This window comes from Chenopodium album, chromosome 7, assembly GCF_948465745.1.
Source record: "Chenopodium album chromosome 7, dcCheAlbu1.1, whole genome shotgun sequence".
Taxonomy (NCBI): Eukaryota; Viridiplantae; Streptophyta; class Magnoliopsida; order Caryophyllales; family Amaranthaceae; genus Chenopodium; species Chenopodium album.
Genome location: NC_137840.1, coordinates 19,316,435 through 19,388,523, shown reverse-complemented (window position 1 = coordinate 19,388,523; position 72,089 = coordinate 19,316,435). Strand labels below are relative to the sequence as shown.

Here is a 72,089-nt window from a genome sequence, read left to right as displayed (position 1 = left end):
AATATATATATATATATATATATATATATACATATATATATATATATATATCTCCTTTTTCCTTAAAAAAAAAAAAAAAAAAGTGTATTTTCATGGTGATAGGCATAATTTTATACTAATTAATCTTGCTTTATTTTATAATAAATTATATACGTGGTGTTTGTTGGTAATTAGTAGCTAGAGTTTGTCTGTATTAGTGATAGTATCTACCTTGATATTGTTTTAAAATAATTAAATGTTCTATTTATCTCAGGGAGTGCTATTAGGGAGGTATTTCCAAACACAAAACATAGATGGTGCATTTGGCATATTATGAGAAATGCAAAAAAGCACTTGAATTTTCATGAAGATAGAGATATAATCCGTAGAGAGTTGCGTCGGGCTCTCCATGATTCTCTTCATGTTGAAGAGTTTGAGAAAAAATGGAAGGATGTTATTGAAAAGCATAAGTTACAGCAAATTAATTGGTTTTACGAGATGTTTAATCTAAGACATCGGTGGGTTCCTATATATTTCAAAAATGACTTTTGGGTTGGAATGTCTAGTACACAACGTAGTGAGAGCATGAATTTTTTTTTTCAAAGCATTTGTGAACCTTAATACTACCTTGAAGGAATTTGTTGAGCAATATTGTCTTGCATTAGGAAAACGAGCCAATAAGGAGGAAAATGAAACATTTCGTTCGATGAATAAGCCAACCCTATGCTTCACCGAATTTGTGAGCGAGAGTGTATTTCAACGTCTTTATACCTCAAAAAAATTTGAAGAGTTTCAAGAACAAGTGCGTATGGTTACATATACAAGTGCAACTAAATCCCATGATAATGGAAGTGTTTGTGTTTATGATTTAGTGACCAAGAAGGCTAAATGGCCATGCATACAAAAATTTAAAGTGACCTTTGACCGTGATTCATATGATGTGAAGTGTGATTGTAGAAACTTTGAATTTAGAGGGATCATGTGTTGTCATGTAGTTCGTGTATATCATGAGGAGGATATATTATGTGTTCCTGAAAAGTATATCTTAAATCGATGGAGAAAAGACTTGGTTAGGGACTACACAAAAATTGTAGTGCCATATTTTAAACCGGACAAAAATCCACATGCAAAGAGATATTTAGCATTGCATAAGGAATTTGAGGAAATTGCCTCTATGGCAACAATTGATGATAAACCATACTCTTTTCTTTTGGAGAATTTGGTTAAATTGAGGCCACAAGTGAAAGCATTGGTTGAAGAATCTCAAGAACTACCCCGGATTGTGAGTACACTTGGTAAAGTTTATGGAAGACACCCCTCACTTGGAGGTGAAGTTGATGGAGATAATCAAAGGGAAAATGTAGATAATCAACAAAATGTAAAAGATCCAGAAGATCGTAGAGGAAAAGGAAAAAAACCAAGTCATAGAAAAGGGTATGACTATGACAAACAAAGTACGAAATACAAGAAGAATGCAAGTCAACAAACAAATGAACAGGTATATATTAATAACATCTTTTTCAATCTAATGTTCCATATTGGTTTTTCATATGAGTATATTTAACTTAAGCATTAACTTCCCTTATCATATGTGTATACTTTTATTTTGTAATACATTGTTTTATATTTTAATAGGAACGATATCAATTAAGTGGGATGCCCTTTTCAATGATGTCAAACTATATGGCTAGCTCTTCACAAGTAAGTTGATTTTTAGTGAATTTTTAGGCCACTGTTTCAATATTATACTAAATGAAACTAAAATGCATTTTGGTTATCTAAATAGGATTATAATCGATATGGACATACTATGAATTACAATCCTTCTCCTCATACTATGAATTACAATCCTTCTCCTCATGTGGCTTCAGTACGTTACATTTTCTCAATTTTATTATTTATTTATTCCTTTATAAAAGGCAAGGATTATACTACATGATGTGTATAATAATTAGTTGAAGCAAAAGGTTTAATTTTTCCTTGCAGGTTGTAAGACCCAATATTGGTACATATGCAAATTTTATGACTACTAACCCTCCAATGCATACAATGCCAGTAAGTTACGGAGTATTTTGTTGAGAAATTATCATTCCTTATTTTGTTGCTATTTTAGATTCCAAAGAGTTTAACTTTTTTTTTTTTTTGGTGGTATTTCATAAGTTTGCTGGACACACAACAACGAGTGACTAAAAAAAATCTAGCTTTTCATAAATTAGTTACGTTTAATTATATAGATCTATATGTATTCATGTATGTTTATATTTTCTTTGACAAACATGTACAGGTTACAGCTATTTTGACCCACGAGTAGGAGAAAAAAGGTTCCAATTCAACTGACGGATAAAGTCGAGCAAACTGGACAATGGATTATTTTAAGAATGACTACTTACGTATTTATATCATTTGAGTATTTGATTAAAAAAAAGTACAATTTTACTATTGGTTTTTTTGGATAATGTACAATTTTACTATGTCATTCATCTTACAATCCTTTCTGGTGAACGTTTTATCACATCTTTTTTATTTGTTATGCTTTCTTTTTTTAATTAGCGGTTAAGCATATCTTTTTTTTAATGAACAGATCACTTTGCAACAATATTATGTATCTAAATATTCCTATAATTATGGCTGATATAATGCTATAACCGTAGAATATCAATTGTGCAATCTTTTTATATGTTAATCTTTGTAGATATTTATGCATACTTATCTAAATTAGCGGTTAAAAATTGTTTTTAGTTTTAAAAAACCTTTAAATAATATTTTATATACACTAGTATATTCCCATAATTATGGCTAACATGATGCATTGATGTTAGCACTATAACTGTACGTAGTTTGATATGTACATTTTTTTTTTTGAAGGGAGACATGTACATCTATAATAGAAATCTGTTGTGGATTTTTATTTTTTGTTTTTTTTAAAGAGATGTATGTACATCTTTGTAAGGTAGACAATTATGCACACTTAAATAACATAAACAAGATTAAGATATGTACATCTTTGTAGTTTTTCTTCATATAAAATAATAAAATAGTCACGATTTTAAAATGTCAAAAATTGTAATTTAACAACAACTCGAGATATAAAATCAAGTTTGAAACGATTGAACAAAAAAATTGTAATTTAACTTATAAATTTTAATCTTTAAACAACCCACTCAACATGGAAATTTAAATTCAACTCACGATTTAAAAAATACCTTATTTAGAAAACACATTTTACAATTCTATTGCAATTCACTAATTTGCATATACCTTGTATTTTGTTTTATCTTGTTTCTATTAATTTTTTTAATACAACTTCATGGAATAAACTGACGACAACAGCATTCTTGACCTACCTCATGACAATGAAAAGAAAACAACAGAAGAATGAAAACATAAATAGAAATAAAAACCATGTTAATTAAATAAAAACATAATTCTCCATTAATCTCAAAACAGATGACCATAGATAGTACAAGACTTAGTACGACATGACATTGAAATAACACATATAAATAAAAACATAAATAGAAATAAAAAAAACATAAGTGAAATAAAACTTAAATAAGAACATAATTCTCCATGGCCATCTTAAACAAACTAAAAACCAAATCAGTCTAGATAGACAATCTCATGAATTTTGGTGAGCTTTGTAACTTCCCCGGTGGCTTGACAGGGTAAAGTCGTATCCCCTAATCAAAAATAATTACCTAAATCACTAACTAAGGTAGATAGGGAAGTAGGGTCGAAATCCACAGGGAAACAAGTCTTTTTAATTCTAATTAATTAATATAATCTAAATTATCTAAGTAACCAATATTTTGAATGTGAATTCTATACTACGAAGAATGAGTTTAGGGAGAAAAGAATCAATAATAAGGAAACCTAGGGTCACAGGTTCACCAATAATTAATATTCTAGGATAGAACGAAGTAATTAATAATTAACAATGCATAGATAATATGATTAACAGGCTCTCGCAATTTATTAACCAACATAGATCTAACAGGCTCTCGCAATTTATTAGACCTAAGTTCCTATTAAAAATAGCCTTTAATATTAAATCAACATCTGCTCGATTCATCAATTCAATATTGCTAAACATTCACAATCAAATTACATCTGCTCGATTCATAATCTAATTGCAAAGAATTAAAACAATTCAATAGGAAATAATCATGCAATATCAACAATCAATAATAACAAGTTATCCCTTCATATTAATTATGGATCCCCTTAAACCCTAGAATTAAACTACTCACTAATCATCATAACTAATCCAATCAAATAAACAATTAAAAACTTAAACAAGAAAACAATTAAAATAACTGAAATTAGAAAGGGAAGAAATTGTACCAAACAAATCTGGAATTAATGAAGGAATTAAGTACAAGAGTTTAGAGAGAATTCTAGAGAGAGAAATATAAAGTAGAGAGAGAAAGTCTAAGAGAAGGAAGTCGTAAATTATCCGTACAAAAGAAATATAAAATATCTCCCCTAAAACACGAAATAAACAAAGCTTAATCAGGTCCTAACAAAACACGCGCCCGATCGGGCGAAGGGGGCGCCCGATCGGGCCCGCCTTTTTTTCTACGCTTATCTTTCAGTGCTGCGCCCGATCGAGCCCGGCTTCATCTTGGAGGTTTGGACGCGCATCTTCTTGGCAGCTGACATGCGACAGCTCGCCCGATCGGGCGTAAGCTTGCCCGATCGGGCCCGGCTTCATCTTGGAGGTTTGGACTTCGATTTGGGCTAGATTTCTCGGCCCAATCCATATTTCCTCTCGGGTCTCGAATACATGGTCCAATTGCCTCGGGCTCCGAAAATAGTCGTGCTCCTTCGATGCTCGTAGCCGCTTCATAAAAATCCCGGGAAAAATACTCCAAAGGTGCAATTCCCTGCAAAACTTAACCAAAACTACGAAAACACTAGAAAACACATATTAGTAATAAAAGTGGCCCCAAAAGGCCAAAAACACTACTAATTATGACCGAGGGACGGGGGTAAAATACTATATAAAATAGACATATCAAACTCCCCCAAGCCAAACCTTTGCTTGTCCCTAAGCAAAGAGCTCATCAATGAACATATAAAACATACTTCACCCCAATCAACAAATCAAAAGCTAACGATTCAAGGTAAAATTAAACAAACATGCTTCGACGTCAATCAATCTTATTCATCTAAAATAGACTTATCATGGCCGTTGTAGTCTTTCCTCCCGGCGACACTATCACTCCAGTAACAAATTCTCCAATTTGTTTAGTTTTTTTGGCAGAGGGAGGGGTCTTTGAAAAAAGCTTCTTTCTCAATTTGGTAGGGGTTTTAGAATCATTTTTGACACTACACTTAGGAGTAAAACAATCCTTTTCCACAAAAATTTCAAGTAGCATACCTAGTGGTTCATCCTCCATGGATAACATATCTTCTAGAAATTGAGAACCCATGACCTTTGTGATGCGCTTGAAAAGATTTTTCACCTCATTTGTTTGTTGGGTAAGACTAGCAGTGGATCCATCGTACAAAGACTTCAAAGCAATTGGTGAAAGTGAAACAGATTTTGAATTCTCCATATCTCATCAAAGCTTTTTGAGTAAAAGACTGATTTTGTATGTAAAGTTTGTATGGGTATGAAACTTATTGGAAGGTAGTGTAATTTATAGGAAATTATCAAAGACTAGAATCAAAGTAAGAGTGGAATATGAAGTGTTTTCTCTTGTTTCAATATTTGATTTCATCTAGGAATTGTATAGTGGTGGATACCAAAAAGTTTTTTCATGTGTTCCAAAAAACTCCATTATTGCTTAGAAACTTTGGGAAGGGGTCAACTGTCTGTTTGTTTTGTTTTTGTTTTTTTTTTATAATTTTTTTTTTTTGAGATAAATTTTGAATAAATGGTATATAACCATTTTACTCTAAAAAAAAAAATTATGTAGTGTAATTTTGGTTTTCTTTTCTATACGGTTTAGACATAATTCAACGAATGAATTTTTTTGTTTTTTATTATTTTTTTAAAAAAAAGGATTTGTTTAAAATATAAGGTTTTCCTTTTCCTTTTTAGGAAATTAAACTAAATACACCATTTAAAAAAAATTAAACAAAATACTAAATAATATCATGTACATGTCGTTAAAAAAAATAACATATCAAATGGGAAACAATAATTTTATCAGTGCGTTTAAATTTGTTCAAAATGGAAGATGAAACCAATAAAAATGGGGGAAAAAATATTACGCGCATGAAATGGGAAAAAAATTCACATTATATATAAAGGTAAAGTGATTATTTTTTAATTGCTTTAAAAAAAAAAGTGATTTTTTTAAATAGTTTATCAATACATGTTAAGTTAAAGTGATTATAACATAAAAAATGAAACAAACTGCGTTTAAATTTGTTCAAACCAAAAGATGAAATTAGTAGTATACCGATAAAATTCATGTATATAAAGCTCGAAAATACATAAAGGTTAGTTTAAAATACAAAAAAATATATTTTAATACATAAAGGTTAGTTTAAAATACAAAAAAATTTTGTCAAAAAAAAAAAAAAAACAAAAAATTAGTAAAATGTAACATTAGAATATATAATCTAAATAACAACACGAGATATATTATGCGTTTAGGTTTGAAATTGTTCAGTTTTTATTTAGACCAATTCTAATCTTACTTGAATAATAATTGGATTTGGAAAAGTCGAGTCTAATCGGATCTTAATTTTGAAAACAATTCATCTGACTTACTTCGAATTATAATCCGATTTGGATCTACTCATCAATATTACCAATTGGATTTGTATTTGGTTTAGATTTGTATCATACTTTTGGATTTCGGTCTTTAATTGCCAAGTCAATCATATAATTGCATCCCATGACATAATTTAGATTGACATCTAACCAGGCACATGTTAAGTTCTTTGACCTAGGTTTGATTAGGATTAAATTATTCAAGCTCGAGTCAAACTGAACTGAAGCTTCAATTTGGCAATTCGAGTTTTGCATGATCTATAATTTTGATGCTATTGAAAGTCAGATCATATATAGGTGTCATGGATTCATAAGAACCTTCGATAGAAACATTCGATTGTAACAATATTCAAATTCAAATTCTAACAAACATGATAAATTTGGATCATATGCAGCTGAACTGAACTGTTTGGAGATGAACTAAAGTGAATATAGCTGAAATGAATAGTTTATGAGAAAAGAAAATTAAATTATAAGTTAAATTGAACTATACTGAACTGATTGGAGTTGAACTGAAATTAAGCTGAAGTGAACATGCCCTAAGTTCAAAAAAGTTCGGATGAAATCAATTCAGTTCAGTTAAGTTCAGATAAATCCAAATAAGTGAAATTAAAGAACACACCCTAAATCTTGGTTAAGTTTATTGCTTGTTATATTGTCGTATTCCCTCTATTAAACTTCATCATCACGTCCCCTTCTAATTCAATTTTGTTATATTGTACTCCCTCTGTTAAACTTAAATGTTGGTATATTTAATGTATCTAACAAAATTATGGGTCTGTTCACAGTTACTTAATTTCAGTTCAGTTCAGTTAATTTCAGCTCCAATCAATTCAATTTAGTTCAGCTCCAATCAATCAGTTCAGTCCAGTTCAGCTCCTAATTTCCTTCTCTCATAAAATTTTTATTTTAGCTCAGTTCAGTTCAGCAGTTCAGCTCCAATCAGTTCAAGTTCAACTCCAATCTGTTCAGTTCAGTTAATGTGAACATGCCCTATGTTTTGATAATTATGCATGAAAGAACTTTACGTATGATGAAATATAAACAATTTTTCATATTGATAACATAAGCAATCATGACATAAATAAAGTTTTCTTTGCTATGAAGGTTCACCCTTTTTTCCTTAAATAAGGTACGGAGTAGTAGCATACTAGTATACACCGTTTTTTATAATCGTACGTTATTGGATGTTATACCTTATTTATAATGCTTGGTTATTTTGCGTAATATGTGTTTTAGGTGTTTTTGTCCCTCGGGAGAGTTACAACACGAAGACTGATCCGGGATGAGCTGAACCTGCAAAACAAACGGAGACACCTGTTGGGTGGTGCTCTGCCTCCGACGCACAAGTTAATAACTTGAAACGGAATAAAGAGAGCGGAAATTTAGGTGGGTATCTGCTCGGATTCTAAGCTCAGGTGTTTCTCTGATGTAAGATAATGCAGTTGTAATCAATGAAAAAGTTGCCCTCGAAATGAGGGACATCGCTCTATTTATAGGGTCATCTGGAATTGCCCCTGATTAGGTCACTGAACCCTAATCATTGGTGGGCTGCGCCGTATTCCAGCTTTCTCGGGATTTGGGCCCGAAGGCCGCTTTTTCCCCTTTGTCTCTGGAATGACACGTGTCAAACAGGGATTGGTCCATCTTGGACCAATCTGGGGGCTGACACGTGTCACCCTCTGATTGGACCACGTGGCAAGGTAAAAATACCCTAAACATTTGCCCTTCACAGATGTGACGTGGCATGCCACGTGGCATCTGTGACACATGCCACTCTCCGGTTGGCGGTAATTTTACAGTTACACAGTAACCGTTCACCTTCCAGGTAAATTACGGAAATGCCCCCGTATTTACCCCTTATATATAGCTGTTTTACCCTCATAATTTTGTACGTTTTACAAAAATTTTCTAGAGAGGAAAACTTTGAGCGAGCAGAAGTCATCCGTTTGAGTCAGGCGCAAGCAAGAAACTTTTGTTCTTCCGCAACCCAGCCGGACCCGCCCTCCTTCAGATACCAAATCCAAAGGTACCGTCTCTGTCTCTCTCAGCTCTTTTCTTTTTTCACCGCCTGTACATATTTCTTGCAATAAATGGATGCATCACCAACACACACGGCACAGCCTAGGTTAGAGTCCAGCCGGTCACCGGGGACGACTGAGTCTAGGACTGGGAGTGCCGGCTCGGGGTGTTGGGACCACCCTTTGCCATGGATTCCGACTAGTTATGTGTCTGTGCAGGACACCATGGCTCGGACAATGCAGACGGCCAATGATCCTAATTACAGAGGCGAAGGCTCAGGCGGCCAAACGCCTGAGGGAGACACGTCTGGTCAGGGAGATCAGACGACTCTGGAGAGATCCCCTCCGCGCGCCCCTTCAACCCCCGCTGACTCTTTCCTAGAGGAATGTGACCAAGGCGGCGACGATGCCGCCTCTGCCCCCATGGACCAAAGTGAGGGGGAGACGGAGAGTGACAGCTCCGCCTCTACCTCCGAGAGCAGCGATGACTTGCCCCTTCTTTCGGATAGCGAGGAGGAAGAAAGGAAAAAGTGGAGTGAGAAGGACGATCCCTTCAGCATCCACGTCTCCTCCAAGGACCGGATCCAGATGGGGGAGAACTTAGAGAATTTTAAGAAAATGCACCCGCTAGGAGACGGGTATAAGATCCGAGTGCCGCCTGAACTTGGCACCATCGTTTGGGGGGATGATAAACAGAACGCCAACAGCTATTTTGGCTGTTACGAGGCGGCGTTCAAAGCCGGCCTTCGCTTCCCCCTTCACCAGGCGGTGAAGGGAATTTTGAGGGGCTACGGTCTGGGGATCTGGCAACTTACCTCCAACTCCTGGACCAACATTCTGGGGTATGTTGCCGCCTGCGAGTTCCAAGGGCTTCACCCCGGCTGAGAGGCTTTTGTAAGCATGCATTACCTCAGCAGGAGCCCAGGCGGCTGGAGAGCGTGGTATACTCTAACCACACAGCCGCAATATATGATGACCTTGGACAAGGTCTCCATGTTCGATTGCTGGAAACACAGGTTCTACCTGATGTCAGCCCCAACCAGACGGGAGAATTATGAATTCCGTCTGTACAATAAGAAGCCTGACTTGTTAGGAAGGAAGTGCGCTCTTCCCCGGATCCCAGAGAAAGACTTTGACGAAATAATTGAGGCAGACTTTTTCGGCCTCACAGACGAAACTCTGTCAACCGGGGAAACAATAAAAGTTCCTAAGAACTGGATTCCCAAGAGCGCCTGGTTCAGGGATGAATGTTTCTTAGCCGCCTGTGGGCTAGGGCACATGTTTAATAAACGTACGCACCTGAGTTCATACCGTCTGTAGTACTTTTCTATCGGTATTGATTTATGATGACCAATTTCTTTCTTTTTGCAGAAGAAGCATTGAACATGCTGCAGAAGGAGAAAACTCCCAAGCGGTCTTCTGCGACCATCCGCAAAGAGCTTGCGGAGAAAGCTGCGGCCGAGGTCAGGGCCAAGGTATTGAGCACCTGACCCTTTCTTAAGTTTATTTTATAAACTGTCTTGCCCGGATACTAACCTTTACTTGTTTATTTTCACAGGGGGGAGAAGTTGGGAAATTGTTTGAGAAGAATCTCAAACGGGCTAGGGAGGAGGCCCCAGCCGTTCTCAATAAGATAAAAAAGTCCGCTTCTGCATCAACTCCTGGCGCCTCAGCCGGAACAAAGACGATGTAAATAGCGGGGCGGCTCGAGAAAGTAGGCGACAGCCTGTGCCTAGACCTTGTCAACCCCTCAGGAGCCGCGGGGTTCACCACGCCTGCAAGCGTTCCCCACTTGGCCGGCTCTGAAGGTAAGAACCCTTTTGAATCCCCGCCTGAGCTGGGGTGGCCTTTACGGGTGAAATCCCACTCCCAACAGACGTCATCCTCGGACAGCCGGATACAAATAGGTGCCGCCTTAGTTTCGCACTCATCACCTATTGATTGTGGTGCAGATCAAACACAATCTCCCCGCTGGCCAGACGTCCAGAAGCACGCCAAAGCCATGTTGGACGCCGTCCGGAAGAAGGATAAAGACAATATCCCTGGGATAGAGACGTTCAATCTTGAACGCATTCTATCCCTTCTGGCTGAGGTAAGAAACCTGTCAATTCCATGTTATTTTTTTCCAAGTAATTTCCCCGCCCGTAATTCTTATACCGCCTGCTTTTTTGCAGGCCATGCTGCGGGTGGACGGGCTCAAACGTCCTTATTCCCGCAAATGGGAAGAGGTAAAAAGGGCCAAGAGGTCTGCCATAGACGCTGAAAATATTGCTTTACACTCAACTATCGTAAATGAACTTGAAACTAAAGCAATAATTATGACACATACGTCTAAAATCCAGCAACTGGAGCTAGATCTGAAGGCGGCCGACTAGCGGGTGACGGATGCTGAGACGGCCAAGAAGGGGGCGGAGGAGGCCCAAAAGAAGGCAGACGAGAGCGCCAAGCAGGCTGATGAGGCGCTCAAGAAGGCCCAGGCGGACCTTGGCAAACTGAAAACCAAGGTTGAGAGGCTGGAGAAGGATGCTGCTCAAGCTCAGAAAAACTTTGCAGCAACCCTGGAGGCGGAGCAAAACCGCCTTGTTGCTGAAAGTGATGCTGACAACGACGCCCGTATAAAGATTGCTTGGGCTGCCTTGTACCCAGAAGCTGATTATAACATCTGGGCAATGGCACACAGCTATGTTGAGTACGTGGTGTACTTGAGAGAGCAAGGCAAGCCAGAGCCTGCCTCCTTTGAAGCCTGGCTCAGCAACAATGAGTCGTCCGCGCCTGAGCTTCCTGGTCCTGGTGAAGCGCAGGAAATTCCCTCAGAGGATGAGGAGAAGGGAGAGGACCAGGAGGCTCCATCTGCAGGCCAGAAGTGACCCTTCAGCGGCAGTATGCCAATCTTTGCTTTCTTTTAATTTTTTTTTTTTTTTTTCAGCGGCTGTATGCCAAAACTTGATTTTTCCGGCCTGCGTGCCGAGTATCCTTGTATTTACCGGCTGTGGAGCCGTGTTAATTAACAATTTCTCTCTCCCGGACGAGGTCCGGTTAACATTTGATCCATTACAACCGTTTGGTTGGATGGACTTTTATGAATTGCACCGACTAAGTCGGTTTTGATTATTTTGCATTTGAATTTTTAATTTTTGCCTATCTTATTAAAAGCATGCGGCGATTCTTTGCCCAACTAGTCAATAGTCTGGCTGTCCTTGCCCCTGGACGGCTGTGTGATTGGTTTCAATTGGAGCTGGTTGATTGACTTGTAAACGTCTGATGCTGCAAAGAGCATGATATGTTTGTAAGTCAATCAATCACAGTAGTGATTGCCCCAAGCCAAGTGCACAGCCGTACACCCACAGGCATTTCGGTTACCACCCAGACGGGTTACGCCCGTCCTGGTAGAAATTTCATAGCCATTGAACTCTTGCCCCAATTGGGGTGAGGTACAATTTTGGAATGGATAACCTAAGTGAGAACTTCAGCTGGTAACCGACTGATGCTTATGGACATCCGGTATTTAGGGACTTATTCGTTCTTCGTAGGTTATTTCGGTCAGGCGGCTATGAGTTGACCAATTTGGTCGTTCAATTTTTGCTGTCTGCATGGATACGTAGAATCGACAGGTAGTCTGTTCTCTGCGACGATTGCACCTGGAGGGGTGTCGCCGGACGCCTTTGTCCATGTTGGGACATGCGATTTTATAAAAAGAGCAACCATCCGGCCATTTTAGCCTCTGGTCTTGTTTGAGACCGGTTGTGTAGCCACTAAACGTTTTTGTGCTTAGTTTCTTAATTAGTGTTGAATTTACACCAAGTATCGAACTTAATTTTTTAATCAAACGAGTCTGTCTGGGTATTACCCAGGCGATTATGCTAAGTATCAAACTTAGTTGAGAAAAATGGAAAATCCGTCTGTGTATTACACAGGCGGACCATGCTAAGTATCAAACTTAGTTAGAAAAATGGTTAAGCAGTTGAATAAACAAAGTATCCAACTTAAGTAAACAAGGGATCCGAGCATTACCCAGGCGGATAAACAAAATAAAAATGTACCCTTTACCAAGTATCGAACTTAGTTAGGTAGATGGGGAATCCGCCTGGATGTTACCCGGATGAATAATCAAACGATAACTCAAATTTTGCGAACAAATACTTAATCTTCAATAATTGACTCATTGTTTACAAAAAACTACAAACTTAGAAGTAGTACTTTTTTAGATTGTCTACATTCCAAGTTCTAGGCAGGCGCCTGCCGTCCGGAGTTTCCAGGCGGTAGGTGTCGTCCCTTACTTCTTCATAGATCCGGTAGGGGCCTTCCCAATTTGGAGTTAGCTTTCCCAGCTCATTGGCCCTACCGGTTGCCTCCATTTTTTGTAACACTAAGTCGTCAACTTTCAAAGGACGCTTGTGTACTTTTTTGTTGTAGGCTCTCGTCATTCTCAGACGGTAAATCTCATGACGCAATGCGGCATTGCCCCGGAGTTCTGGGAGTGAATCCAATGCCAGTCGCATTGCTTCCCAGTTTGCCTCTTCATCATACAGCATGACTCTGAGAGTCGGCTCATAATGTTCGATGGGCAAGACGGCTTCAGCACCGTAAACCATGAGAAATGGGGTTTCACCGGTTGCCCCTTTCGCTATTGTCCGGATGGCCCACAGGACATGGATTAATTCTTCTGCCCATAAGCCACCAGCTCTTTCTATTTTCTTTTTAATGTCGTCTAAGATGAGTTTGTTGAAAGCTTTAACTTGGCCGTTTGCTTGGGGCCAGCCAACAGATGCGAAATAGCTTGAGATCCCCTGATCTCCCAACCAAGTTTTTAGCTGAGGCGTCTCAAACTGAGGACCATTATCAAAAACCATAGACATGGGTACCCCGTACCGGGTGATAATGTTCTTCCAGATGAAGGAAATTACGTCTGAGGTCTTGATGTTTTTAACCGCCTCAGCCTCAACCCACTTGGTGAAGTAATCCACAGCCACTAAGATATAGCGCTTTCCGCCTGGAGCAGGCGTGTAAGGACCTAGAATGTCCATGCCCCATTTTGCAAACGGGATTGGGCTGTGGATGGCCGTCAGATCAGTAGCTGGACGATGAATAAGTTTTCCAAACTTTTGGCACTTGTCACATTTTTTCACCAATTCCTTGGCGTCTGACTCAAGAGTGGGCCAAAAGTAATGTCGTCTGGCTCTGACGGCTAGGGACCTGCCGCTTATGTGGGAGGCGCAGAACCCCGAGTGCAAGTCTTCGAGAACTTCTTTCCCTTCTTCTGGGGTGACACACTTCAACAGAGGCTTAAGAAACCCCGCCTTGAAGAGCTCTCCATTTCTCAACTCAAAGCTTGCAGCTCGCTTCTTCAGGACGGCTGCTTCCTGTGGCGAATCAGGAAGTGTGCCGTCTGAGAGATAAGCCCGGATGCCATCCATCCAGGTAGAGCTTCGGTCCAAAACTCCAATGGGATCTTCATTGATGCTTCTCTTTTCCAGAACTTCCCAAAAGACAGACCGAGGCGTATCATGGCAGGCGGAAGATGCCAGTTTTGACAACGCATCCGCCTGGTTATTTTCAGACCTAGGCACTTGGTTCAGCCGGAATTCCTCAAGTGCCCCAGCCTCCTCTTTGACTGCCTGAAGATATTTGATCAAAGCCGGATGGGTAGCCTCATAACTTCCCTCATACTGGTTAACAACCAATTGAGAATCAGAGTAGGCGTCAATTTTCATGGCCCCTGCCGCCTTACACATGCGAATTCCGGCTAGCAGGGCTTCATATTCCGCCTCATTGTTAGAGGCCTGAAATTTGAAGCGTAGTGCATACTCAAATCTGTCTCCTTCAGGAGACTCATAAATTACACCTGCACCACAGCCGTTCTTTGTAGAGCTCCCGTCTACGTACACTTTCCAAACCTGATCAAGATTATCCGGAGCCACCGGACGAGTCATTTCCACAATGAAATCGGCAAACGCCTGACCTTTCACTGCCTTTCTTGGTTTGTAAGTGATTTCAAGGCTCTGCATTTCAATAGCCCATTTCAACATTCTCCCGGATGAGTCCAAGGTAGACATTGGCCGCTTGAGTGGCTGGTCCGTGTAAATCACCACCGGATGTGCCAAAAAATAAGGCTTCAATTTTTTGAATGCCATATACAAAGCAAGACCAAATTTTTCAACCATGGGGTACCGGAGCTCAGCATTTTTAAGAACATGGCTAATGAAGTAAACCGGGAGTTGCACGCCGTCTCGCTCAGCAAGGAGAACGGCACTGAGGGCATGGTCTGAGACGGCTAAATACATGTACAACGTCTCCCTAGGCAAAGGACTGACCAACCTAGGCAGAGAATGTAAATGCTCTTTCAACCTCTGGAACGCCGCCTCAGCGTCATTCCCCATTCAAATCTGGTCTTCTTCCTGATTGCTTGGAAGAAGTAGAGGCATTTGTCACCTGACCGACTAAGGAACCTTCCCAGGGCGGCCAGACAACCGGTGAGTCTCTGAACTTCCTTAACAGAGCGGGGTGACTTCATGTCAATCACCGCCTGTATCTTTTCGGGGTTAGCCTCTATCCCCCTTTGATCAATCAGGAACCCGAGAAACTTCCCAGACTCAACACCAAAGACGCATTTCTTAGGATTTAACATAACCTTATGCCGCCTGAGGGTGGTGAATGTTTCTCGGAGATCAGCAAGGTGATCCGTTTGTAGCTTGGATTTGACTATCATGTCATCAATGTACGCCTCCACATTTCTCCCAATCTGATTAATGAAGACCGTATTAATCATCCGTTGGAAAGTGGCAGGCGCATTTTTCAAGCCAAATGGCATCACAGCATAACAGAATAGACCCTGATCAGTGACGAAGGTCGTCTTCTCTTGGTCTTTCTTCCACAGGGGTATCTGATGGAAGCCGGAGTAGGCATCCATAAAGCTCATCAAGGCGTGACCGGCTGTAGAATCGACCAGACTGTCGATCTTTGGAAGCGGATAACTGTCCTTTGGACATGCCTTGTTGAGGTCTGTGTAATCAACACACATGCACCAGGTCCCATTCGGTTTCTTCATAAGGACTACATTGGCCACCCAGTCGGGGAAATTACAAGGCCGAATGAACCTGGCGTCTAGCAGCTTTTTAAATTCGGCAGCTGCCGCCTGACTTCTTTCCTCGCCATGGTTTCTTTTCTTTTGCCGGATGGACTTCTTTTTGGGGTCCACGGCGAGTTTGTGGACAGCAAAATCCGGGCTGACGCCTGGCATCTCTTCCACTTCAAAGGCAAAAATGTCTTTGAATTCTTTCAACAGGAGGTGCAAGCTTGCACCCAAGGTAGCATGAGCAACCGTCCCAACCTTAACAGTACGTTCTGGACGGCTGTCATCCAGAACGAGATCAATGCTTTCGCCAGCCGGTTGGGGACGGAGCTCATCTGACCGTTCACCGGTCAGTGATTGCTATTTTTTTTCTTTTTTCACCTCCACCAGTAGAGGAGCCTTTCTTTTCTTTCCGGCTGCTGATGGGGCAGGGGCTGGGTCGGCATCCTTGACGTTGTCAAGGTCTATTGGTTCCTGACCGCTTGGGGCCACAGTATCTCGGACGGCTGAGAGATAACATTCTCGGGCCGTCTTCTGATCCCCATTCAAGGAACCAACAGAGCCGTCATCCCTCTCATACTTGATGAGCATCAGGGAAGGGATGATTACTGCCTTGGCTACGTTGAGGGTTGGCCTGCCAAGAATGATGTTATAGGCGGTCAACTCCTCAACGACCAAGAATCTGACGACAATATGTCGACCCTGGCCTTTCTCTCCCAGCCGGATAGGTAAATCAATTCTCCCGGCTGGGTAGACCATCCCACCCCCAAAACCAACCAAGGGGTGGGTGACTGGATGCATGCTGCTGACATTGTATTTCAGCTTTTGCAGGCACCAGAGGCTGATGATATCTGATGAGCTGCCGGTGTCAATAAGGATCCGTCCAACCAGTTGGTTGGCAACCTTACATTCAATGACCACCGGGTCATCATGCGGGCGGCGGACGCTGCCCCTATCCTTCTCAGTGATCAAGACGTCTGGGAAGGAGGAGCTGGCTTCCGCCTGCTCATCATCATCTTTGTCCATCTTTCGAAGATGGCTCTTGGTGCCCCGGATGGTAGGGCCACCACATGAGAACCCGCCTGCTATAGTGTAAACCGGCTCCTTATCGGTATCCGAGCTACTAGCAAGCTGGGGGGTAGTCTTGGAGGACTGACCCTTGTTTTTCTTTTTTGCCCCGGCTGGGGACTTAGAAATGTAGGACTTCAACAGCCCTTTGTCAGCCAGACGGTCCAACGCACGCTGAAGACTGAAGCAGTCGTTGGTGTCATGGTCGACCTCCTCATGGAACTGACAGAATTTATTCTTGTTCCGTGACTGGACAGAACTCTTCATAGGATTCGGCTTCTCAATGGACAGCCAGTCCTTTACCTCCATGAAGATGGAGTTGCAGTCTTTATTAAACTCGTACTTGGGGACGTACGGTTTAAATTTTTTCTTTTTCTTCTAGGACTGCTGGTCAGAGTCAGTAACCGCCCAGACTTCTTTTCTTTTCTTGCTCTCTTCTTTGTTTTTAGCCGGCTGAGCTGACCGGCTGTCTTTCTGTTTGTCAGACTTCTTGGAGTCTGACTGGCTACCAGGCGAGCAGAGGTCGGTAGCTTGAATGTAGCTTTCTGCCTCCCTCAGGGCCGCCTGTAGGGTGAAAGCCCCTTTTCTGACTAGGTCGAACTTAAAGGTCGACCCGTCTCTCAGACCTTTAAAAAAGTCTGTAAAAGTTACCTCATCAGACAGTCCCTGAATCTGAATTCTGATCAGGTTGAACCGCCTGACATATGAGCGCAACCCTTCTCTCTCTCCCTGCTTAACAGTGCTCAAATCAAGGCTTGTCTTTTTAGCAGGGATGTTCATTGAGAAGTTGGAAGCAAACAGGAAGGCAAGCTTCCTGAAGCTGTCTATAGACCCGGCTGGCAGGTTGCCAAACCATTGTTGGGCGATGCCCTTCAATGTAGCCGGAAAGCACTGACACCAAGTGGCATCATCCAACCCCTGCAGATACATGAGGTTGGTGTAAGCCATGAGGTGGTCTTCTGGATTGGTGGTACCATCATAGGTACCAACCAACACATTCTTAACCTTGGCCGGCAAAGCCGCCTCGTTTATCTCCCGAGTGAACGCAGAAGGCTGTTCACCCAGGCGCAGCAGTCGAAGCTGCCAGTCCAATGGCTGGACATTTGGATATGCCGCCTGACCTCCAAAGAAGGCTGGCTACATGAAGTGAGGAGAATATTGTCCGTAAGCCTGAGTAGGCACATACGGTACATTTCCAATCATATGAGGGCCAGAATGGACGGTATTACCGCCTGTTTGACTCTCATGCAAGGAGGGTGCACTCCCTGCAGAAATATTGTTGAAGCTGTCCGGAAAGTTCGACGTTGAAGCCGACTCAGACAGCGATTGATTTCTCTTCCGGTTAATGATTTCTCGGGCATTGAGAGTTGATTTTTTACTTCTCACCGGCTGATGAGGCCGGCGAGGGTTATTAGTGTTTCCCCCAGGAAGGAGAATTTTTTACCAATCAATGGTCCCGGCTGCCTTCTCCTTTGGATGGGGAGTGGGCTGCCGGTTTCTGACTGACTTCCCCTTCTCTGGAGGAGTCTTCTTCACCGACTGACCTTTACTTGGGCCAGCCCTGCTTTTGGTGATCAGCTCTTTAATTTCACCCTTGAAACTCGTCATGAACCTCATGAGTTCGTCTCGGGTGACTGGGGCTGATCCAGCTGCCGTTTGGGTTGCCCCTTCCGGCTGCCCAGTAGGTCTGCTCGGACCCGCCTAGGAGGCACCCCGCTCCAGAGTCTCTCTGGGCCGGATGCGCTTAACTCTTAGAGAGTCGTCCTCGGCTGTAGAGGTTTCGACCTGAGGATCCTCATCCTCCTCATGGTCTGTAAAGACTTCTGGGTCTTCGCCCAGACGGTTTGGGGGTGGTACAGACTCTTGAACCATCTTCGAGGTACTCTCCCCACAGACGGCGCCAAATGTTTTGGGTGTTTTTGTCCCTCAAGAGAGTTACAACACGAAGACTGATCCGGGATGAGCTGAACCTACAAAACAAACGGAGACACCTGTTGGGTGGTGCTCCGCCTCCGACGCACAAGTTAATAACTTGAAACGGAATAAAGAGAGCGGAAATTTAGGTGGGTATCTGCTCGGATTCTAAGCTCAGGTGTTTCTCTGATGTAAGAGAATGCAGTTGTAATCAATGAAAAAGTTGCCCTCGAAATGAGGGACATCGCCCTATTTATAGGGTCATCTGGAATTGCCCCTGATTAGGTCACTGAACCCTAATCATTGGTGGGCTGCGCCGTATTCCGGCTTTCTCGGGATTTGGGCCTGAAGGCCGCTTTTTCCCCTTTGTCTCTGGAATGACACGTGTCAAACAGGGATTGGTCCATCTTGGACCAATTTGGGGCTGACACGTGTCACCCTCTGATTGGACCACGTGGCAGGGTAAAAATACCCTAAACAATATGCATTCGTACAATCATACTTTTATGAGTATCAAGTACTTAGTAAATTTTTAACATTTTTTTACTATTACATTTCATAACAAATTTTATTGAAAATTTCATAAGATATAATTTTAAGAATATATTATACGTTGTACTCGTATCCTCTATTTTAAAAACTCCGGAGATACTCTCTATTCAAATCTTTTGAAGATGTGAAGACCCTGAAGCACCGTTCCTTAACAAATGTATCTTCATAAGAATTAATATTAACAAATGTATCTTGATAAGAATTAATATAACAAATGTTCCTCCCAAAAGCACCCAAAGAACAACTGATACAACTTCATTCTTGAATATACTTCAATTATGTATCAACTGATAATAGAAATTAATATTGTCATAAGAAACAAAGTTGATTGTATAAGAAATACCTCTCTAAGTCATGGTCATATAAAATAGAGTTGTCTCCACTAGTACGATAAAGGGGTAGGCCAAGTCTACCAATTAATCTTTCTCAATAAAAAAAAAATTATGAATGAAAATTAATGGTACCAAGGGATTCTTAGTTATTCACCATGCAATCTGTTGAATCATTAGTTTAGTAGCTTGATGAGTTATATCAGTCATTGGAAGAGAAGGAACAACAAAAGCCACAAATACCAAAATATTCTCCTCTTTCCTTCAACAAAGCATTAATTGTGTTTTAATTCCTTTCAATGACATGTACATGTCATGCCACATATTACAAGCAATGCCACATTGTTTGCCAACTCACATGGGTAGACTACCTAGTGGGTGAATTAAGTTTTCTCCATATTATATTGAAAGAGGCTTGTAAGTTTATCATTGAGAATATAGAATCAATTAATAATCAATAATATATACCAAAAGATACACCGACGATGACACGTGTCCTCTTATGGTGTGTCCATGATAGAATTTTTTTTTCTTTTTTTTGGAAAAAAATCAATCATTGAAACTAATTTATCTTATACAATAATACTCTCTCCGTTTCAATTTATTCGTCCCATATACTATTTTGGGCGTTTCAAAAAGATGTACACATATTGAATGTATTCCACTTTTAACTTAGTTTTTATTTCCTATTTTATACATATTAAATTCTGATTGGTTAAATTAATTTATTGTGCATTGATGACATGACTCTAAGTATAGAAATTATTCCCTTGAATTATGCAATTATATTTGACGGTTTTCTAAAAAAATAAAAAAAAAAAATTAAATAAGGCAAAACTATTTATGAATTGTTTTTTATTTTAATGTTAGATTCCAAATATTTTTCTTTTCTTATTTTATGTGATTGATTCCATATGGGAATATCATATTGAAACGGAGGGAGTAAATTTTTTTTTTCTTCGTGTATGTGTATAATAACAAAATAAATTGCTTAAAATAAAAAAGATTTGATTTATCTCCTTATTTACTTATTTGGTTTACGTTTCTAAAATAGATTCAAAAAATTTTCCATACACTATATAAGATAGATATTAAAACTTTTTTTCCACAGTCGGTTAACCTTAAAACGTTTGCTATGACATACGACTTATTAACAAATTTGAAGGTTGTAGCATTGTGGTCTCAACCTCAAGTATACTGTAAAAAAGTTGTTTTGATCTCTATTCTCTAAATTTAGTGGTTGCATAAGTAAAATGTAAGGCTATACAACCACTGCAACACTGAAAACTTAGTAGAATGTTTGATTGAAACATATAAAAAAAAAATAGGCGCATATAAAACATGCATATAACAAATTTTAAGACACCACAAATTAAAAGAATCAATCAAATTGTATTAACTGAATTCATAATGTTACAGTGTAATCTACATGACTTCATCTACATCCCAATTCCCAACAATACTGGCTTAATCATTAGCCAGAATTAGATACTAACAGGAGTTTATATAATATACACCAGACCAGAGAAAATTAACACCAATTTATACACCAAATTTTTGCAAGTCTTTTAAACTTAACCCCAATAAGAATAAATAAAATGTACTACACCAAAGAAGTAATTAATCCAATATCCTACACAAGTAAAAATAATATTTTCACAATTAGAAAATCATTTTTTCAAAACTGCTCTGCCCCAGTCAACACAAGGCGAGGCTTCTTCAAAGGGTGAGGACTTTCAACCTCCTCATCCCTTGAAAACACACTCTGCCCCCTATTCTTAAAAAAGTCAACGGACAAGAATTCAGGCAAAGCGGGCAAGTTCAGGTCAAAGTCCCGCTGCGTAGATCCGCCACTGATAGTAGACCCGACTCCTTCAGAGGCCGTGACTCCACTAGCCGTCCTGCTTCCACTCTTGGTTGGTCCACTCCCAATACTACCCTCGTAGTGGCACCGCTTGTGACCTCCCAACGCTTGTCCGGTGGGAAAGCACTTGTGACAAATCGAGCACTCGTGTGTCTTCCCACTGGCGGTGGAGATGGTGGTGGTGGTGGTGGCGGCGGCGGAGGTGGCTGTGATTGATGGCTTTTCGTCTTCGCTAACGGGTTTCCTGTGGCTAGCTTTATGCCCTCCCAAAGCCTGGTAAGATCCAAAAGATTTTCCACATACTGAACACTTATATACAAGTGATTTGCTATTGCTCTGCTTGGTGTTGCTTATGATTGGAACTTCAGTTTTAGGCGGTGCGCCGCCTTCGGCGAGCATAAGGAGGCAAAAAGCGAGGTACTCCTCTTCGGATAGACGGGAATCAGGGATGGCGGTTGTGGTGTTGATGGTGGTGGTAGGCGGCGACATCTCGTTTCGAGACCGCTTCGACCGCTTCTTCTTGACCCAATGATCAAAGGAGCGCTCCTCAAATTTGAAAGGGGCATGTGGTGTTGTAGGAGAGTTAAGAGCTTCAAGTGCCATATCTCAAAAAAATATAGAAAATGGAAGATTGATTAAATTAAAAAGGGTGGAAATTGTAAAAGTATTTGGTTGTTTTTGTGCTTTGAAATGAATGAAGAATGAGTGAATTTGGTTGAGTGAAGGAGTGAAAGGGGTGTATGTATATAAAGGGAGGTTGAGAGAGAGGTTGGGAGAAGTTACGTGACAAGTGGTAGGAAAGTAGCCGAAGGTTTTAGTGAATTTAACTAGAATACTCTTCCTAATTTTAGTAAAATAATAAAAATTAATTAAAATAAAAAGGAATATGTAAAAGGAAGGGGTGGAAGAGTTTAACTTGAGTTGTTAGAGTGAGCTAAGATCGAGTGGAAGGGTGGAGCACGTTTGGGTGAATTTAGAAAGTGGACATTTCATTTCTTGATGGCCAAGGTCGGTCAATGGAAAGTAGCGTGGGGACCACGAAATGAGACTTGGCTAAGAGATGTGAATTGTGTATTGTTGTGTGTGAAGTGGAGAACACGACTCTTTCCAAGTCAATTATTATGAACTCTTCAACCGAAACGCGTCCCTAATACTATACTTTAAAGTACAAGTAAAAGCCGCCGGCATTTCACTAGTCTAGTGGCAGTTTTGTAATTAAGGATATTCTATTGAATACAATGTCATACACACTCACTATGAGACGAAAGTATCTTTCAATTTTTCAGTATTATTAGTTTTCCTGTAATACTTCTAGTAGATTTACTACTTTTAGACGTTTTAACTTGACTCCTTACTTACTCAAAAAAAAAAAAAAAAAAAAAAATTAAAAAAAAAAAACTCCTTACTATGTTTCAAAAAAAAAACCTTTTTTTTTTTTTTTTTTTTTTTTTTTTTTACAACAGCAAAATGAACATAAAACATAACTACAAAACAGACGAGAATTTAACTAAACTAGCCCTACAAATATTAGCAATCCGATGTGCACCTTGAACCTGTTCCCTATCCACCCTGAGAATATTGCATAAATCAAATTGTTGTCCCAAATTTCTTATTTCCATAAACGTCTAATGAAGGTTGATGTCTCCTTGGCCCGTGTGTTTCAAAATTGAAATAAGATTAGCACAATCCGAGAATATGACTATCCTTGTGAACTGCCTATGAGCTCCCTACTTAATAGCTTCTAGTACTGGCAAAGCTTCTGCGCGTATAACCGAAATGCCTGCACCAAAATCACCTCCACCCTCTAATTCCACATCATCCCCAAAAGTCACTGTCGACCCTATGCCATAATGTCCACTCCTCTTATCCCAAGAGCCATCGACCTGTAAAATACAATCTTGTGTTGAAGAGTCCAAACCAGAAGATTGTTTCTCCTTACCTATAAAAACTTGATTGAAACCAGGTGGTGGACCTAAAGTTTGTCCTATTTCGTCAGCATAAACCCGTAGTGTTCCCAAAGCCCGAACATCTGGCTTATTAAATTCTTTCATATTTCGCATAGCCTCAGAAATGTTCAAGAATAGCTCCCTAAGGTATCCATTCGTGCCTCTAAAAATCCGTTGGCATCTAGTGACCCGCAGACCCCATAGGCTTGCCACAAAAGTACGCATAATCGTATTCTCAATTCCATCCTGACTATAAAAAAGTAGATCCACTATTTTCGTAACGGATATTTATGGGAAAATGATCCCAAACATATCGTGCCATTGAGCAAGAAACAAAAAGATGTTTTGTGTCTTCCTCAGTATTATCACAATAGTCACAATTCCCATCATTCACCAAAGATCGAATTAAAAGATTCGATTTAACTGCAATCCCATTTCGAACCAGTTTCCATAGGAAAATATGCAATTTTGGCGTAATTTTCAGATGCTAGATAATTCTATAAAATCATAAGTTTCTTTCATGTGTAAAGGTTCCTTAACCCTATTCCACATAGTTAGGAAAGCATAACCAGATTTTGTGGTGAAAGTACCTGATTTCGTTCCAAACCAAAACCGAAAATCGTCCTCCTCTGTCTTTGGAATTTCCATTGCTAGTATTCGTGCCACACTTTCCCATTCAAACCTATCACGAACCATCCCCACCTTCCAAGTTCTAGACTGCTGATCAATCAAATCCTTCACCATCCAAAATCTACTCTCTCCCAATTACTAATTCAATCTAACAACTGGAACATCACCCTACACCCACCGTTCACTAGTAGCTCGTATAGTTGCTCCCGATCCAATTTTCCAAGCAAAACCATCCTTGAGCTTTAACGAAACTTTATGAAAATTTCGTCTTGTCCAAGAAACCATACTTGGTAGAGCACACTGTCTTCTCCCACCATCAGAATTAGTATTGAAAACACATCGGATCTTGGCATTATACACTCTTGCTGCTTGTAACCGGGGATTGATAAATAGCTTTTGTACCTGTGAAAATAAGTACATCATTCATGTCACACACTGAGCGGATCCCAAGTCCTCCCATCCCTTTTGGCAATTGTATCACCTGCTTTCGTACCCAATGTATCCCTTGCAGATTCCCTTTTTTCGCCCACCAGAATCTCGTTATCAAAGAATCCATCTTATATGCAATGTATAGAGGCAATTTAAAAGATCTCATAAAATGTGCTGAAATGCCTAACAAAACAGAGTTTATCAAACTTAATTTTGCAGCCTCCGATAAAGTACAATTACTCCACGAAAGAATTCTTCCCCGCATCTTATCCAAAAGGTATTGGAATTTCCCTGGTTTCTGGCCTTGTAACTTAATTAGGACCCCTAAATGAGTACCAAATTGTTGTACCAGAGAGAATTTTAGCAAATCATTATAAACTTGCACCTTTGTTGGCTGACAGAAGGGATAAACTTAACACAGGATTTACTAAAATGTATTTGTTGTTCTGAAGCAGAACAAAACCTGTCCAGAATATATGCAACCAGTGCACAAAAGTCTATGTCAGTTTTGAAAAAGAACATGGCATCATCAACAAAGAAGAGGTCCGAAATTGACGGTGCACGACGTGAAATTTTCACTCCTTTGAGCAAATTGAGATCCTCTGCTAAATAAAGAGAGCATACGGGATAAGACATCCATACAGAACAAAAACAAATAGGGAGATAGCGGATCTCCTTGTCTTAACCCACATTGCGGGTTAAAAGTCTCCGAGATCTTTCCATTCATCAGGCCTCTAAAGGACACAGTACTAACACACTAAGAGATCCATTGTATCCATTTCGGTAAAAAACCATAAGCCCTCAACGTCTTCAAAAGAAAAAGTCAGTTCACCCTATCATAAGCCTTTGACATGTCTATCTTAACAGCTGCCAACTCAGTCACTCTAAGCCGGGTATTGATAAAATGTAGGAGTTCCTACGAGATATAAGCATTGTCCTCCATCTGCCTTCCTGGAATAAAAGCATGTTGATAGTCCGAGATCAAATCCGGCAAAACCACTTTTATCCGATTAACCAAGCATTTTGCAATGCATTTATAGACCGTATTACACAAACTGATTGGTCTAAATTGAGATGGTAGTTCCGGTGTATCAATTTTTGGTAATAAAACCAACAAAGTTGCGTTTAGCTCCTTTAACAAGAAATCTGTATCAAAAAAATGTTTGATACTTTGATAAACCGTATCCTTCACCACCATCCAATGAGCCTGAAAAAACTCAGCAATAAAACCATCCGGTGCCGGAGCTTTAGAAGTCGTTATCCCAAGCTTAGCTAACTCCACTTCTTCCATCGAGAAAGGTGCATCCATACCCATCAATTGTGAAGCCGGTATCGTCGGGAAATGAATATCGCGCAGCAAAAGATCAATAGCTTCCCCATGAGTAGGAGACAAAGAAGGAGCATAAACATCCTTTAACAAATTGATAATTTAATCCGAAACTTGTTGCTGCCCCTCCAACCAAACACCATCATCATTTTTAAGTGTAACAATCTCACATCTCTTCTTCTTAGCCTTTACCCGGTTAAACATTCTACGAGTTGGCATATCCCCTTCCTTAATCCAATTATTCTTTATTCGTTGTCGCCAATATTGGAATTCTAGATGACATTTCGGAATAATTTCACGTAAATTGTGGACAAAACCCGTACCATCCATGAGTGTATGAATCGAAAGACTTGTAGTTGCAAGATCTTTAGAGATCCCCCTCCAGTAAATCCCCCAAAACTTTTTGTGATCAAGGCACCATTTTTTCTAGCCGATTTCTCACAATTTTCTACTTTTGAAGAAGATAATAAGCAGACGAGCCATGCAAAGCAATACTCCAAGTTTCCGAAATAATATAACCAACCTCCTCAATATTTAAACACCATTGTTCAAGTTGATAAGGTCTATTAGAAGAAAACACACTTGAATTTGAATCATACAAAATTGTGGCATGGTCGAAGTAACAATGGGTTCATGAAAAATTCGTCCATCCGGAAAGTCTTCAATCCATTCCATAGAAGCATAGCCTCTATCCAATCGTTCTAAAATTAATCCACCATCCACTCTCTTGTTCGTCCATGTAAATCTTGGCCCCGTAAAAGGAACCTCCTCAATATCACACCCTAGTCTCCAAGCAACAAAAGAATCCACCCCCTAATAGAACTACTTCTCCCTAGTTTGTCTGATAGTTGTTCTATTTGGTTAAAATCACCCAACAAAAGACATTTTGGATAAGCACAAATAATGTTTGCTAAATCATTCCAAACACTATCCCTATCCTCAACACAAGGAACACCATAAACAAACACTACATACTTCATTAATCCATTAACTTCAAGTATTTTACACAAAAGGTAATTTTGATAGAAAGTAGACAAGTAACCGTAACACTCATCCACGCAAAAACCATCAAACCGCCCTACAACCTATAGAATCTATCCCAAAAGAGGTAGAAGGAGATAAATTAGTCCATAAAGAGTGTACATCATCTACTAACATCTTAGTTTCCGATAAGAACAACAAAGAAGGACAATGGTGACTAGTAAGCCACATAAGATATGGGAAAGTACAGGCATGTGGATCATTAAGACCCCTACAATTCCAAACAATGAGCTTCATATATGACTTGGGTGCTGAGTCGATGCAGCCACCTCATCTCCAAGTCTCAATTCACAGTATGGGCTTAAAACCCGAGAATTCACCTCCATATTAGTCACTTGCCCAGGTTGTGCCGAAGTGACTTCCTCGCTTCTCTGTCGCTTTTGTCGATCTGAAGAAGAAGAATGTGATGGTGACTTGCGTTTCTTCCCTGTCAAAAGAAGATCAGTAATATGGACACCCCACTCACAAGCCATATCCATATCTGTTATAGCTTTCGATTTCAATTGCGTTGACCCCTGTTTATCACGCATCCATACATTGAAAGCACCCTTCTCTGACAAGCGATTCAGAGTCTTCAACCTTTTCTTCCCAACCCAAAGAACATCTTTAAAGCTACCCCTGACATTAAAATTAGCCTCTGATTTAACATGGCCTTGCACCACCACCCTATTTGCCTGTGAAGAACCAACTGAAAGTGTAGAATTGAACAGAGCATCAACATTAAGGGAATTAATTGGTGAAACCGGCGTATTTGGAGGATCAAATTCCGTACTCCCTACTTAAATGTTGCTTGATTAATGGATAAATTTAGGTGAATCGAGTTCATTCCATTAAATTTAAGTGATTTCTTATTTGTGTTTTATCCAAATTGTAAGATGAGATTAGATTACTTCGTATTATGTTGGGAATAATGTAGTTTTAAACTAAAATAAATCCTAATAAATTCTAATAACTATAACTTAAGTAAATGAGTTGCTTGTATATACATCCCGTGTACAATAATTGTACATCGAGAGTCACTTTTATCAAACTTAGGCCACTTTTATAAATTTTTGGATAATTTTTATCAATAAATCATAAATACTTCGTAATTGTTATTTATGTTAGGGTAACTTTTGTTCATATAAGGTAACTTTTGCTTATTTATGGATAACAATATAACGGATGTACAATATTTCATTGTACATCCGATTTATTTAAAAGTTTGTCGAAGTAAATACAGTATAATACTCCCTTCATTCATTTTTCTTCTATACCTTTAAATTTTTTATATATAATATGCATTTTTACCACAAAGATATTCAATAAGATATTATTAAAATTGCTAAAAATTTACTCTCTCTGTCCAAAAAAAATATTGACAAAGTCAAAATTTAGACACATGTAATGAAATGCACTATAACATTTGGTATTATAAAAATCTTATTTTTAATACATTACCAATACGGGCTTGTTCACTTTTACTAAACTGAACTGAATTGTACTGGACTGAAATGAACTTAACTGAACTGATTGGAAATGAACTGAACTAATTGGAGCTGAACTGAACTGAACTGAGCTAAAGTGAATATTTTATGAGAAAGAGAAATTAGGAGCTGAATTGAACTGAATTGAACTAAACTGATTGGAGCTGAACTGAACTGAATTGAATTGAAATGATTGGAGCTGAACTGAACTTAACTGAAATGTAATTAAGTAAATGTGAACAAGGCCCTAAGTCCACATGTAAATTATTCTGAAACATAAGAAGTATTATTTTAAAACTATATTTTGAAGCAAAACTAACATGTGAAAATATTAATTTGTCTCCTTAAAACTGTAAATAAATCAATAATTTTATTTTATTTTTATTAAAACTAAGTCCTTCAATTGTTGATTTATTTACAAATAAGCCATGCAAACTAGGAAAAATTATTGATATATTTATAATTTTTTCATTTGATAAACAACTTATGCTTACCACAGGTATGAACTAGGGCTTTGATGTCTATAATAAATAGATTCAAGGGTAAAACTTAATTAAAAAAAATGACAATAAAAGTCAAATATAAGTACTACCTCTAGCGCTGTCAAATGTGTCATGTCATGTTGGGTTCGTGTTTGTGTCAATATTAAACGGGTTGATAAACAATCAACCCAAACCTAACCTGTTAATAAAAAAAGGGTTGAAAACTGTTGACCCAATCCGAACCCGCTTATTAAACGGGTTATCTAGGTAAATCTATTACCCACTTATGTGATTAATTATAGAAGACTTTAAAGTGAAATAGTAGTAAAATTTGTCCACCCAAACCAAAAAATTTCCCCACTAAAAGTTTTACAAATGTATATATATACTACTCCCTCCATTTTTTTAAATGCATCTCTTTGATTTTTGCACTATTCATATACCATTGTTGACTTGATATTTCACCATTATAAAATAAATAAATATAATATGTCATTAGAATCGTCGTAATGTCTAGTTTCATAATATAATTTTGTTATTATTTTGACTAATTAACAATTAAAGATATTAATGGTCAAAGTTGTGTCTCGACAAATATACCGATCAAACTGATGCAAATAAAAGAAAAAAGAGGGAGTACTAAATTAAGTAGTTAGGAGGGTTAGTAAGATTGATATTTAAAAAATTCAATTATGTAGACTAATTTAATAGACAAGTCAAGAATGTCAAATTCAGGTTAACGGGTTGACATTCAACCCATTATTAATAATTGGGTTATGCATGTCGGTTTCTGGTTGAAAATTTCAACCCAAACTTAACCCGTTTTTGTATCGGATTCGTGTCGATCCAATTACTTAAACAGGTTGAGAATTCTTGACCCAAACCTGCTTATTTCATGTCAGGTTTGTGTCGGGTTTCGTGTCGTGTTAGCTTTTGACAACCCTAATTGCCTCCATTGCAATTATGTTATTGGGTATTATTTGTATGTGAGATACTAAAAAATTCAAAAGTGTACATAAATATGTAACGAAGATAGTAATAAAAATGAACAAAGAGAGTGTATGTTTGTGGCATGAGAACAGAGGCGTGGCTACACATGCTAATATTGAAAATGGCTTGCTGCAATTTTGTTAAATTAGACCCTAAAATCATTTTTTTTAAGGAAAAAATATTTTACTAAATTATAAATTTTATGATAAAATTGAACAATCTATATATATATATATATATATATATATATATATATATATATATATAAATAACAACCGTTGATGTCATCATTGCTTACGTGTCACTTTTTTATTTAATTTTTCCCCTCCAAAATGCAAGGATGATGTCATATATTTTTTTAGCTACCCTATTTATCATAGATTTGAAAATATATTCCATTTGAATTTTAAAACTTTAAATTTTGGGGTTTCTACACATATTATGCTATTTAGTTATTTAGCAGTTGTTAACAATAATTAATAATATAATTTAATTGAAGTTTCTTAATTAGATATGAGAATTATGCACTTTCGAGAATTGTATATTTATATGTAATTAGAAATTAGTTAGGAAAAATGAGGAACTTAATTTCTATCAGTATGTGTTAAAAGTCTATAATTCCATACTTATTTTAAAATCGTGCATCACACGAGGTTAATCTAGTACATATACTAAAATAACAACTGCTGATGTCATCATTGCCTACGTGTCACTGTTTTTTTTATTTAATTCTTACCCTCCAAAATGTAAGGATGATGTAATTTTTTTTTCCTTTTTAAGCTACCCTATTTAAAATAGATTTAAAAATGTACAAGATGTAGCCCGTGTGATGCATAGTTTGTTTGAATTTTTTTTATTTATGTGCTAAAATTTTTACATATTTAGATAAAATTTTTAATATCAAAAGATAATATTTTATATTTAATTAGTTTAAACTTAAAAATATCATTTGTCAATTTTACTTACGTGGCATTCGAATTATTTAATTCAAAAAGAAAATAATAATCTTTTATTTAATTTGCTACAAGTAAAATTTTTAATCCTACATGGCTCGCTATGAAAATTAAATCTTACAAGGATGTTTAAAAAACTAGGGAATAAACCCCCCTTTATATATACATATATTAGATTCCATTTGAATTTTTAAATTTTAAATTTTAAATTTTGAGTCTTCTACACATATTATGATATTTAGTTATTACGATTTGTTAACAATAGTTAATAATGTAATTTAATTGAAATTTCTAATTAATAATGAAATTATGCACTTTTGGGAATTGTATATTCGTATTTAATTAGAATTAGTTAGGAAAAATGAAGAAGTTATTTTCTTTCAGCACGTATTAAAAGTTTATAATTCAATTCTTATTTTAAAAATGTGCATCGCACGAACTAGTAGATTATTGATTATCAAGTTTTCTCTATACTTTGTATAATAAATTTCAAATATTGAGGCCCTATTATATTAGTTTCACTTAAGGTACGATCGACCACCCTACACATGCTCAAAATCATCCTTGCATGAGAGTTATGATAGTAAAAGAATAATTGTAAAAGTATTAAGGAGTTCCAAGGAGAAAAAATAAAAATTAATTCAAATGTAAATAGTGGAATAATAAAATCAAATAAGTAAAGATTTTAATCAAGAAAAATATTAAGGGTAATGCTATATGTAGCCCTAAGGGCTATACATAAGCATTAAATTCACTCTTGGAAATTGTATAAAATTAGGAATTCATGACAAAAACACACGTAAATCATTGTAATTAGTGTTTATATTTTTATAATTTTTGAACTTTTTACGATTTTCAAGTGTAAATTTAATGTTTATATGTAGCTCTATAGCATTTTCCAAATATTAAATCATTAACATGGTTATATTGATACATCAACACAAATAAAAACAGAGCTAACACAACAAATAAATACAGAGTAATTGAAGCAACAGTGTGCCGTCTTTTGGTTGCAAAAAGATGGGCTATGTTCCATGTATCTATAATACTAAAGATATGACTGAAAAATAAGATAAGAAGACTAAAACAACTGAATTTAGTATATCAATATGCTTGTTTGACGGTTGAACTATATTGACTTATCAAAGGGATACGTATTTTGGGGTTGCTACCTTTTGACTTACCTAATCTAAGTATGTTAAATCACATGGTTTAATATGAGTCATACATAATACATTAAATACGCCCATTAGTGGTAGTTGATCGATTCTTTGCCAAACCACTTGGAATTTCATCAAGTTGGCAACTTCCCAACGGTTTTTGATATAATCCACCATTTCTTCGTCTTTTCCTTTTTTTTTGGTGTTAAAGTGAGCAACATTTACATCAGCCTTGTGTCACTCATGAGTGATCGCAAATTGCTCTGACGTTTGGCATTACTCAAACTATTTGAATCGAATTTCTTTCCAATTTTTTGTTCAAGTACTGAACACTAGTGTTTTTATTTTTATTTTTAATTTTTTTTTTTGACAAAAGAACTTACAAACAAATAAAACAACAAACAAATAAAACAACAAACAAACTAAAAACGGAAACAAAGTAAATCACGCCAACACACCTTCCCTGCCAAATTGTGAGCTTGAGCAACCGTAGACCTTGGAACTTTTTGAATATGACACACGACCAAAGCACCAATACCTTCCAAAATCTCCTGCTGAATCCAACATATAGAAATATCCTTGGGGAACTGAGACCGAAGCAGATCCACCGCCGAAGAACAATCAGTAAAAATCTGTAAAGAGGAATACCCACGCTGCCTGGCATGGCGTAAAGCAAACAGACAAGCCATCAATTCAGCTTGTAACGCAGAATTAGAGTTACAAGCCTGAGCCCCACCCCTGAGTTGAACATCAGAAGCCAATCCATGAATACCCATCCAGTACCCGCATTATGACTGCCAGAACTCCAGGCCCCATCAAAACTAGGGTCGCAGAACAAGCATCCGATGCATTCCCTCGAAGAACTGTAGAAGATATATTACAAGAAAACCCAGGAAGAAATGCAGGCGTAATATTAATATCATATTTGAATGACCTAGCCTCGGAACACCTGTCCACCCAACTAGAAGCTAGATCCATAATACAATCAAGAGAATAAATCGCAGAACGAAATCTCATAGAGTTCCGAGTAAGCCATAGGGCCCATAACAAACTGAAAAAACGATCTAACATCAACCAGTCCTTATCATGAAGAAACTTAGAGAGAATCTTAGGAAACCACTCTTCAAAAGGCTGATCTTGGGACATATTCAAGGCCGATCCACAAGGCCGGTTCTCCCATAAACTCGAAGTAAAAGGAAAATCTCGGAAAAGATGAGAAAGAGTCTCCATATCCTGATGACAAAACCCACATTTGGAATCCACAGGCAAACCCTTCCGAGCTAGCAACAAAGCAGAAGGCAACGCATTATGGATAATCTTCCAGGCAAACATTTTCCACCTTGGAAGTAAAGGGGAAGCCCAAAAATGCCTCCACCAACTTGAATCAAGAACTAAAAGTGATCGTTGATCCTCATTCTCATAACACAAGGAGCACACATACACAGTCTTCGTGGAGAACAACCCATCCCTAGTAAATTTCCAATAAACAAAATCATCAATTCTTTCCTTAGGTCATTCAAGGCCTAAAATAAGGCCAGTTGTACAAGGAGGAAACAATCGATGAATCAAAATCGTTTTCCATGCGTTCGAACGCACATTAATTAAATCAGAAACAAAGGATGGGACACCCATCCTGTTCACAGAATCCTTAAACTGAACCTGAACCCCAGGCACCCAACTATCATCAGGAATACTAATGTTGGCACTAGACCCCACCTTCCACACCAAACCATGACAAAGGGTTTGAAAACCCTGAACACACTACGACAACCCCAAGACGGTCTGACCGTCTTGACAGTGCCATGAGAAGCCATCAAAGATGGATACTTTGCTCGATACACCGTGGAAACAAGTAGTTGAGGATTATGCATAAGTCGCCAAGACTGCTTAGCAAGGAGAGCAGCATTTAAACAACTAGATTTCCGAATATCCAAACCTCCCAGCCCTCGAGGCAAATAAAGAGCATAATAAGGAGATAACGCTATCCCCTTAGAGGAAGGAGAAGAGCGCCACCAAAAACGAGCTAGAATGAAACCTGTGTCTAATTGCTTTTGTGCATCTTCTTTTATTTTCAAAGCGACATCAGGTTTAATTTGTCAAAGTTTTTGTTTTACTGGTTTAGAGGTAGGGTTCAAGGGAATGGTATGTTCCGCAATTTCCCTATCTATTCCAGGCGTGTCCTTGTATGACCAAGCGAACACGTCTTCGAATTCTTTGAGCGTCGATACAAGAATCGATCGCTTCTCCGGATTTAAAGTAAAGCCAATTTTGACTTCCCTTTTGTTTTCATTAGTCCCTATATTGACCGTTTCAGTTTCTTCAATTATAGGGTTATTTTATTCTCGTTCATTCATTAGTTCAAAACCAATTTATTAATATTATCACCTTTATTAGATTGATTGTCATAGCATTCAAAAGATTCGAGAGAAGGCATATACTTGGAAATAGAGCTCATATTATTGAATTCAAAAGAGAGTTCAACAAGAGAAGAATCCTTTTTGGGATCTTCGTCCTTAGAACTAGAAAATAAAGACTCAGTAATAGCCACAAGGCTCAAATTTCAGCTTCCTTAAAGTCTAAGCTAAACTCATCATCCGATTCTTCGAACATCTTCCCATCTCCTGTGATGATCTCCAGCTTATCACCTTTATGATTAGTCCACTTAAAAGATTTCCTCCGTCCATGCTCGAAGGTTTCATTTGAAGGGGTGATCAATGAGGTTAGGTCAAAAGCTTCATCTTGGATGGCATTTTGATGAGTCATGGTAGCAATATGGTTTTGCTCTAGTCCAAATAACAAGTTGAATGCTTGCCTATCATAGCACCCTGGGGTTGGGTGTTTTGCTTCAACGATTTTGAGATCGTTATCAAAGAAGTAGTAATCATGAAATATCTCAAATCCAGGCTTCTTGATTCCTCCCAGAACAAATGGTTCTGGAAAGTCATAGCAAGGGTAATTTTCTCCCTCCCTAATGAATTATCCATTAAGGGTTTGTTGGTAAGATGGGAGCAAAGTGATTATCTCCTTTTTATTGTTGTCTCTACGTGCTTTGTTTTTCGTACCGTGAGACTCTAGTTCTTCCTTGGTTGGTTTGTATCCCAATAAAAAAGAGACACTTTTCTTTGGGATAGGAAGTAAAAGAGATTTCTTCATTCCTATACCCAAAGGCATCCTAGGAAAGTAACTACTCTTAAACAAGATGTTGTTTACTATCTTACTGGAATATGGATCAAGCTTGAATGATTCTTCAAGGCTCTCTTCCATTTTGATTGTGTAGATTGGCGCAACGGCAAATCCCAACATGTCCTCTTTATCATGATAATGGTTTATTTCTAGAAGTGATTGGTCATTTATAGCTATTTTGGGAGGAGAAGCATGTATCGTCATAGGAAGCCCTTGATAGTCCAACCTAATCATTTGATGAAGTGAGGATAGTATTGCACCAAGCTCAAGTATCCAAGGACGTCCAAGTAGAAGGTTGAATGTGGGTTTAATATCCATGACATGGAACTCAGCCATCTTTTGAATTGGGCCTGTGGTGACTGGTAGCTTAACAGTTCACACACCGATCTCCTCGAGTTGTCATAGGCCCTAATGCTTTGTGTTGTTGAATGAAAATCTTTTTCTGGATCAAGGCCTAGATATTTTATTGTTCGTAGTGGGAACACATTTACAGCTGACTCATTGTCTACTAAAGTGAGAGAGGTATTGTACCCTTTGCACCCTACAGTTAAGTATAATGCATTGTTGTAGGTAGTGTCTTTTGAAGGCAAATCATCATTAGTGAATATGATAGATTTGTTGGATTTCTCGCTAGTAAGAAAGCTAACAAGATCTTGGGGGTTGTATTTTTACTTACAGACAAAGCCATTAGAGCATTCATAAGAGAATTCCTATGTTCTTTAGAAGTACTTAAGTGTTCCCAAATGCTAACATTCGCCTTGGATTGGCAAAGTTGTTTGACCAATGGATCTTCCACATCAAGTGGAGGTGGTATTGGGTTGTTTACTTGACCTTGAGTTTGATTTTGTGTGATCGAAGATCCATTTGGTGGTGCTTGGTAAACTCGCCCAAAACGAGTTAGATGATCTATTTTGTTTGGGTTAGTTGTAGGACTCGTGAACCAACTTTCTTCTAGAGGCTTTGAGTGTGCCTCCATTTCAAGATGTTCCATGAGTTGTGCTTGATGTCATTGTTCATACAAGGAGAGATTTGATAAGTCTTGTGATTTCCCCAAGAAATGATCCCAATCAAGCGCTCCATTTGTCTCACTTTGGAGACAAGATGGAGGTGGGACGGCGACATACTTAGAGACATATAAGTCTTGAAAGTCTTCATCCCATAACCCACATACTTCATTAGTTTCCCCTATTAGTGTTGTGGTTAGAGGTTTCCCTATAGGTGTGATATAGTCCAAAGGATTAATCGTATCATTTCCCATATGGTCCTCATCAATGTGAAATACCCCTAGTGGGGATACATTGTTGTTAGGTTAGGCGTGGGAATTCTCCCATCGTCTACTAGATCTTGTACTTTGTGTTTTAAGACATAGCAACGTTCGTTATCATGCCCAACGCCCCTATGATAAGCACAATAAGCACTACCATCCCATTGAGCGTACCTTTTTTCTGGTGGTGTGGGTAGTGTTGGCCCTGTTGGTGTAAGTAGACCTTTTTTCGGTTAATTTTTCTAATAATTTTGTATAGCTCACAGGAAATGGTGTAAATTTTTTTTCTTTTGTCCATCTTCTTTTTGGATCATTAATGTTATTATATTGCTTGGAAGTCACAAATACATCAATAGAGGATGAAGTATTATCATTCCCCTTTTTTTTAGTTATTCCTAGGTTGATGATGATAAGGTTTGTTTACTTTTTCTTTAGCAAGATCATCTTCAATCCTAGTAGCCACAGAATAGACCTTTTGAAAATTGTCTAAACCAAGGTAACGTAGATGCTTGTTGTACTTTTCATGACAATTGTTAATGAAATTTTTTACTAACTCTAGTTCAGGTGGCCTTTGGGCAAGATGAGTCGCCTTTTCTCGCCATCTACCATATAGAAAGCAAAACACCCTTCATCGTCGCCTTGCTTAAGCATTTCAAGTTCACGTAGAGTTAATTTGAACTCTACATTACTCTCATATTGGGTAATGAAAGCCGAAACTACATCTTCTCATGTTGTTTTGAATTTCAGATCTAGCCCATAGTACCACTCTCTCGCGGTCGGGTCTAGAGATAAAGGGAAAGTCAAAGCATAAAGCTTAGAATCAACTCCCTTTAATGCCATAGTGCCAATAAAATACATTAAGTGGTTTTGTGGATTATTGGTCACCTTAAACATTGGCAATTCTGTAGCTACGAACTTTTCCGGTAAAGCAAGTCCTAGGGGAGGAGTAAACTTTTCTACGTCGAAGTACTTGTTCCTCATGGTAGAACAAAGAACAAGCTTCTATAACGACTTTTCTTTGATGGATAATTGTTCCATCTTTTGCTGTAAGGCTACAGTCTCGACATTTTTCTTTTCAGCCTTTTCAAGTTTCTTAATTCTTCTTTCCTCGGCCTCTTGAGCCTTTTCTTCTCTCAATCGAGCAATCTCTTCTTGGAGTTGCTCAATGGTTAACATTGTTGTTGGACTAGGACTAGTTGTTGAGGGAAGGTTGTTTTAAAGGGATGGATTGTTTGATGGTAAACGTAGAATGCGAGCGCCCAGGAGTCTTTGTTCCCAAGCTTGAAAATCGGCCCTAAAGTAATTACAAAAGGATAAGTAAATCGATGCGCTTGTTTTAGAAAAAGAAGGAGCAAGAACGTAAAATATATTCGAATGGATAACATCACCTTTAAACAATTCCTCAATGAATATATTGTTTAAACGAGCCAATTTTTTTTCGCAAAAATCAAAATGGCTCATAACAGTAGGCGCAAGCAAGTGACTAAGCTGCTTGCGACTGGCGCACGCACCCGAATCACTTGCGCTGGCTGAGGTCGCGCAACTCATTGAGTTGCGCGCGCCACCTGCTCGTAAAGTTTTTTTTATTCGAGCGTTTTTTTTTATATTTGCCATCATTTTTTTTCGATTTTTTTTATGTTAGCCTTCGAATATGACTCAAAATTACGAAGAGACAACTTTGTAATTGGGAACCTAAATCAAACTAAAAGAAAAAAAAAAGCTATCCTAACATGTCGCATATAGTCACATAATCACATAAGCATACCATAAGCCAAGATACACATAATGCCATTCTAAGGTCAACAGCTTGGGTGTCTAAGGGTACCACATCTTAAGAAACGATGCACAAATCAATCACTCAACGTGCTGACTCATGAAATCACTCTCCCAAGATTTTGTTGACGATATGGGTGGGATGATTGTTATTGATTTCGGGAAAGAAGCCTAGTGTTGGCAGCCCCTAGTCAATGACCCAATCTCCTAAGGTTAAAATGTGCTATGATTATGCATGATGCAATGTTGCTTGTTTGGTTTTTACTTTTGTGCAAAAGGAAGATATTATGCGTTCAAGTCTCGCTCTCTAACTAGAGACTATCCAAGTTAATTCCCGTTACAACCCATAGCCAACCTAGTATTGGAAACCTTGGACCATAACTAAGAACTAATCTTGTAACCTCTATGTCCCCAGTGGAGTCGCCACTGTAAGGAGGGTGATCCCATCTTAGGGGGTCCATCCTTAGATGCCCATGGCCATTTAAAATCCTTGGACTTTTTACTTTTTAGGGTGTATTAGGATTTGAATTCATGACTATTTGGGAGACCTTGAATTAGAATTGATTCTATCATCACGCTTTTTTGTAAGAAACAAGTAGGAGTCACCAATGAGTTTTGGGAAAACCCATAAACCTCGTTCATGCCTTTCTGCCATGTGGAGTTCATGGGATATTTAGCACAAATCATAAGTTTACCCATGCCCAAATTGATCTAAATAAATCAGTAATTAGTTCGGGAGCGAGGGTACTAAAATAAAGTTCCCTTTAAAGGAGAATCACCATTCTAGCACTAGTGCGGCCTCTACTAGCTCTTCCTTTTTTACAATTTCATCACCAAACAAAATATGCAACGCGATACTTAAAACTAAGTTTAGTTGATTTTATTTACAAGCATATATCACGTAGGAATTGCATTACAAAGTCGTTATTCTTTATTTAATTCAAATTCGTGAAAAGAGCAAAAATAAACAAGATTCGCCTTGGCTTAGGTGATCAATCAATCAATTAGTTATTCAATTCTAATCTTATTAAACACAAGATACTACGTGGAATAGATTAATTAAATGTCCTTTTAAAGTGGTCAAACAACACTATTTTATTGATTAAAGTTCTTTTAAACAAGAAAAGTATTTGTGATTTATCTAAGTGCTCGGGAATTTACCACTTCTCTTTGCAAGATCTCCATTTAGAACACTTATGGACTCCTTCTTGTTCAGGAACCTCCATCGTATTAACATTAGGACAAGAGGGATTGGAAGCACAAGTTCACAAGAGTTTTCGCTAGGATTTTAGGTTAATTTATGTGTATTTAAGCCTCGTATTAAGCCCCTTTTTATAGGTAATGGGTGCAATTACGGTTTTAGGCATTTCGCCGCAGCAGGTGTTGTGCGCATCCGAATGAGTTGCGCGCCGCATCCCAGCGCAAGTGATTTAGTTGCGCTGCTATGGGCAGCGCAACTGAATGTCTTGCACGCGATTTTATGGTAAGATTCAATTCTATATTTTATAAAATTCTAAATCTTCCGCAAGCGCATCTCTAGAAGTTGCTATGGGTGTTGCATGCAACCGAATTAGTTGCGCGCGCCATACCAGCGCAACTCATTGAGATGCGCACGGATTTTCCTTCGGCAGCTTTAATTTTAACCTAGGATCCCCTAAATCCGTCATTATTGGGTCTTAAGCACGGGCTTAAGCCTAATTATGATCGAGTTTAGTTAATTGGACCTTGTTTCCTATTGTTTTGGGTTAGGCTAGTCTTTTTGTGTCTTTGCGGTATTAGCCAGTCATCCATAAGCATTCTTCACTTCGATCCAACATGAAGATGGTTTTATTTTTCGTCATTGCACTTCCTGTCGGGACAGGAGGCCAAAAATAGATGTCTACACCGTACGGTGCGGCTAGCCGCATATAAAACTTTGTGTGAACTTTCAATAATAAAACAAAATATGTATCATATCTATACTAATATATTAAAAGGCGTTACTAAGAACGTCTCTGTGCCACGTAGACCACGCCATGTCACCTTCTCTATTCATTATGCCACATCTTAACTACTCAATCAACTAGAATATTTCTTCATATAAAAAAATGATGATAAGGGGATTCAAACACACAACCTTTTATAAGAAAGATAGTTACTTAACCATCTAAGCCAATCATAAACTTTGTTATAAACATGAAAATAAATGTATATAATTGATAATCACAAGGTCTAATTAAAGTAGAAACCGGTGCAACGCTCGGGCTACACACTAGTTTATCTATAACCATTATAAAAATGCAAAAGCAATTACTGTAGCTTATGAATAGTAATTGTTGGTGTTATTACATAGCTGCCCTCAATTTTAATGATCTGTCGAATTTGCCCCTGTGTTAAGCCCTTGCATTTTGTTTGCCATATGTACTGACATGCCAGCTATTCTTCATACCTTTCTTTTATTGACAGCTACGAAGGTCTTGTTCCTTGTAAGAGTTGCTATTGAATTTTGGGGATTCCTTTGGTGCCGCTGAACTTGGTTTGGTTGGGTCTTCTGTTGGTCTGGTTTTGGCAGGCTCTGGGTTGGATGATGAGGTCTGGAAGGAAGATGCCTTCGTCTTTCTGGTTTGCCATCTGTACTTACTCTTTTCGTCTTTCTGCTTTGCAATTGTAGGTCTGGTTTGCTAAATTACTTTGCATGTTAGCTTTGGTGCTTTGATTTCTTAATTAGGAGGTTAGGATTACAATTAGTGTTGGATGTGTTGTGGATTGGAGTAGCTTACTTGGGCATTACTTCAATGTCTGGTTTTCAGGAATTAAAAAAGACTTGGGGATGACTTTACTGTACTTAGTTTGTCGCATAACTCTAGGGTTATGAATGGGTGCTTTTGTTTATCATAGCCTATATATAGAGTGAGGGGGGTTCATTTTGGGATATAGCAGGCCATTCATGCCCAGTGATAATTTCTTTCTGCATGTGAGTGATTTGAGTTTGTTGTGCAGAGGTATTCGTTTGAGAGGTGGTGGTTCGTTTTAGATGCCATTATATTGCCTATTGTACAGTCTTGCATATGTATTTTGGACTACATCTTTCGAATTCTCTGACAAATTGAACTTTTAATTAATAATATAATATACTACTAAATCAAGATTGTTTTACACGAATTTGATTTCCCTAATTCGTTGGAATAATACTTTGTTTTAGGTTTGAATTCTTATTATATATATTGGGTAAATTCAAGAGTGCTTTCGGGTGAATGTGTTTTGTGCTTATGAGCACATATATGATGATACTATTTTGAATTGGATTGTTGTTCTGTAGAATAATGTATGGTGTTGCATGAGTGAATTGATTGTTTTCTCTACATTTAGCCAATTATGTTTAGGATTTATGTAATTTCCTAGCTTATTTGCATGATTCCTTAGCTGTTCATCGTATTCTGTTCGCTATTTGACATATGTTTCATATCTGCTTTGTACATGTGCTACTATACTGCCACTTCATTATTTATATGTAAAGTTCTTACCTGTTCTTCTGTACATTATTGAAGGCTATATCTTACCTACACAACTTTGACGACTATTTTACAATTAGCCTTTGAAACTGTTATTAGTTACAATCCATTTTATTGTGTTGTAATTTAGATTTACACAATGAATACTATTGTCAATGCAGTTAATTGGTCAATACTTTACCTTGGTGAATTACCTTTGTAGAATGTTCATCTTGTTCTAATAATTGGAAAACCAACAAATAGATTGATGGATTTATATGTTTTTAACTCAGTTTCCCTTTGGGTTACAGGTTTGCTGGTTGCATTGTTTGTGGTTCTGCTGGTGGAGTTTTGCCTATTGTGCTGTGCTTAGGAGACTTGTTAAGGTAATTTCTATTATTCCTTTTATGTACTAGGTGTTGTGTAGTGATTATCGTCCTTTTAAGGTGTTCATTCCATGCTTTTAAAAGGTTATGATCTCTTGTTATATGGAAGTGTCTTGGTTTCTATGTGCATTAACGATTGTTATTAGTAGTGCCTATGGGTTTGATGTTCGATTGATATGTATTTAATTTTCCATGTGTTATATAAAGTGCTGCTGAGTTGGCGTGCTGCGATTAGGTTATGTTTTAAAAAGCATAGCTAGGCTTTAGTGGTGTTCTCTGGGAGGTGAAAACTTGTGTTGTAAATACTTTGTCCTGAACATCAATTTTGCCATTACAGGTTATGGCTAGACGGTCGAACAAAGTCTTTGTTCCTTTTCAGCCTCTTTTGAAAAAAGTTGTTGCTTGACTGAAGTTTCCATCTCCAGTGTATGGATTTATAGATTTTGCTAAGAATAATGTCTTTGTGCGGGTTAATAAACCAAATTCCCGTGCAAGGTTCATTTTTTATGGTGGAGATGCCAGTTCGGCTGAAGAGTCTCGTGAAAGAGCGGCTCATAAAGCTGTGAAGAGATTGATTTGTCGATTTAATGTTCAGGTGTCTGACTTTACATATGAGCGCATTAAGATGTATCAGTTGTGTGTCAAGTTATATAAGAATCGATGCGCTGAATTAGTGCAGGATAGAGAAGATTTGAGTCGCATTCGTGCAGAGTGCAGCACAAAAGAGGTTGTGCCATTTAATGATGTTCATGTTTTGGTTGATTTTGCTCAGTTTTTGGGAGTTTTAGTGAGGAAGACTGGTGTTACTGTAACTGCCATTGAAACTACTAAGTTAGAAGGACATGGCTATATGTCTTGGCTAATGGTTAGTTGTCCTCATAATAGTATTGCCATGGAGTGCATTTTTAGTGAACCTTGTCCTGAAACAAACATTGCTGAGCAAAGAGTTGCAAAGAAAGCGTGCTTTTTCATAGCTTCTGTATTTAATCTAGAGATAGTTGATGCTAACTATGGTGCTGCTGCGAAGATCAGTGAAGAATTTTCTTTGATTAGGGAGAAGTATTCGCTGTTAAAGGGTCATCTTGAATGCTTGGAAAGGAGTTTTAATCAAGCTGAACCTGTTACTTGTTTGGTGAACGATGAATGTGCAACACCAACTGCTGAAGCAAACCAGATTCCAGTCCTAGCTCTTCCACCGACTCTTCCGAATAAGCGTAGGTTTTCTTTGACTGAGCTATCTACGAGTGGTGTGGAAGTGCAGAATTCTGAACGGCTTGTTACTGATCTGCCAGATTTGGAGTCCATTTTCAAATGTGCTAGGGTTGATTAGTTGGTTGATTAGCTATGTATTGTGAGGCTAGCTTCCTTTTGGATTTAGGTGTTTTAAAGGCATGTATGTAGATGCTAGTTTTGTGCTTATGGTGTAGTAATTTTATTAACCAGCTTTTTGTCTATTAGTTCCCAAGGTATCGGATAGCCGGAGTCTTTTTGGATTTAATGAAAGCACTGCCATGAATGTATTGCCTGATATGGCTTCTTTTTAATGACTAAAGTTATTGTTTGTTTGCTATTTATTTCTGTAAACAAGCTTTAGGTCCTGGTTTTCCTTTTTGCCATTAAAGAGGACACTTTGTTTACTGTTCTCCTATTGTTTTTTTCTTTTTCTCCTACTTTCACAGCTTTGACAGATTTAATTAAAGTTGCCATTCAGACATTTTACTGCACTCCAGCTTTTAAATATTGATCTGAGGCTGTACTTATGGGTATTGTCTTACTTTAAATCAGTTAAATTAGTATGTTGTACACATATGGTACTTGCATATTTTCATATTCACGGTTAGTGTTATCTGTTGTATAATAGATTGTCGATATGGCATAGCTCACCTATCTCGGAAAAGGTGTAGTCGATTAAATAAGGCCACACAAAGGTCATCACAATCAGCATTTGCTAGGTATATATATTTACCAAAGTTACAGTACTAAAGATAACCAGCAAGGTTTTTTTGAAAAAAAAAAATCAACTACAGTTTTAAACGCAGCCCATCTGTACCGGACAATCAGTGTGCTGCTATACAGCCTCGACAAAGTCGAACATCAAAGCGACAGAAATGCATACAGGAACTGGCTACATCGCAGTTAACTAGGTACACAATATTACTTGCTTAAATGCTTTTATGTCTCTGTTTGCTGTAGTGCATGTGTGTATATCTTATTTGGGCCGATAGCATGATTGTTTTTTTTACTACTGATTCCTCGTGTTTAGACTGCGTTAGACATAGACTCTCTTAATGCTCACAAATAGCTACACTGTTTGGCATTGTTGGTTGTTTGGCTTAGTATAAATGGGAAAATAAAAATTGATAATTTTCTGCAGTGAAGTAGAAGCAACACCAACTGTGCCTTCAAAAAAAACTTCTAAAATTGTCCTAAAGAAGGTAAAAGGGCATAACAATAATATACATGGTATGTTTGTTTATCATTATTGTTAATAATTATCTTATATGTTTGTTTGGTTATATTTGTATTCCGTTTAGATGTTCTTGGTGCTGCTATAGGGCGGCAGTTACCAATAGAGTCTTCCAGACTTTCTTTGCCTGTCTACTGTGATAAATGTGGTGCAAAAAAGTTTATGTTTTAGTCCTTGCATTTCTGTTGTGGAAATGGAGACATAGAAATAGCTGCGAATGAGTATCCTCCTGAACTTGTTTACCTGTTCACTTCGAAGGACGAAGTTGCCGTGCATTTTCGAAAATATGCTAGATTATACAATAATTTGTTCGCATACAGTTCTCTTGGGGGTCAGTATTATGCAAGCACTTACAAAGGGATTTATGTATTCAAATTGCATGGCCAACTGTATCATTTTGTTCCACACTTATTGGCTAATGATAATAGTCCCAAATACCTACAACTGTACTTCTATGATGGGCAGCATGAAGCACAGAATAGGTTGAATTGTTTCCCTATACTAAGAGAGGATGTGATTAGCATCCTCATGCATGTATCCAAACAAAATCCTTATGCTATGTTCTTCCGGTCTTTAAGAGACAGAGTTATTCATGCGGATACAACAATTGTTCTTAATAAAAACCCAATACTTGATCAGCCTGTTTATAATGCTCCTGCTGTTGATGATGTTGCCGTAATCTGGCCTGAAAATGCTTAATCTAGCCAAACCTTAGGCCCTCATATATTAGTAACTGGAAATTCTGATGAGTCTCATCGAATTTATCATAATTATGGTTGCTATGATCCCCTTCAGTATCCTTTGTTATTTCCTCGAGGAGAATGTGGCTGGACTCATGGTCTTAAAAAAAATTCTCATCCAAGGAGAAGATCAACAGACTCGATCCCAGATCCTATAATGTTTTGTGCCGTCCATACTGCTGCAGATTTAGTTAACGAGGAAGAAACACGTAACCATTTTTGCTTCTATATGTCCTATTATACTTTCTACCTATAAATCCCAAAATTGCTTTCACTTATTACTTATTTTGTCGCCTTTTTTATATAGGTGCAAAAAGACATAATACTAGAGCAGACAAGTTCATTTTTGCCAGAGAATATTATGCATACAAGTTGCAGATTAGGCCTAATAACATGCTTTTGCGGGCAGGCCGATGGTTCCAGCAATATATAGTTGATATGTATGTCAAGATTGAAAATACAAGACTTGATTACTTTCGTAACAATCAAGAGACAATTCGGGCTGATCTGTATAAAGGTATTTTGGATTTTCTAGATTCCGGGGAAACTCTTGGTTATAATGTTGGGCGCAAAGTTATTTTACCTCCAACTTATATTGGTGGCCCTCGGGATATGAAGAAACGTTACCTAAATGTTATGGCTTTAGTGCACAGATTTGGTAAGCCAGATCTTTTTGTCACAATCACCTGTAACGCTAATTGGCCTGAAATAAAAGCTGAACTAGCTACTGGTTAAATGGCACAGGATAGACCAGACTTAGTTTCTAGAGTTTTCAGAGCAAAATTACTTGCGCTTAAAAAAGAAATCATGGAGAAAAAAATATTTGGGGAAGTTGCTGCAATGGTATATGTAGTCGAGTTCCAAAAGAGAGGTTTGCCTCACGTTCATTTCTTGATTATTTTGAAACCTAAATACAATTTAAAGTCTCTGGATGACTATGACAGGTTTGTTTGTGCTGAAATACTTGCAATATCAAATCTTACCTTGAGAAGAATTGTGTTAGCACATATGATGCATGGTCCTTGCGGTATATTGAATCCAGAGTGTCCATGTATGCGGAAGGATGGCCTGAAGCTAAGTTGTAAGAACAAGTACCCTAAGCAGGTTTGCAGTGAAACAACTAATAATAAAGATGGTTATCCTATCTACCGCAGAAGAGAGACTGGAGAGAAGGTAACCATAAGAAATGCACAACTAGACAACTAGTGGGTTATTCCTTACAATCCTTATCTTTCTTTGCTATTTGATTGTCATTTGAATGTTGAAGTATGCTCGACAATCAAGGCAGTTAAGTATCTATACAAGTATGTATATAAGGGTCATGATAGAATTTCATACAATGTTGTGCCTTCTAGCAGTGACTTAGTAGATGAAATTGCTCAATATCAATCAGGGGGGTGGGTATCTCCTTGTGAAGCTGCATGGAGAATATTCAGTTTTGATCTGTTTGAAATGTATCCTGCGGTTCTACCTCTACAGGTTCATTTACCTAATATGCAAACTGTTCACATTCGCCCTCATGAAAGGCTACACTCTGTTGTTTCAGACTCTAAATGGTCAAGAACTCAGTTAACTGAATTCTTTGCAATGAATGCTGCTTCTAACCATGGACTAGGATATTTGTATAGTGAATTTTGTGAGCATTATACATGGCATCCAAGTGATAAAAAATGAAAACAAAGGGTCTAGAACAGAATCTCAGTAGGGAGATTAGCATTTGTCTTCCCTGTAGAAGGAGAACGATTCTTTCTTAGATTACTATTGTTAAATGTAAGAAGCCCTAAGTCATTTGAGGCTTTGCGTACTGTCAACGGTTGTCTTTACCCAACTTTTCAGGAAGCTGCGCTAAAGCTTGGCCTTATAGAAGATGATGATGCGGCTAATTCAACGTTGTCTGAAGCATGTGAGACTCATATGCCAGCTGCATTACGTCGTCTATTTGCAACAGTGTTGATGTTTTGTCAGCCAGGTGACCCTGCTTCTCTATGGAATACCTATTATTCTTTTCTTGCCGAAGACTTTTCTCACAAGTACCTAAATCAGTTCTTGAAAATACAACAACTTACAGTCAGAGCAGTGGAGCAGCACCTTGAAGCCATGGGAAAATCACTTGCGTTCTTTGATTTGGAGCAATTAAATTTCCCAGATAGTGATGAATTCAGGCGTACAAAAGACATTTTAGATGCTCTTGATGCACCAATACCAGAAGAATGTTTAAGCTGCCGTTCAAAGTTAAACCTTGCACAGAATGCTGCTTTTGAGAGTATAATGGACCATGTTATGCAGGGGAAAGGTGGAGCTTTCTTTATTGATGGTCCTGGAGGTACATGGAAAACTTTTCTATACAATGCTTTATATGCACAAATACGACAAATGGACAAGATAGTTTTACCTACATATACATCGGGAATTGCCGCAGCAAACATTCCTTCGGGCAGAACTGCTCATTCACGATTCAAAATTCCAATTAATGATGAAAGTTCCTTAGCGTGCGATGCTCCAAAATAAGGTAGTTTAGCAGCATTGTTAAAGGAAACTACCTTGATAATATGGGATGAAGCTTCAATGGCTAAAAAGCAAAATCTAGAATCTTTAGACCTTTTATTACAGGATATATGTGGGAATAAGATGTTGTTTGGAGGAAAGGTTGTTGTTTTTGGAGGAGATTTTAGACAGGTTTTGCCAGTAGTTCCTAAAAAAACTATGAAGGAAGTAGTAGAAGCAAGCATAGTGACTTCGTATCTTTGGCCCAAGTTTATCAAATTTCGACTAACAGAAAATATTAGAGCAAGGGAAGATCCATTGTATTCTGCTTTTCTGCTAGCTTTAGGTAATGGTGAATTACAGCAATTAGAAAATGCCTTTATCGAGCTGCCAGAACAGATCGTACAGTACAATAATAATTTCACAAAATTAGTGGGTATCGTTACAGAAACATCCTTTCCAAAAATATTTCATGGGCAATTTTAACACATTCATGATTTTAACACCCATGAATGACGATGTGGATTCCATAAACACATTCATGATTGAGCAATTCCCTGGACACGCTGTAACGTACAAGAGTTTTGATGCAATTCTAAATGATACATGTAGTATATATCCTACAGAATTCATTAACAAGCTATGTCTCGGTGGAATGAGTCCTCATGAGCTTGTTTTAAAGAAAAATTGCCCTGTTATACTATTAAGAAATTTGTTGCCATCTTCAGGTCTATACAATGGCACCAGGCTAATCTGTAAGAAATTTTTCCCAAATGTGATTCAATGTATTAAAGCTGTTGGCCATTACAAAGGGTAAGAGGTGTTCATACACAGAATTAACTTAAGACCTTCTAGCTCTGTCAATTATCCATTCATGTTTGAAAGAAAACAGTTCCCTATAAAGCTAAGCTTTGCTATGACAATTAACAAGTCTCAAGGGCAAACTTTAAATCAAGTATCCATTTATCTCCCACGGCCATGCTTTTCCCATGGGCAACTTTATGTTGCATTATCACGGGCCAAGAAATCAACAGATGTTTGCGTTTTTACAAAAAATGCTGGAGACTAGTGTTCTGCAAATGCTGTTAAGAATGTAGTGTCTTATGAACTATTACGTCTAGCAGGCATTATTGAAAATCATGCATGACAGTGTGCCTAATCTGTTCCCTCACTCCAGGCAAAGACAAATAGATCAAAGCTGGTGTCAGTTAATCTTTACAGGTTCACTATAGTGAAACAATATTTATGTAAAAAGTATAATTTGAGTTGCACTGATCACATGCTTTTTAGCAATTACTTTTCCAGCTTGCCGCATCAAAAACCGATATTTAGTTTTAACCTACTGGCTGATGCATTCTAAGTACTTTAGATTATATTTATTTTTGAATGTTAAATTTCAGCTAGCTGATTTTCATTCTATATGCAGCACCATGATTGTCAAATTGATAATGTCAATAAGTGCAAAGCAGGTTCTCATGTCATGAGAAATGCCTTTTCCCGAAATCATCAAAGGTAGTAAGTGAATTCTTGACTTTGAATTTTATTTTAGGATGTGTACATTTTTATTATTGTATTTCATTAAAATGTTTTATTGTAGCTAATTACTTTTGATATGTACAGAACAACATGGTATTCCCTCAAGTTCAGATAAGTGGAAAAAATATAATATAAGGATACATGAGAATTAAGGTGATTTAAGCATTGTCTTGGTAGAATACATGGCTGCATTATCTAATGCATCAGGAAAAAAGAAAAAAGGCATTAGTTTGTCACACACACACACACACACATGGTATTCATCACACACACACACACACTCACACAAAAGAGTCCCATTAGTTTGTCTGCTGGTTCTTTTATTTTCTTATTAGCGTATTTATTGCTCGTCTTTCAGATTATTCATGCTGTTAGATTCTTGCTTTATGCCTTAAATTAATGTAATGTGTCCAGCTAGAATATTAGGTAATGCACCTTAGAATGTAATTTTTGAATCATTTTCTTTACTCTTTCAAAAACCTTTTTCCATTGGCTGTTTCTCAACAGTTTTTTTCCTTTTTAATCCTTTCTCCATTTTTTCCTCTGTTTCGTTGTTTTGGGATTTTGATATGAATGTGGGTTTTCTTGGGTTTTATTTGATTTTCTTATTCATTTTTTAGCCCCAAATTAATCGACTTTCATGGTGTTTTTGGTAATATTTATTTTGGTTTTTATTTTTGGACTCCTTGTTCTGTTTCTGAGTTATTTTTTATTTATTGGATTTGCGTTTATCATATTATGAATAATTTTTAGGTTATTTTTTGTTTTCCTTGAATTTAGAAGAAGGGTTTATTATTTCTCGGATTAATTTTTTGAATTTTTTTTTTACTGAATCAGTTAGTGACAGCAGTACAATGTACATGGGTTTGATTATTAATCTCAAAATATTAGCATGATTGTTAAGTTGTTGAGATTTAGTATTGCTTAGGATTTCAATTGTTGATGAATCAAACAAATGATTGATTTATGATGACTATGAATATTCAATTGATTGTGTACTTTAATTTAATGTATGTACTTTTGTTGGAATATCTGATATGAATATTGTTAGGTGAATAATGAATACATACGCTTGTAAACGCAGGTTATAGTGGTAAATATAGTCGAAGCCGTGGCCAATAACAATCTTGTTATTGATGTGAAAAATAAATTGGATGAAGATCTTCTGGTTAATTGGTAGGTTTTGTCTAACAAGTTTTGAGATTTCTATTATTTATTGGTTGGTCCAACTAATGTATTTTCGGAAGTTTGAATATTGGAGATGGAGAATCTATATTTATCCTTGCTTCTAAAACTTTACATTGCATTTTGAAATGAGATGTTTTATGAGTTATTCCTTCAATGAATTAGCTTAGAAGTGAAAACTAATAGTGTATGAGATTTATGCTTGCCAAAGGAATGGGTTTTAAATAGGATAATTCTTGGCACGACAGAATGTGTGGAACAAAGTGTGCCGTTCCTTCAAATGTGAAATTTACCTGTCTGTTTCAGTTCCAATTACCATTTGCATTTTATTAATAATCATGCCTAGGATTATCTCAAAAAGTATATATACAAGAATATATAATGCGGTGTATAGTTTAATAAAAAAAGAAGATCATGTTGCCTTTCGATATATTGGTTTGACAGTGAAAGCTAATAGTTTATGAGATTAATGGTTACTACAGGAATGAGATTCAAATGCGGGATAATCCTTGGCAAGATGGTGTGAGTGCAACAAACTGTCCTATTCCTCCCAAAGGGAATTTCACATATCAGTTTCAGGTCAAGGACCAAATTGGAAGCTTCTTTTACCACCCATCTACTCACTTTCAAAGGGCTTCTGGAGGGTTTGGCCCCTTTAAGATTGACAACAGGAGTGTCATTACTCTACCTTCCCCTAAACCAGATGACGATATTATTCTCATGATTGGGGATTGGTATATAAGATATTATAAGGTAGGTTCTGGATTGTATTGCGGCTTGCCATACAAAAGTTAATTTTAGTATGTATGCTAATGTATAGTTATACATCTGCACTAGGAACTGAGGGAAGTCTTAAAAGTTGGGAAGGATTTGGGAATACCTGATGGGGTTCTTATCAATGGAAAAGGACCTTATCAATATAACACCACCCTTGTTCCTGAGGTATTGAGTACGAGAACATTCCAGTTGAGCCAGGTATGGTCATGTAATGATGTCACTTTCTTGTCTTTCACTGTAGGATATGTCTACATCCTAGGGGCAATATATCATTTAAGAGTTGCTCTTTAAATTTAATGTTTAGTAAATGTATGTTGGAGATGAACTGGTGTAGGCAACACTAACATTATATGCTATGACTCATCCATGCACAGGTCGTTTGTTAATATCACTCTCTATATCCGCTGATTCTTAGTATTGGAATCTCAACCAGTTTGAACTTCAGAATTCAAAATCACATTTTGAAGTTGGTTGAAACTGAAGGATATTACACAACGCAAACAACCTACATCTTCATTCCCCATCTAACACGTAGCACGTACTATAACAAATAATATGTAACAAATGTCACAATATATATTATTAATTAACAATTTTAAGTAAAGGGAAGTGAGAACAAATACATGTATTATTGTTAATTTGGGCTGTGTTTTGTTACAAAAAATAAAATATGAATGGCTTTGTTGAGCCCAGCCCAAATTAACAACAACAACGGTAAGACTCTAGAATGAAAATATACATCCACTAAGTTTGAAATTGGAGTACAACTCATTTCATAGAAAAGAGATCCAAAGTACAAGTCAAAGAAACTATTCATGGTAAACTTATTATTTTAAAATATGAGTTGTACTTTCCTTCTGTTTAAGCCACAAAAAAAAAAAAATGCTATTTTACATTAACTAATAACTGATTATTATCTTAACCATAAAAACTTATTTACTTTTTACTTATTACATAAGGAAAGAGTTGCTTACTCACAACTTAATGCTTTCTAGCTGTACAGAAACAAGATAAGAAACAGTGATTTACTTTTTTTTAATAGTGAATATCTGAAAAGAGGTAGGTTAACTTGTTCACCAACGTTGCCTATAAATACCAAATCAGCTTCTTCCTTTTAGAGCACCAAATTGTTCTCTTCCCTTTCATTCCTTAGCATGGTATATTTTCCTTTTTTCCTGAACATTCTTTTAGTTAGCTTAGCATCAATAGTTGTTACTAGCACTCCAAATTTAACCTAAATGTCTATGAATAAAATACCATCTTAATAAATCTTTGACTGATATTATTGTTGTTTCGTTATTATTATGATATACCTTAGATTTCCATTAATTGTGTCCTACTTGCTCTGACTAATATTTAAGGTTTTAGCTTCTCCTTTTAAGTTTACATTTTTACACTAAATTCTTGAATATGTCATCCTATTGCATTTATTATACAGATTATTTTTGCACTTTATACATTTTTTATGTTTATAGGTTTGTAAAAAAATGCTTCCTAAGCAAAATTCTGTTAGGGAGCACAAACTTCTACAATATCCATGTAAAATACATCATTGTCTATTTTTGTTATGCACTTTATTTTGACAAGTTTTTGTATGCAATTCACAGTTACATTTTTCTCCTTTAACACAAATATAAATGTTAGATCTACACTTATAGTATATTCTATGTCTTACTTAGATGCACTTGCTTATTTTTTTTCCATGACATGTATACAGACCATGAATACGCCTCCAAAAATGAAGCTGGAACCTGTATACTTAGACGAGCTTACTGCGCAGAGTAAAGACTACAAGGTGAAAGTTACTGTGACCGAAAAGGGAAGAGCTCAACCCTCACCTAAAAAGCCTGGTGTCGTATTTCAGACAACCATCTTGGAGGATGAAAAGGTACTTATGCTTCATGAGGCTCTATCTTAGAAAATCATATACAATATGCTATTAAATTGTGGTCAATTAGTTCAATTGTAAGCTAAACATTCTCTTATGACTTTCCTTTTTTGTTGTTACCATAACAACCTAAATATTCAAGAGTATAAATAACCTGTTTTAAAAAATAAGATATAACAAAATAATTGCCAAGTCTTCTGCTCTCCTGCTCCATAAGGAAAAAATATTGAGTGTTGTATTTATAACACAGCCACAAAAAAGTTAATTACTCTCATTGTAAAGTGGAAGCGTAGTAATTATACTTTTTAATGAGCATTAAGAATAAACCTCAGGAATAATGAGAATTTAAATAGAGGCAATAGTACAGTGTTACCCTACTGATCATAGAAATGATCCAAATCTTATTGGCCACCATTAAGCTTGTCACATAAACTTGATTTCACTTTCTTATAAAGAATCAAGTTATTTGATAGTTCCATAAACCTATATATTTATATTAATATGTTATAACCCTGTTGTTAATTAGTATGCTAAATATGCACAAAGCTATATATTTATACGCTTTAATCTTGCCTAATTAATATCCTTAATCTGTAACCAGAAAAACAAGATGCAATATGCTCTTTTTGGAGACCAGATTGAAGCATATGAAGAAGTTCTTAAGCCATCTGGTCAATACGAAATATCCAAGGCTCCTATAACTGTTGTGGATGATCAGTACAAATCAAACTTCAATTTGGAAGAGCTACCTTACCAAATGACTATTGGACAGCAAACTATTATCCAACGTCTGAATCCAGAAAGTGGTCCTATCGAGCCTAAATATCAGCCTTTGTCAACTATTCCAAGATCACCTGATCCAAAAGGCAGATTCGGTTTGTTTTAAGTGAAACCTAAAGTTTTTACACTGACTACAAAAATTATACTATTTTCCATATTATCTAACTTTTATTTTTTAAACACCACAGATATAGTTGGCGTGGTACTATTTGTTGAAGAAGCACCAAGGATGATACCTAACATTCGTGGCCGTGATAGTCCAGTACGAGAGATATCTATTACCGACACAAGGTGACAAAATACTTTCAAATGTCAACTTGTTATTATACCTTTTATTCTACAAAATCACTTGGATAACCTACAATGTATAATGTATGATGGATCAGCCAAGACCATGCTATGACAATCTCAGCATGGAACGATCTTACTGGAAAACCTTGTAATGCTTTGAGTAAATTGGCAGAAAAATTCAATGTCATTGGAGTCACTGCACTTAAAACCCGCCATACAAGAGGTCAAGTTATTACTTTTGGTTTACAGTTTCCAAGTATCATCACCTTCCAAATATATAATCTATGTACTGTTTTCTTATAGGATTTACTCTGAACACTACTATGTCTACTAGTATCATTATGAATCCTAAAGGACAAAGGGCAGATATGCTTCAAGAATGGTAATAAGTGCATTACATTTATTATGAATGAATAGTTTAACCTTATAACAATAAGCAACTGATTGCAACTCACTTTCTATTTCAGGGTTAAGTTGTATCAACATGTGCTGCTAGACAGACAAGAAAGGATATTGAATGTAAGGTACCTAAGCACTGAAAAAAAATTGTGACCATAGCTGAACTGAGTAGCAAAAAGGTTTTCCCTTTCTTCACTTACTCTGTTAAAAATATTACTACATAACAAATAATACTTTCAAAAATATAATGGTCCCACAATGACTGATCTACATTAACTTACATTGATGCAGGCAGCCAATGCAACTCCAGATGAAATAGCTTGGATCAAAGTGACTATACCAGAAGCTGACTCGCAGAGAGTTAATGCATACATAGGCTGTCTTGGTTGTGGAAAACGAACATATCTTGCTTTGGGAACTCACTTTCCTTGCATTTCATGCAAAAAAGGAGATACTATGGCTACTCACAAGTATAGCTCTAAAACAATACATGTGTTTTGTTTCATATTCTAAATTTCTTTTAAATCGCCAATTCATTTTACTATATGCATTTGCAGAGTTACTTTCAAGTTCAAGGCTGCTGATCACAGTGGAACTATGTCGTTTACAACGTTTAATGATGATACAGAAAAACTTTTCCGAAAGACAGCATCTGAAATCTGGAATATGAAAACCTCTGTAAGAATAAAAACCAATGCCATACTCTTGCACTAATTACAACTTTATTTGGATTTTGTGTAGTCTTATTTGAACTGTAATACTTAAATTGAATATACATGATTTGCTAAACACCGTAATTGCTGTAATTATAGACCTTTACTTATACAAGTGATAAAAGTCACTCTACTTTTTAACTTATTCTTGTATTTGAACTGTGCATCTTTCAATAATTATTGAGCCAATGTTACAGATTCATTACTGATGTCTCTGTCCAAAATTAATTAATACTGTGCCCTTAAATAACTATTGCTTAATCCTGGTGTTATTGCTTACTCTTTAGTATCTACTAGAACTAAAATGTTATACAACGCATCTGATTTGCCCCTCTATTATTAAATTCAGTCAAGATAAAAACAACTTAACAAACTAGCTTTTTATTTTATACAATCTATTTGTGTAGTATAGATATTCATTATCTTGCACTTACTTTTAATGTCACACCGTCAAAATTGTAGGGAAATTTCGAAGTGTTCAAGGCCATACAAGAAATATTGTCGACAAAGCCTTTTTTCATCCAAGTAACTCCGACTTTGGAATTAGCGAGGAATAGTGTTCTGTTATGGACTTTGAAATCCATTGAAGTGGAAGATGCAGAACCAGAGGCTCAAGTTCTAGGCTCATCACCTGCTACTCGTAACAACGATCAGAATACCTCTACAGCCGCTAAGGGACACAGAATAGAACAACCATTCATTACTGGGGCTGCAGCTTATGGCAGGAAAGACTTCAACATGTCACCAGCCACAACTAAGGCTCATGGCAAAGCAGCAGCTGTTTCTAGCCCAGAGTTCAATGCTAATTCAAGTGACGATAATACAGAAACAAATGATGAGATCCTTGCTGAAATAGCTCAGCTTCATGAATTCAAGCTAGCTTCTCAAGCATATGACACAGATTGCTTTGACATTCCAATTCAGCAACCAAATAGAGGAATTACAATTTCAGAACCACCAGCTTCAGTTACTGAACTTCCTACATGGAACAAGCTTGCTCGCACACGAAGAAATGTCAAGAACAAGGAGCTAATGGCTGTTGGTGAGATGATGGATTCAGAAGATGAAGACAATGTTCCTAGGAAGAAGCTCCGAATAACCCTTTTTAAAGAAACTGCTGAAAAAGAAAGTTCGGAAAACACAGAGTAATCTGGAAACATCCTCAACAGTTTATGAATGAATAAAGCTAAAACTATATAAATATTCGCCATCTTTTGCTTAAAGAATATTGGTACTAATTAGTCTCTATGGTATGGTAGTTTGCTAAATCTGAAATACCTTTTGTTTGGATGTTTAAAAGGAACATTTTGGACATCTTTTGTTCCCAATAAACATCAGCTATGTAATTAGTACTGAAATTATGTAATGAAGCCTGATATGCAGTAGCAGTATTGTCTTAGTCACCCTATCTTAGTTAAACTTGAATCTTCTGATGTGTATATAGTAATGCTGGCAATTAAAAATTTACCAACATTGTAAGGTAACTATGCTGTACTTGTATCCTTAAATCAGGATACCTATCTATAATAGAAGCTTTGCTATTATAATTTCTTGCTTTCAAGTGTTACCTTACTATTATTAGCACACACCTTTATAGCATCAGAAGTTATCATCTACACTATAATTCATTAGTTAGCTATATTACTTATTTCTTTTCTACATATTGACTCTTGTTAAAGATTAGTTGCTGTACAGGCCTCTACTATTTTTTGTTAGCTTATTTACATTCTTTCTTTCTCCTGTTAATGTCGCCATTGAAACTTGCAGATTATACAATTAATGATTTGTATCATAAAGTTGTATCCCTTAACTTGCAACTACAAATTGATACAACAAGGAAGGTTCGACACAGTTGCAATACAACACTTGCTTATACATGCTTACAAGAACATGTACTATTAATAAGATAGCCTTGCAACACACCTGCCCCTTCTCATATCAGTCTTCTTTTTATTCTCAAACCTAACTGAACTCTCAAAAATGAAACCTCGACCTGTCAATGTTCACAGATTCCTTCGCAGCTCATACTAGATTTCTTGTCACTCTCTGTCTTCCAATCCCACAGTATCTGTACTAAGGTACTACTCTACTTATAATTACAGATAACCCTTTCTAACATTATCTTGCTCATATTATTTAAATGATAATAAAGTTTAATTACTCATGTTACGAACTTGCATTAACTATAAAATACTAGGATAAAACTCAAGGAACCCATTTAATTTGTCTAACAATCCTTGAATTAACAGCTAGCAACCTAAAACTTCTACGAGGGCATTGTGCCTTAAGAAAACATATATCAATTGATTCTCTTTAAAACTACACAAGCTACACAAAATCACGAGTATCACAAAAACAAAACAATTTCACGAGTCATACTTATCTTGCCGTCGAGGGAGCACGCGCATCGCGCGTGCTCCAACGACTAGTTAATTTAAAAAAAAAACATTGTTGGGAAAGTTATACATGGACAAGCTATTGCTATTTTCGTTAATAATCATGGATTCATGCTATTTTCCAAACTTCAAAGTACTATATTTATAACCTACATAGCGATGCCCTTACCAATAAAATGCAAACATATATAAAAAATAACGATGATGAAAAAGAACTTATGAATAAAATGATCATAATCAAAATATCAAAAATGTATTTGTCACAAACTCACAATTTTATGCGTAAGATTTTTATGAAATAAACTAAAAAAAAAAGCAATTAGCTAACTAAATTTCTTAAATACCTTTTATTTCCTATACATTTTATTTATAAAATTCGTGTATATATAATAAAAAATATTGCAGTTTGAATAGTAAAATAAAAATAATTGATCTTTATGTAATATTTTCGACATCAAAATATAAATCAATTGATCTTATGTGATGCAATTTTTGTCTAAAAAGATGGAACAAATATACACTATATTTCACAAAAGATATTAGAATAAATTATAACCATGCATAGTGGAACTAGAATAAGAAGAAACATATGTATATCATATTTATACTATATAGTACTATTTTTGTCAAAAAAAATATAAATTTTATTGATCTTATGTAATATAGATTTTGTCTAAAAAAATTTAACTACATATATATGTACATAACATTTCATTATTATTCTTAAATAAAAAAAAATAAAAAAAATTACAAACAGTGTGACCAAACATTTTTTTTTTTTTTTTTTTTTTTTTTTTTTTTTTTTTTGTAAGAATGGTCAGGGTTACTTGGTTAGGGGTTACTCGGTCAGTTACGAATTACACAGTCAAACGAGGGTTACTTGGTCTGTTATGGATTACTCAGTTAGTAAGGGGTTACTCACTCGATCAAGTCGGTTAGGGGTTACTTGGTCAGGGGCTACTCGGTTGGTCAAGGCTTACTATATACTATAATAAGAAAGAGGGCACTAAATTTTTTTTCCAAAAAATATAAATTTTATTAATCTTATGTGATACAGTTTTTGTCTAAAGAAATTAATTGCATATATATGTACATAATATTTCATTATTATTCTTGAATAAAAAAGTCATCACAAACAATGTGCCCAATCACATAATTTTTTAATTTATTTACCTTTTTTTTTTGAAAAATAATGGTTGGGGCAAGTTACTTGGTCAAGAGTTACTCGGTCAGTCAGGGATTACTCACTCAATCAGGGGTTACTCGGTCAGTAAGGGGTTACTCACTCAATCAAGCTAGAGTTATTTGGCCGATTATGGGTAAATAGGTTAGTGGATTACTAGGTTAGGGGTAATTTGGTCGATCAAAGATTATCTTGTGATTGAGGGGTTAATGGTGTGTTACTTGGCCACACACAAAAGTTGCTGAAAAGTAAAATTATCAAAAATAAATAACATGTAGTAATATGCTTGAATAAAAATATTAATATGAAAGATTTGGGAATATTTCCTTTAGTATTCACTTTACCAAAAGTCATCATATAGACATAATACAAGCCTCAAACTAGGAGTGATGAATTAAATACAATGAGGCAACTAATCTTATGCTTTGACTAGAAGACATACATTATATATAATATATACATTATATTTAAAAAAAGAAAATAACTTTTAGATAAAATTATTATCGTGCATAATATTTGAAGTGCATGATTTTAGGACAGGTATTACCCATACACATGTAACGGGGCAAAAAATTAGAGACACCAGGAGTAATTGGACAAATTTTTCTAGGGAAAAAAAAAAGAGGTGCTGCAAAATAACTTAAGGATCTAGAAAATATGGCATTAAGATATATATATATATATATATATATTTATTTATTTATTTCAAAAAAGATTAAATAGTCTCCGTTAGAAAAGAAACATAGGCTCTCCATTAAATGGGTAACTTTTACTTATAACAGGGTACCTTTTTATTTATAACAAGGTAACTTTAGTTTATCCTACAAGTAACTTAAGTATCTGATTTACAATTTTGTGACCACAGTATGGACCTGTTCATATTTACTAAACTGAGCTGAACTGAACTGATTGGAGCTTGTAGACACCTAAATGTGTCTCCCAAAAACCAAACCCAGTGATGAATACCTTTCACGTCATTTGATTATCGAACGAATTGAAGTGAAAGTATGGAAAGTCTAATGATGAGGATGTTTTTATTTAAATATTTCTCTTTCTATTTTTAAAAATATTTCTTTCCTACTTTATTTATGAAAAATAGCCAGTCCAATTTGGTTTTGTCCATAATAAGGGTCCAATAATAGTGTAGCTGGATTGGGCTCGGAAAAGAACTTTCCAATGATAGATTATAATAAGCCCAATTCTGATGAATTATGAGAAAGTTAAGGATTAAATTAAACTAGGTCCAATAATTTTAAAGGTGGCCCAATGGCTTTATTCCGAACATAATTTTCTTCGATCCCGTGCTATTTTTCCTATTAATAGGGATAGTATCTCCCTATTTTCAAATCATCAACATCTACAATTAACACCCAAAATTCTCTAATTCTCTCTCTAAAAGCTAGAAGCTTTCTCTCTCTCTTTTCTTTTTCTAAACCTTCCCACTCTAAAAATTTCTCACTCATTAGTTCTAGACACACCTAGCAAAGTTCGAAGTTGCCTTCGCCCTAGACGTGAAAGATTTGATATTTTTGAGGGTTGTGTTCCAAATCTATATTTTAATTATTTAATTTAATTGTTGTGTTTATTATTTTTCTTAAAGTTACTAACGCGTGTATTTTTTTATTAGAAAGAGGTACGAGACATCAAAGTAAGTAATTTAATTGTTTTATTGATCTTTTGACATAGAAATCATGCTTAGATTATTATTTTGATTCCTAGTATCATGTTGGGGTGTTTTATTTCTCCTAGTATCATGTTTACGGTTAACTAATATTTCTAACATCAAGTATTATTATTACTCCCTCGGTTTTTAAATATTTGCTCCAAATCTATTTTTCGCACTATTCATTTATCCTACTTTGACTAATGTTTGTGATTTAAACATAAGAAAATATATAATCTTGTGGGTACTTGTTGGAATCATCTTAATGAATTGATTATTAATTTTCAATTGTTAGAATTTATACTTATTGATAATTAAAGATATTAGTGATAAAAAATTAGCATCGGTATGCGTGTCCAAAAGAAATGGAGCAAGTATTTAAAGACGGAGCGAGTATGATGCTTCCTATATCTTTCCTAATATCATGTTAGATTCATGTTAGGGTTAAAGCTTTGATCTTTAACGCTTAGTGACATGATAGGGTTTGCTATTATTCTCGTTAGTATCATGCCTAGGATCTTGTGATGAGTGTCATTTATGGCACTTATAGGGTAGTGTTTTAGGATATTTTCACCTTATTTTTCATGCTTTTCTTTTATTATTTTGGTCATTTCTCTTTTAGTATCTCTATTTCTTCTTTCTTCGTTCTTTACTTTCCTTATTGTGGTTTTCTTCGTGTTTCTCTTTTATATTTCTCTTTTTCTCTTCTATTTTCTCTCTTTGGTTTCTTTTATAGGTGTTTAAGGATGTAGCTTTGCAAATGATTCAAGAGGAGAAAAAAGAGCTAAGCAAAGGAGATTCAAGCCTCTTGGAGAGGGCGCTCTGCATCTTCTCTTTGCCGCGGGAGCGAATCCAGAGGGCCGCGGGCGCGGGTTAAATGCATCAATTTGGTGATTTTTCCAGGAACTCTCCGCGCCCTGTCTTCAACTAGAACAGGGTATCTGTCGCGCCTTGAGAGAGACCGCTCCAGATAGAGAGATTGCGGCCCCCTGTCTTCAACTAGAACAGGGTATCTGTCGCGCCTTAAGCCCGCGGATGCGGGTCATGCCCAGATTGCCCGCGGAGTTAGTTATGGGTTCCGTACCCATTTCTGCGCGCCCGCGGGATCTTCTTGGAGAGGGCGCAGCCGATCAGTTTTTCTTCTTTGTCTATAAATACTCTTCTAAATCTTTTTAAAGGCCAAGTTTTAGATAATAGAGATAAGTTAGAGAGAAAGTAGAGATAGTAATCCTTAGATTTGATTTGTAATTCAACATTGCTTATTCAATCAAGTTTGGAATTGTTCTTCATATCAATGAAAGTTTGTGAGATTTCTTTCCTTTGAATTTACTTCAATTGCAATTTTTTTTATGCCTGAATGTTTGGTTTGGATTTTGGTTTGGTTTTGAGAATTTGTTGATTGATTGTATTTCCTTTTGATTTCGCTTGAAATGAATATGTTTGTGATTGAATTTGTTTTGGCTTTAAATTTCACCATGATTAGTGAGTAGATTAGTTGCTAGGGAGAAGGGGAATCATGCTTGATTGATGATTTTTGCTAGTTGATGATCAGTAATTGATTGAATTGTTGCAATTAAATTGGTTGACATAGTTGTGCATGTGATTAATTAGACTAGGACTGATCAACCTATAAGATTAATCTAGATTATTGCATTGCAAATTTCAATGACATGAACCCTTAATTTGAGAATTGCTTTAACTGATTGAATTTGATTGTGATTATCCTTGTTAGCCAATCATAGTGAGCCCTAGCTTGGTTTATAGGAGATAACCTTTGGATTCCTTTGATTGCAAATACTGTTTGTCCCTTGCAATGTTTGAATCAATTGAGTGATCTATCAATTAGCATGATTGTTGAGCTTGCGTGTGGAACCTATATCCCTAGTGTTTAGCATATTGATTGAATTCTTTGATTTGTCTTGATTCTTGTTATCATAGTTACCAAACTCAACCATTGATATTCTTTGATTTAGCTTAACATTAGACTATAGCATTAGTTAAGATTCATTCCTTTGGGTTCGACCCTTGACTTACCGCGTTCTTGTATAAGTTTTGTTAAGTGTTTACAAATTTAATTTGACCAAGAGAGAACTAGATGACGACCTAGTTGCACCCCTTGTCAAAATGGTGTCGTTGCCGGGGAATGACATTGGTGCTTTGTTATAGTTGTTGAGTCTATTTCATTATAAAAAAAAAAGATATTCCTCTTTAAGGCTACACTTGTAGCCGTACTACTAATAATCATTTCCTTTGAGTTGTATGCATAGAGCACGTGGTCATTCACTAGTGCCATTTGATCTTAAGATTGAGAGGACTATTAAAAGATTAGGGGTTGCTAGGAGATCTTTGAGCTCTAGCATTTCAAGTGAGGAAGAATCGCAACAAGAGGAACAAGCAAGAATGGGAGAGAATCCGAGAGTGGCATTGAAAGAATTGGGGATTCCCGGTGCATATAGATTTGAGAGTGGAATTGCTCCACCTACAACACCGGCAAATGATATTGAAATTAGGCCGGCTATGATCACTTTGATAGAGAGGCGACAATTTAGTGGAGCCAAGCATGAGAGCCCACTACATCATCTCAAGGAGTTTGAAAAATATTGCAATACTATCAAGGTGAGCGGAATTTCCCAAGAATTCATCCGCCTCAAGCTCTTTCCCTTTTCTCTCATTGGGCGTGCTTTGGAATGGCTAGACAAGGATGTTAAGCCGAATTCTCTAACTACATGGGACGAGGTTACAAAGGAATTTCTATCCCATTTCTATCCAAAAAAGAAAACGGCGGAGGCAAGAGCTTTGATTCAAGGCTTTAAACAAAAGCCAAGTGAGAGCCTCTATGAAGCATGGGAGAGATATAAGGAGTATAAAAGGGAGTGTCCTCACCACGGGATTCCAACCTATCAAATTATTCAAATTTTCTATGGAGGCCTAAGTGCCCAAGGCAAGTCATGCCTAGATCGAGGAGCCGGAGGTCCCATCATGAATAGGACGGAGGTAGAAGGGGTGGACATCATTGAGGATGTTGTGAGATACTATAGAGATTGGGAAGATGGTGACAGAGAATCAACTAGCAAGAGTATCTCTTCAATGCACTCGGTTGATCATTTAAACGCAATCAACAATCTCACCTCACAAATGGCAAACTTGGGGAAGGAAGTGAGTACAATCAAGGAAAAATTGTAGAGTTCTTCTTCCCAAGCTCCAAGTATTCCATCCAAATTTAAGGGGAGAGGTACTCCTTCTAACTCTCATCCCCTCCTTCTTCTAGTAACATGCCTAGTGGTTGTTTGTTTTGTGATGTGTGTGGTGCATATGATCATGATTCTAGTATTTTCCCTCATGCTTTTCCGGATGGTAATGATGATTTTGATGATAATGAGAGTGAACATGTAAACTATGTGTCAAACAATAATAATGTGCAAAGGTTTGATAACCAAAGGGGTCAATGGAATAGGAATTACCAAAACCATGGTAGTTTTAACAACTATAACCAAGGTGGTGGTTATAGGAACCAAGGTTCTCGAGGTAACTATAATAATCAAGGTTATAGTGGCCAAATTCAAAACCAAAATTATGGTAATCAAAACCAAGGTTATGGAAATCATAATCAAGGTGGTGGTAACCATAATCAAGGTTATGGTCACAATCAAAGTAGGGGTAATTGGAACAATCAAGGGAGAGGCAATTTTCAAAATAATGCTCAAAGAGGCCCTCCTCCCGGAAATCATTGAAAATCAAACAAAGTTGTTGAGCACTTACATGGCTGTAAATGACAGGAAATTCAACAAGGTGATGACTCATAATAAGATGTTAGAAAACCAAATTTCTCAACTTGCCAATGCCTTGAAAGACCATGCTAGTCCTTCTTCTTTACCTTCCCAAGGTTTATATCCAAAGAGACCCGTGAATGCTATTGTTACAAGGAGTGGTAAGTTTCTTGAGGAGAGTTTTCCTAGGAAGAGTGGAACTAAGGAGGTCCCCAAGGAGGTCTTGGTAGAGGATGAGAGAAATGGTGCATCTTTGAGTGAGGTTGTGATTGAGACACCTAGAGAGGTGAGAATGAAGAAAGAAATTGTGAAACCCAAGCTTCCATATCAATTAAAATTCATGAGATATAGGTTGGATGAACAATTTGGAAGATTTATTGACATGCTTAAGCAACTTCATCTTTCTCTACCTTTTACCGAAGTCGTTACCCAAATGCCCAACTATGCAAGATTCCTCAAAGACATTTTGAGTGGTAGGAGCACTTGTGATGTGGTGGAGACGGTCAACTTGACCGAGAATTGTAGTGCAATTATAATGAATAAGATGCCACCCAAGTTGAAAGATCCCGAAAACTTCTCTATCCTATTCGATTTATCAAAGACTTTAGTTAGGGGAAATTATGCCTTCCAAAATTACCTTGAAATTGGCCAATAGGTCAATTGAGATTCCTAAGGGAAAGGTTTAAGGATGTTCCTTTGATAGTAGGGAAGTTTATGATTCCGGTAGATTTTGTGGTTCTTGAAATGGACGAAGATGCTACTATTCCCATTATTCTTGGATGACCTTTTCTTGCTACCTCGGGTGCTATGATTGATGTTAAGAGTGCAAAAATTTCACTCAAGTTAGGAGAAGAGGTCATCGAATTTGACTTGAATGAAAGCATGAAGTATCCATGTTCTTCTCTAGAAAATTGCATGTTGATTGATTCTCTTGATCTTGTTGTATCTCCCATGCATGATTACTTGCTCACTTCTAATGATCCTATTGAGAATGTCTTGTTGAACAAGGATAAGATAGGTGTTCCTATCAAGGAAGTGGCAATGTATGAGGATTTGCTAAATGGAAGCATTGAGGAAGTGGATGAGCATATGTGCATGAATATTTCAAGTCAAGAAGCTTTGCAAGCCGCCACTTCAAAGGAAGGTAAAGGTGTACTAATGGTTGAGCTCAAACCTCTTCCATCACACCTTAGCATCAAGGGATCAAGATGGAGTGGTCCTAATTCGGCCAAGAGTGTTTTTCCAAATGGTTTTGTAGAAGTCTCAATGAAAGATTCTCCTTCTCCGTTCAAGGCTAATGGCAATCGTCTAATGAAGTATCTCAACGATGCTTTTGTTGGTTCATTGACCCATTGTTTCTCCGACAACAACCTTAATTGGTGGAGGACGTCGAGCTAACGACGTTAACCAAAAGCGCTTCCCGAGAGGCAACCCAGTTTTCTAACCTTTTTCTTTGACTTTTCAATTTGCTATACTTCCTCCCTTGAGAACTTTTCTTATTTCTCTTTATTTTTTTTGTTATTTTGATCCTAGGTACCATGAGATTGGATCAAAGAAAATTTCCTACAATTTTGGTGCTACTTCAAGATTTTATGAGGTTTTGTTAAGCTTAGAGAAAAGGGTTCGTTGAGGTTATATGTTCTTGTGTTTGCATTCCCATCAATTTTTTATTCATATTCAAACATATTTTGGATTCTTTCTTATGAATTTTTGAGTCTTTGATCATGACATTCGATAAGGACGGTGAGAATGCAAACTGAAAGCATCATTGCGGGTGTATACCTTTTTAGAGCCTTCCCGAGTTGCATCTTGTGTGCACGCACCAGGCTTTGCGCACACACCACAAAGACTACCCGCAGGCACGGATCTACAGGCCGCGGGCGCGGGTGTCTGCATATAAAAAATCTCCAAATCCAACCAGGAACTCCCTGCGAGCTGGCCGCGGGCTACCCGCGGGCGCGGAGATTTCGGGAGCAAGCGCGGCTTTTTGTTGCGTGCACGCATCAGCTGGCATGTAATACCCCTCATGATTGCTTTAAAAAGGATTTGATATACTACTCATATCAACAAGGTGCATCTTCCTTTTAGGGAGCTCATTTGCTAAGATACTCCATAATTAAGCGTGCTTGGCTGGGAGTAGTCTTGGGATGGGTGACCTCTTGGGAAGTTTTCTCGGGGAGCATGAGTGAGGACAAAATGCGCCGAAAGGACTTGTGTTGGTTTGTGAGGACAGTTATTGGCTCTTGATGCGCATTTCGTGGCAATAGGCCCCTCCCTAATTTGTTTGGGGTCGGGGTGTTACAAATGGTATCAGAGCAACCCTACGACCGCGTGCTGACCGTGGATAATTAATCCTATGTCAGTCGTCTAGCGGGGGAGAATTTAGGGGCCATATGGCCATAGCCAGACTGGATGTAACACTTTGGCTACCCAGTTGCCATCTGGCGTAATACTTGAGTCCCTAGCTTTCCAAGCGCAACGAGGGCGTTGCCGTTCTCAAGTGGGGGTGTATGTAATACCCCTCATGATTGCTTTAAAAAGGATTTGATATACTACTCATATCAACAAGGTGCATCTTCCTTTTAGGGAGCTCATTTGCTAAGATACTCCATAGTTAAGCGTGCTTGGCTGGGAGTAGTCTTGGGATGGGTGACAACCTGGGAAGTTTTCTTAGGGTGCGCATGAGTGAGGACAAAATGCGACGAAAGGACTTGTGTTGGTTTGTGAGGACAGTTATTGGCCCTTGATGCGCATTTCGTGGCAATAGGCCCCTCCCTAATTTGTTTTGGGGTCGGGGTGTTACATGGTAGCCCTTATAGCCCCAAAACGCACCCTACTCTTTCATTTCTCTCATTTTTCCCTCCTAAAACCCTATACCCTCTCTTGCAAAATCAAACCCATTTCACCTCTTTTTCTATCATTTCAACATTAATTTACAATAACCACATCAAGTTTGAAAATTTATATCCCAAACATTTTAGATCTATTACCTCAATTCAATAAAAATTTGGGACTTTTTCAAATTTTTGAAATTTTGTGTTGAGGTTTGGAGCTTGTTTTTAAGAGTTCTATTTGTTTTTACATCTTCATTTTGGGCAGTTTACAAGCATTTCAAGGCTTCATTGAGGTATGGTTTCTTATTTTCTAGTCATCTTCTTCCTCTTTGTTCAAGCTTGAAACCCTTGTTTTGCTTTCATGGTGGAACTCTATAATTAGTTCTTTTCACTTGAAATTTGTGTTGAATGATATCATTGAGTGTTGAGTTAAAGCTTTTTCAAGATAAATGTGTTAAGTTTGATTGAATTCTTGAATAACCATTGTTGGCTATTTTCTCTCTCATGGGTATTCTTTGTGATGGTTTCATATCTTTGATAATTCAATGCTTGAGATTATTTTTCTCAATTTGACTCAGGATTTGGTCTCTTATGTTCAATTTTTCCTTTAATCCATGTTTATTTGCTTCATATTCATGATTTTATTAATGGCATTGTTCATTTGACACCATCTCTTGCTTCTATTGTGAGATAATTCATTTGGTGCTTGACTCTTAAACAACTACTTATGCTAAGTCTTGATACTTTGTAGATGACCACACTCCGTCATAAGAAGCGAGCTAGAGCAAGTTCAAGCAAGCCTAGGTATGTTGTTCCACCTCCTCCCGAGGTTAAAGAAACTTATGGCATTGAATTTTCAAAAGAATCACATTGGGATTGTTTTAAGCGTCTATCCAAGAGGAAGCTTAGACCAACGAGATTCAATGATCAAACAACTACCAAGTTTCTAGGGATTGATGAGGATGTTCGCCTTCTTGCAGAGGGCCTTGATCTTTTAGAGTTTTTGGATTTGAGTGCCCCTACTTATGCTAGGGTGACTTATGAATTCCTTTCTTCTCTTGAAGTTGTCCAAGAACCGGGTGCAAATTACTTAAAGATTTTAACTTTCCAACTCTTCAACAATGATCACTTATTGACGGATGCTCAAATATGTTCATATTTCAAGTTTCCTGAGGCCGAGGATCCGGATAATTGTATCTATCCAGCACATAGTAGAATGACAAGTGATCATGGATATGATAAGCAACGTTGGTGGAGGAGTATCTCCGAGGAAGGAAAGTATGATCCTCAAACTTCAAAGTCCGCTTCCATGATTCATCCGGCTATGTGGTATTTCAACCGAATCCTCACATACACTCTTTGCTCCAAGGACTCTTTGGGAGCTATCTCCCGTGAAGAGCTTTGTTGGTTTTAGATAGCCGACCAAAACAACTTTGAGATTGAGTTGGTGGATTTCACGGAGCATTTAATCACTCGATTCTTAAATATTTGTGATGGAGTTTGCCTATCGGGATGCATCTAATTGGGTGGGATGATTTCTATCCTAGCTCTTTGCATTAATGATGACTACAAGACTTTGTTAGATGAGCTTCCCCAATTATCGATCCTCGAGAAAAGTCTCCCTCTCATTTCCTCAACATCTCCGCCCTTGTGAATCAAAAGTTTCTCAATCGAACTAGGAAGATTGATGTTTTCATTTGGAAAGTTTCTTGGTTTAAGGAATGGTTCCTCATCCCATGCAAGGAGGTAACTACCCGACCCGAGGAGAGAGATTCCTTGTCTTGGAGGCCCTTGATGCGAGATATTAATCCTTCTATCCGACAAAGGACAAATTGTATGAGTGGTCGTTCAACCAATGCTTGTTCATCGAATGCTCATTCTCTTCCCCCGGTTGAATTGGGAGGTACACCTACTCTTTCTCCCTCTCCCACTTCTTCTACTTTTGATATGTCAACCATTCATGCCAAGCTTAATTTTATTGCTAACGTGTTGTACTCCATGCCTTCTATGCAACCCCCCTGGTTATGATTACCATATGTATCAATTATATGATTTGCATGTTCGGAGGGGGGAGATAGAACCTTATGTCAACTATCCGTACCTCCCGGTCCAACAAGGACCTGTCCCTCAATGGGAGCCTTTTGATCCTACTGTGGGTCCTAGACTTTGTTACCCTTATTGGGAGGGCCCCCATGTTCACCCTATTTCTATCATAGGCACTACCCCGGGCACTTACGACTATAGGCGGCTCGGTGGTTGTGATTATGCATATGATCCGGCTAATCCTTCAATTTTTCCAGACCTCGAGACTTTTGGTAGGTGGGGTAGGTCGGGTGAGCCGATCTTAGATGATTGGTCTCATTATTTTCAGGTTGATAGAATTAGGAGGGAAGGTAGGTTAAGGGGGAAGGCTCCCATGGAGGTGAGCGAGATGGCAAGCTCTAGTCATTTGATGGAGACCGGTGAGGGGAGTTCTTATTCTACCCCTTACCATAATGCGGAATGATACTACCATGGTTACCCCCCCTTCTTTTGTGCTTTATATGATGTTTCTTTTTTGCCTGTATGTCTTTAGGTTTCAGGTTAGGGGGGCCATTTTAAGCTTGGGGGTATTCTATGTCGTTTGTTGTTGTGCTTCGTTGTTTCCCCCCTTGCTTTTGTAGTTCATTCCTGGTCTCGTCTGCTTCTGGTATCGATCTCTGAGTCCCTTGGTTTTATATTGATGATGCTATATTTCTTTTAATTTCTTTTCCCGGCCATTAGCCTTGTTGTTTTATTCGCTGATCGCTGTCTGATGCGTTTCTCTGTATCTCTGTGATGCTGATTCCTGATGATGATTATCTGATATTTTGTTTCCTGTTACTGTTTCGGTCTGATGTCTCATTGTATACTACTCCTATTGCTATTACTACTTGCTTTTCCTTTATTTTCATTAATTTATTTTCTTTCTTTTCTTCTTTTATTTTCTTTGGAAGTTACTAACAATTTTCATCGTATATAGTTCTTATATTCTCACCTTGCTCTATTGCTTATGCTTTGGGTTTCAACGATTCATAAGGTGCTCTTTCACCTTGATTATGTAGTATAGCTTTGGCGCCCGGTGAGATCTTTCTATATCTCTTCTTTTTCTTTTCTTGTATTCTTAGTTTAGGATTAGCTTTAGGATGAGTTGAATTGTTCGAGGATGTTTGCTTTGTGACACCTAGCGTGTTTGGGGTTATTGGCGTTGTTGCCGAATGACCACTTGTTTGACGATTGGGTATTACTTGTGATTGCTTGCATTCTTGTGCTTTTCTCTCTTTATTTTGATTTTTAGTTATTTTCTTTCTTTCAAATAAAATAAAACATTATTGAGGCTATTCTTTTTCTTTTTGCTTGTTTAGCTCTTTTCTTTGGACATTCTACAACTCGGAATTTTGCCTTTGCAGGTATGCTTTCCTAAGTTTTATTGGTGTGCATGCTTTAAGAATACTTGCGGTTGACTCTAGGATAGGGTATGCTAAGGTAGCGGTTTAGACCTTTTGGGGCCTTGAAGCCGGATTCCTTTGGGTTTGTGGTAAGACGGAGTTGCTTCCTTTGGTTGATTTGACACCTTTAGTGAGTTTTTGCTACAACCTTGTGAGGATTTTTATTTTTCAAGCCTTCATCATGTTTTGACTGTGCGGCATGGATCCTTGACATTTGCATACCTAATCTTGAATCTTGACTCATAATTCTCAAACACGAGACCAAACCAACTAGGGAGGACAAAGGCATCTTTTCGAGGTGGTAATTTTTCATTTCTAGGATTTTTCTTTCTTTTAAAGTTCATTGGGTTTACATTTGCCTTTTTGCTGACCATTGAAGCCTTTTCTCCTCTTTTCAAGCCACATCTTTATATCTTGAGCCTTTTGTTTCATTTTCGTTTCCATTCTTGGTTTTTGTGAAGCAATTAATCATTATTGTTGGAGTTTGTGGTGAAGAAGTTTGGGTATTTGGTTCTCTTGAAAGCATGTTTATGTTGTGATATTTGTGTGATTAATGGCAAGTGAATAAAGTAAAAGCTGTTCATAGTAAAACAAAAGGCAAGGACAATGCAATTGCAAATTTGTAAAAGCCGTCCCAAGTGAAATAGGCATGGACAATTATTTTAAAAGAAATGCAAATACAAAAATAAAAAAGATAAAGGTAGTGATAATGAGAAAATTCAAAAATATTTTGATGTAATTTCTTTTCCCTTTTCAAGCATTGAGGACAATGATTCCTTTTAGCTTGGGGGAGAAGCGTTTACGCTTTTTGTATATATACTTGTGGATATAGCTTTGAATAAGCTTGGGGGTGTTAGTTTGTTTTTGTTTGGTGACTACTTGATTGTGATTCTAAGAATGGAGCCTTCTTTGCTTCACTTTTCGGGAAACCACCAAATTTTAAAATTTTAGCCTACCCCTAACCTTTTGCCCTTACGTTACAACCTTTGGGAAAGTCCTTTCGACCTAGTGGTTGAGTCATTTACCGAGGAAGGGCATTATGAGTTAAAGCCTAAGGAAAAGGAATGCAAGGTCAAGATGTCGAGAAACCCTCAAATTCTACTCTTTTTCCGGTTTCTTCGAGGAACCATATCGACGCTTACTAAGGGAAGATTGGAAACCATAGGGAGAACGCGGCTAGATTGGTTGGAATAAAAGTGGATTGCGCCTCATTAGTTCTCTACTTTTAGGATACCTTATGTTTCAATCAACCGTGAATATCTTGAAGCATGTATACCCATTTCATATAAAAAAAGTATTCATGCATTTGCATTTGACCGTTTGTGAAAGTCCTCGTCAAGAACTATTTGTTTTTGTTTTACTTTCTTTTCCATTTTAATGATTTTGCCTCATTTTATTTCAAAGAGCTGTGGGTTAAACTCTTAGGAAACCCTTATGAGACCTCAGTCGTCCTCATAGGCGACTTTGAGGTTTAAAGGGCTTGTTGTAGCTAA

The 72,089-nt window shown here is 37.2% G+C and overlaps 4 protein-coding genes, 1 long non-coding RNA gene and 1 other non-coding gene across 6 annotated transcripts in view; 4 read left to right on the top strand and 2 right to left on the bottom strand.

The window, feature by feature from the left end:
- LOC145640069 (protein FAR1-RELATED SEQUENCE 8-like) overlaps positions 1–2,290 on the top strand; it is a 3,612-nt gene extending 1,322 nt beyond the window's left edge. The window contains exons 3-8 of the mRNA XM_081691378.1: positions 254–531; positions 614–1,477; positions 1,615–1,680; positions 1,766–1,849; positions 1,966–2,034; positions 2,264–2,290. Of these exons, the coding sequence (XP_081547504.1) occupies positions 254–531; positions 614–1,477; positions 1,615–1,680; positions 1,766–1,849; positions 1,966–2,034; positions 2,264–2,290 (1,388 nt within the window). The remainder of the gene's footprint in view (positions 1–253; positions 532–613; positions 1,478–1,614; positions 1,681–1,765; positions 1,850–1,965; positions 2,035–2,263) is intronic.
- An 18,744-nt stretch (positions 2,291–21,034) lies between these two features.
- Positions 21,035–22,253, bottom strand: LOC145638948 (zinc finger protein ZAT10-like). Its single transcript, XM_081690027.1, has one exon. It carries the CDS (start codon positions 22,127–22,129, stop codon positions 21,341–21,343), a length of 789 nt encoding a protein of 262 aa, XP_081546153.1. The 5' UTR covers positions 22,130–22,253; the 3' UTR covers positions 21,035–21,340.
- Positions 22,254–45,968: 23,715 nt separating this feature from the next.
- LOC145640068 (uncharacterized) lies at positions 45,969–47,741 on the top strand. Its single transcript, XM_081691377.1, has 3 exons — positions 45,969–46,406; positions 46,518–46,855; positions 47,009–47,741. Exons 1-3 carry the CDS (start codon positions 45,969–45,971, stop codon positions 47,739–47,741), a joined length of 1,509 nt encoding a protein of 502 aa, XP_081547503.1.
- A 57-nt stretch (positions 47,742–47,798) lies between these two features.
- LOC145640067 (uncharacterized) lies at positions 47,799–48,203 on the top strand. The gene has a single exon (XM_081691376.1). It carries the CDS (start codon positions 47,799–47,801, stop codon positions 48,201–48,203), a length of 405 nt encoding a protein of 134 aa, XP_081547502.1.
- A 5,893-nt stretch (positions 48,204–54,096) lies between these two features.
- Positions 54,097–54,553, top strand: LOC145640964 (uncharacterized). Its single transcript, XR_014115042.1, has 3 exons — positions 54,097–54,174; positions 54,270–54,397; positions 54,478–54,553. It is a non-coding gene; the product is annotated as an uncharacterized LOC145640964 (long non-coding RNA).
- Positions 54,554–63,313: 8,760 nt separating this feature from the next.
- On the bottom strand, positions 63,314–63,419 carry LOC145641088 (small nucleolar RNA R71). The gene has a single exon (XR_014115156.1). It is a non-coding gene; the product is annotated as a small nucleolar RNA R71 (small nucleolar RNA).
- Between the last annotated feature and the right edge of the window lie 8,670 nt (positions 63,420–72,089).

Bases quoted from the DNA above. Each gene is read 5' to 3' on its own strand.
- LOC145638948 (XM_081690027.1), bottom strand. From the start codon at position 22,129: ATGGCACTTGAAGCTCTTAACTCTCCTACAACACCACATGCCCCTTTC.
- LOC145640068 (XM_081691377.1), top strand. From the start codon at position 45,969: ATGGCACAGGATAGACCAGACTTAGTTTCTAGAGTTTTCAGAGCAAAA. The intron at 46,407-46,517 runs GTAACCATAAGA...TCGACAATCAAG, and splicing joins GAAGAGAGACTGGAGAGAAG to GCAGTTAAGTATCTATACAA. The intron at 46,856-47,008 runs GTATAGTGAATT...GTTAAATGTAAG, and splicing joins AACCATGGACTAGGATATTT to AAGCCCTAAGTCATTTGAGG.
- LOC145640067 (XM_081691376.1), top strand. From the start codon at position 47,799: ATGGCTAAAAAGCAAAATCTAGAATCTTTAGACCTTTTATTACAGGAT.